Genomic DNA, 72,089 nt, shown 5'->3' with positions numbered 1-72,089 from the left:
TTTTCAGCTCACCCAAGTTCATCCATTATGTCATCTTCATAGAATCCAACAAGAGCGAGAACTTCCAATGCGGTTGTTAAGCAAATTAAATCGGTATAAATAATACCAAATATATCTGACTGTAGATCATAGACAAAATTTGGTGGGACATAAATACAAACAAACATACAAATAAACAAGTAAATAAAATGTCAAGGTGCCGACCTTTAGAATGTGCCATATTCTTTTGGAACTGGGGATTGGCCTACCAATTTGGAAAAAAATTAGCTCACTAGTAAAATGTGAAAGCTCAATGGAAAGTGACTAAGAACCTAATTTCATAATAAATGCATAGTTGTGCTCTTCGGAACAGCAAAAAGAAAGATCATAGAATATAGTAGCCAAAAATATCTTTCTTAGTCTCCAGAACTTCAAATATTATATGCTAGCCCTATCAAGCATAAATTATCAAAATTAAAATTAGATTAGCACTAAAAAGATTTCATATTTCCATGATATGATATCTTTTTTGGCTGTAATATAGGCATAGAGAAACTTCAATATCCACCATCTCACCCACAAACGACATACAAGCCAACAATTTTGAATGGAACATGCAAGCCAACAATAATAAATATTTTAAGCAAAGGATTGATTTGTCCAATCTTGTTCCATCAGTGTAATCAAGCAACAAGAAAAGGAAGAAAAATAAGTCTATTTTCTATATTTATTTATCAACATCATATTAGACTACTCAAGTTAAGAATAATTCTAAATTGATCTGCTCAAAATAAATTTAGCCCTTACCTCATCCAAACATGCATTTTGGAGTCCGAAGATGTGAAAGCAGATGATGCCATAAATTTATACCATTTCAAGACCTAAACCGCACATCATTTGTCATATCAAGCTTAAAATAAATCATGACAATCCTGCAAATGATATATATCATAGCTAAATATAGGAGAATAGATATGCCAGCAACCTTCAAATTTAATCAAATCTCACAGTCCAAACAAAACAAATATGATCCAATTCACTGATCCAACATCATCATGACCATGAAAATCTAACCAAAAGATTCTTATATTTTCATAACAAAAAGTCAAGCACTCCAATAATAGTATCACATGAAATACTAGTGTCTACAACCTGATACACTAATGTCTGAGTCAAGAAGGCGAAGCATGTACTGCCTCTTCAACTACAATGGAAGGGAGAAGAACACTGCACTCTTACTAGGCTCTACTGTGAGAATATCAGCCATCTTTATTACTTCACCACTGGTCAATGCCTCCAATATAAGTAGCTCATCCACTACTCTCGCCGTATTCTTCTCAACCATCTCTTGCTCACATGCCTTTGCTTCAGCTATGGTACCAAAATGCATATCCATGTGTGACATAAATGTCTCAAGGGTCATAGACATGGCTTCTAAAGTCTCTTTCATAGGATCGAATTTTTTCGCCATCCTTGTCTCTTTTCGTTGGATAACTTTCTGCTTTTTATTTTTTTCGAACTGCTACCAGATATTCTCTCTATCGAAGGAGGCTCTGTAACCGAGTGCTCTCCATCATCCTCATCTATGCTAAGGTCCACTGGATTTTTATCACTCAAAATAGCTGCCTCCTCTCTCTCTATATTTTCAGTAGCCTCTACAAATGTTTCAGCATCTTTTTCTATCACCTTATCCTTTCCATAGATCTCTTCAAGTACATCTAAATGAGGAAAAGCTACTTCCCATAAACTTTTGGTGGACTCATGCATCTGTCATTAGAAAATCATATATATTAAGAGATGAACAATAAACAAAAAATTATTTGAGTTATAAAAATAATATTTATAAAATATACCTTGTACCACTCCATGTACTATATTTTATCACAAGAGATCATCTTCTTTTTGACATTCCATGTGCATCCCTTTTGTGATAATATCTCTACAATAGCACTATGCTTTTGCTTTAGATATTTTATCCTGGATTCAATATGTGGAGTAGCCTTCAAACCACAATCGGGTAGTTTTTTTTCAATTATTTTCTCCAACTTGTTCATATATTCATTCTTAAAACCATCCTCCCCTTTCTATATGGGATTAGTAGACAACTTGTGAAGGCATTCCACTAACATCGCATCCTCATCATTTTTCTATGGATGCTTGTTCTTTCCTCTACCATGATTAACTTGGCTGCATTCATCAGATTCCATCCTATAATAATTATAAATTATGACTTTAATGATCATAATAAGTATAGCCATTATCTTAAAAATAACATATATTAAAGTATATAACGATAATATTGTTAGAATTCAAATATAAAGTATACAAACAAGTAGAACCATGTAACAAACAGTTTCATAATAAGTACATAATTCCATAACAAGTCGATAACATACTAGGTCCAATGTTCTGATATTCAACTAAAATACTTGAACAAAAATAAAAAATATAAAACATAAAACACAATCAACTCTTAAAAGATGTAGATCTCCAATTGTTAAACATTTGTTGAGCTAGAGTGTTTCTGAAATTGGTCCAATGGTCAGATGTCTCAAGAGTGGTGATGAACTCAACTTCATTCTCTCCCTATTCTTCCTCTCCTTCCTTTTCCTCTTCATTCTCTTCCTCTTCTTCCTCTTCTATAGGGTCTCTATGCATATACCTCCTTATTAAGTTGTGAAGGAGACTGCAAGCAATAATAATGTGACATTGGATCTGTATAGGGAAAAACGAAGGGCTCTTAAGAATTGCCCATCATCCCTTGAGCAATCCAAAGCATCTCTCAATCACATTCCTAGCTTGAGCATGTTTCTTATTGAAATATTCTTCTACAGACTGTGGTCATCATTTATTTCTCCACTCATTAAGATGATATCGTTGCCCTCTATACGGGACAAGAAATCTCTCTCCATTGGTGTATCCGGAATCAACAAGATAATAGCAACCTTGACATATAAAATGAAAAAGCATTACATATTGTAATTATAAGGCAAGAAAATGAAAATGAGCTTCATTTGTATATTTGTGTTCATCAATATATATACATACATTGAGGCACTGTTAAACCATTTGGCCTACTTATAGCATCTCGAAGCACATGGGCATCATATGCAGAACCCTCCCAATCGGGCAGTACATATATAAATTGTATGTCAGGCGAACAAATGCCTAAGATATTAGTTGTAATATCACTTTTTCTTGTTCGATATCTTGGTTTGTCCTCGATAGAAACAATCACTCTGATGAATGTACCATCTAATGCTCCTAAGCAATTCTAAAACACCAAAAAAAATTTACAAAAATATCTAAGTAATAAGAAAATAGAATAAGGTGTATTATCATATATCTTGAAACATCTCCATGCATCATCCATGCAGTCCTCTGTAATAGGCTCAGGGGTCTTGAACAAAACTCTATGTAATTTCAATATGGCTTTAAGACATAAGTAAAACTGTCGATTCACGATTTCTCAGCTTCTATCAAAATAATTTTCAATTGTCCTATTTTTTAGATGGTGGGCTACTGTGTAAAGAAACATAGCAACAATTTTTTGTAAGGACATGTTTTGAAAATCTCTCAATCCCTCAATATCTCTAAGCATCTCATAGAGTACACCAAATATTCTTCTACCCATTCGGAGTTGACTCACATATTTTGTCATTCTCATTAATAAGCTTACCTAGGTTTTTAATTCTTAACAATTTTCTTTCTTTTTTGCTATCAACTGACGCCTCCTAAGATAGATCAATCCCGTGAAATATCAAGTCATATATACCACAAACATCACCGCAAACATCATACACATAATGCTAATGTAACGCATTCATCTCCTTCTAAATCCATAGGACAATGAGCCATTTTCTGTGTACACAGTTATCTATAGTATTATCTTTTAACAAAAATATAGATAACCAATAAAAAAAAATTGATAAATAAGAGCCCAAAGCTTTATTATAAAATAAAAAAGCATCTGGTTACAAGATATAGATATAAGTAGTGGAAGTAATGTATGTACGTCAGAAGGAACAAAGAAGTAGAAAGGCAAACTAGTACAACATAATATAAAAAGAATAACATAATTATGATAGCACAGCAATGAACAAGAATATTTCAATGAATGATCCCAAACTATAAAAAGCAATAACATCAAATGAATTCATCGATTTAAAAAAAAAAAACACAACTATTATTCCTTCACCACCCCTATTTTATATTTAGCACCTTTACAGATCATGGAAGTCTAGATTGCTATCATAAATTCAAACAAGTGAATTTTTCCAAAAATGTAGTCGGGCATCGAAAATATGATATAACATAATTTCATGAAAGAAGATGGGAAAAAGAACATTTCTTCTCTCCTGATAATACAGATAAAAAAAGAAAGCAAATGGCCTGTTTAATGCCAACATTTAGAGCTACTCATGTTCCTCTCATGTTAAAGATGATACATCATAAAATTACTGACTGAAAAATGGTAAATCCATTATAACATCAAATAACAAACATAAGCAAAGAAAAACATATTCTAGATATTGAAGCTTTAATTTATATAAGCAAATATAATATATGAAGCAAAATCCATACATAATCTGGAGATATATCAGTTCTGCACATCCTACCTCCAGAAAACCTTGTAATAGGAGCTTTTCCACTATGTAATTTACAAAATTACAACTTGGTCAAGTTGTAGTTAAGAACAAAAACACTGTAATTTACAAAGTGGTGAGAGGGCAACGGCCAATAAAGACGTAAATTGGGGTTAGGGTTCTAGTTAAGGAGTGGGACTAGACGTGGGAGGAGAAAAGAATAGAAGAGAAGAAGAGATCAAACCTTGAAGAAATAAGAGCGCACCGGCGACGGCAAGAGGGAGAGCTCCAGAAGCGGAAAAGAGAGGCGGAGAGGGATCGAAGACCAGATTGACTGATGATGAGAGAAGAGGAGAGTTGAGGTAGGCGCTGTCAATCGTCGACAAAAGGTGGAGGATCGAAAGCGACGGCAACGAGAGGGGAGCTAGAGAGATCCACTAAAGGCTAGGGTTTCTCAACCATTTTTTTTCTATCCAGTTATCGAGGGAGTTCATGGCCATCGGGGTTATCGGGGGTCATCAGGGTTATCGAAATAGGAGAAACGAAAGATGAGGGGCATTTTAGAAAATTTAATTTTAAATTTTGGAATGGGCTTTGAATCCATAGAGAAGACCCATGAATGAGTTTTAAGGGGATTGGACCATTCTCATTCCTCTCTGGAATAGGAATCTGAATGAAACTCCTCCCAACCAAACGGTTAGAATGGAAGTCATCCATTTCTTTTCCGATTCTGAATCCCATTCCTCCCAACCAAATACTTCCTTATTTCTTTTTATACCCCTCTGGCTGGTTTCTGTCTCCTGATTTAAGTGAGATGATTTAAAATTTATGATTTAAAAATGACTATCATAGAAAAATTTCATTTAGTTGATCCCGTTACCAGGGCCGGTCCTGATATTTTTTAGGCCTAGGGCCAAATAAAAAAAAAAATTACTAAAAATTAATATATTTTAAATATTAATTATTATTGAAAAATTAATCTACGTACATTTTGTAATGCAAAATTAATCTTTAGCGGGTTCTCTACCTGAAATCAGTTTTCCATTACTCAGCGAAATTGAGTTGGATGATGATGATTTCCAGATTATGCTAATGATATCTGCAACTACAAGCTCTGGTGAAAAAAATGAAAAAACAGGGGGAACTTGCTGAACTAGGATTTCAAAAATTTTTCTGACAATAAATCAGCAAAAAATTAAGTTTAAAATTCATAGCAGATTGAAAGAGGAGGATTGAAGAGATTTACTTGACTTTTTGACGGATTTTGATCTGATTTTTGACGTCCAAAATAAAGAAGAATCACCGATGGACAGCAGAATAGGATGAAAAGATCGGAGACGGAGGAGGAGGTGGGGGAGAGGAGCTACAGGTTGTGAGAGGGAGAAGACGTTTGGTTTATCTAAAAAAGCCGTTGGGGTGCTGGGACTCGGGAGAAGAAGAGGCGTTTGGTTTACCGAGACGGAAAAAAAAAAAAAAAAAAGGGCCCCGGGGCGGTCGCCCGGTTTGACCCGCCCCAGGGCCGGCCGTGCCCGTTACTCATCACTTTCAGAAATTAAAATCCTTTTTTTTTTCTCTCTGATAGCAGAGAGTGAAAGATCCATCAGTACAGACAATAAAAGTTGTACCCTTGGCGGTCATTCTAACAGAATGAGCAACATCGGGAGGGAGATTTTCGGTCCAAAGTGAACTCCGCTGCTTCATGCTAGTGAAGTTGGCCAGAAGATCTGCCACTTCGTTGGCTTCATGCAGAACATGGAGATAGGAGAAGTTAGTCACTGTAGTCTTCCTCTTTTTTTTTTTTTCCTTTCTGGTAAGACACTGTAGTCTTCCTATAAGATTGTTCTGTCACACTGAAACCTAAGAAGTGAAAACAGAAAATGCTGCAGCAAGAGGAACTTGACCATCTTCATTTCTGATTACAAAGCCAGCGCCAGCTCTATTGAGATGAATCGAACCATGGCGTTCAACAGACAACGGTGTTAAGTGAACGATCCGCCATTCATGTGGTATGTAAGAGACTCGGATACTGGAACTTTGCGGCTTTGAACCCTTCGAAAATCTCTGAAATTCAGCCATTAGACTATAAGATTTGTTCAAAATTTCTTTATCATCCATGATCCGGCCTTGGAAAATTTCTTCATTTCTAGCTCTCCACATTAACCACAAGGTACAGGCCAAAGTAGCTTGAGCTATCAGTCTCTGTTCAGAATCCTTCCTTTGCAGCAGGAATTCAACTACTTGATGGTAAGAACGAATATGGGATAAAACGGGGTAAACCACCTGCCATACGGCTGAAGCTCTACTGCATTGGAAAAGTAAGTGATCCATGTCTTCCAGGTGGTTTGGGATAAAATGGTGATACGGATGGAATTCTATTGGCAAGAAGATCCGTTATAGGGAGTTCTCCAATGATCAATCCGCTCCAAGTTCTATTACTGACCTGCACTGAAGGTTCCGACAATAAACAGGGTAAAAAAGGTGGGCGACCCCTCCCTAACGGCTAATACGGCGGCAGGCCATTTAAAACCACTCCTCCCTCAACTTCCTTTCAGGCAAAATCTCCATCGATTTCTCTCGTATCTTCTCTCGATCCTTCCAAGGGCTAGGGTTCTTGTAGTTCCGAGGACTCCGGATCGATCCTCTCGGCCCTCTCCACCCCACCCCCCCACCCCCAACAATTTCCAAGGTCCCGACTCCTAACCTCTTGACCGCAGTCTCATCTTGAGGGTTTCTAGGGTTTATCTATTTGCTCTGCCAAGTGACCATGGATCCAGAGACCGACGAGTACATCCGAGAATCCATCGAGAACTCGCTCGGCCTCCTGATCTCGGACAAGAACCTGCGTCTTAAGCTCCTCGCTTCCGAAGACGCCCGCCACCGCCTCCAAGATCGGATCTTCGTCCTCGAGGAGCGCCTCAAGGACACCGAGAAGCGGGTGGAGCAGTACAAGGTTCGGGTTCTTTGATCTTTTGGGGTTTTGTCTTGTTCTTGGCTTTCTAGGGGTTGGCTGTTTATGGGGAAGTTTTGATTTTGATGTGGGTAGGCGGAGGCGACTATGAACGCCCAGGGGTTGAGGAGGTGCATCGAGGAGAAGGAGATGGTGGCGTCGGGGTACGATGATTTGGTGAAGCACTGCGCCAAGTTGGAGAAGGAGTGCTCGCTGTATGAACGGGGTCTTGAGAGGATCATGGAGTCCTGCGATGAGTTTGCCAAGGAGAATGATGAACTTCGAGCACGGTTGCAGGATGACTCGTCTGTGAGTACCAAATTCTGATTGTTTTCTATTTCTGTGGATCGAACTAGAGGGATATATTCTGAATCTTGATGTGTTGATGCTTCTTTTGAGCAAAAATACTGAGGATTTGAAATTGAGAAATACAATAAACAGAATTGGGGGAATAGGTGGGCAGTAACCTTTGTTTCTTTGATATCAAACACAAATTTTTGTCGCAGCCTACAAGAGAGACATTTTAGGATTTTGCTGTCTTTTTTCCATACCCTAAGATCCTTAGAGGTGGTTCCTTATGGGAAAAAAATATCGTTTTTTGGAGTGAACATGCATCAACACCGAGTTGAATGTTAAGATGTCACTGTAAATACTTTTTAAATGAATATGTTAGGCAAAATTTTAGACGTCTCCTGTTTTATTTAATCAGCCAGTAAGTGTTGTGCAGATTTCTTGGATCACTTATCTATTTTAGTAGTAGTTGTGACAATTTTACGTCACAAGGCAAGAAAATGGAGCCTGAAAATGTATTGTGAAAGTTATACATTCTCCCACATTGTAATACCTTATGAATAACTATGCATCTTCGCTTTAATGTATGAGACATTTGAGAAATTTGGATAACTTGAGTGTAAAGTGAAGCATAGGAAATAAAGAGGACTTGGTTAGGTAAGCCATGATATTTGAAAGGCCCGGACTAATATCTTTTTTACTAGATGTAGATGAACTCCTGAAAAAAAAAATATAAAATCTTGCCATCAGGAAACCCTTTTTTCCCCAAAAGAAATTATGTTCCTAGAAATCTTAGGGTCAACCTAACAAAGGAGCATAAAAAGTTATCACAAAGTTAGATAAAAAATAACAGAATTTTTTTTTGAGGGAGAAGGCTGGGTTTTGCATTCCTTGTTAGTTATGGTTCTTACTCATTATAAGAGTTAGGGGAGTGAGGGGTTATAAAGGCATCCTGATCATGAAAGAGAAGTATACTCTTTGCCTTTTGATTTTGATTCTTATTTAGTTCTTGAAATAGTCCTAGGTGAATATATGTTTTTTGTCTATATAAGCCTCAAGGAGCTATAATTGTTTTAGGAAAACCATCACATCGCTCAAGAAAGTTCTATTTGAATTAGAGAGAGCCTCTATATAATCACTTGTATATTCTCTTATTCCTCTTTATTCTTTCTTTTGTAAAAGAAAGAACCAGTGAATAATATAAAATATGTGTTACATTGCATCTTGTTATTTTTCAGGCAAAGATTGTTATTGAAAGCCTAGTCATATTTATGAATTCTGTAAGCCTATAGATGAAACAGTCAAACCATAGGACATCAGGTGCATAATACTAATTTGGAATATTTATTTTGCAAAGGTTTTGAAGAGAGCAAGAAGCATGTTTTCATGTACCAAGATCTTAACATAATTGAAGAGGATTATATCATTGCTGATCAATACATCCTGTGCAGGAATTGTAACTTTATCTCATTCTGTATGATCAAGCTCGTTAATTTAAACCATAATTTGCATGAATCAAGTTGGAAATATTAGGGATGTAAGACACATGTTTTCTTAGCTTGTGGAATGTGGATATTGGGTGGTCAACAGGATAGAAGCTTGCTTATGATTTTGATTTTGGAAATCATTAAGTGTAAGATTATGCAATTCAAGGCACTTGTATATAAGATTAATACGCTAATATCAATTTTTTTGATGAAAGTCATGAAAAGGATGGATTGTTCTGCCAAAACAGACCCTTACAGCCTTTATATTTTTTTTGATATTCTGGTTCCTTTTTATTGCTGAATGGAGCTAATTTCTTCTTGAGCATCTATTTAGGATTCCCACAAGATTCCTAGGAATATAGCTGAATAGGCAGTGGACCCTTTCTAATTTGCCATTGGCCGAGCTAGATGCTTATATGGCAAGCTGTGGTAACAATTATTTCAACAACTATCAGGTTTGAACAGTTGTAGTGTAGTGAGGTGAGGGCCTGTTATGTGTGCAAACTATCTGATATGTTCCTTGGTTTTGTATATGTTAAATAAGTTTTTCTACATGTTTATAACATTGTCAAAAATAATGAATCCAGAAACTTTTCTTTGTCATCGGCCACCCTTTAAGAAATTCATGTCCAACTTCTTTAAGAAAACTCTAAGTTTTCTTGTAAGAAACTTCATAGTTGAACTTTTGGCATTGAGCTACATTCATTTTCCTGTGTATTTATGCTTGTGATAGTTATATTTTAAGCCAAATTTGTCAATATGCTTAGTTTGAGGTGCTACATGTTGTCATTGACTAGTAAATTAATTATCTTGTGATTTTCGTCTATCTTTTAAAATTAGAAAACCATGTCTGGTTTCTGAAATTACAATTTAGGAATCATTCTGATACTCTTGCAATATGCCCTTGTGTGTATAGGCAAATTTGTTTTCTTGAATTCACACTTATGAGTTATTTTTTGTCTAAGCCACATCTCCCGTATTTCTAATTAGCTCATGCTATTTGTATTTCACATTTATGCTAAGCTATTAGGCTTTTAGATGGCTAATCTATTAGATTACCAAACATATTTTCTTCTTAGTATTTCATTATTTTCAGAGATTTTTTAAGAAATAATGATTAGTTTCTTATTTTTATTTCTAGCAATTTTAAGCGATATAATTTTACTGAAATAAGATGGATAATGATGATCTCGTGCCATGATCTAGCCTGAAATTAGCTAATTGCAACCTGGTGAATAAGTTTTACGGGTTCTTGTGGCTTCTGTTGCTTGTAGGTTTCAATGCAACTTCTGTGGTTGCTCTAAGATGTTATATTATCTATACTGACTTTGTATCAAAAATGGCAAGTTTATCAATCCTCAACTCCAGAACTGGGGTTCCACTTGACCTTTCACTTGTATTAGGTTTGCAGAGGAATGTATTCTTGAGTAAAAAAAAAAGATGATCTTGCATACTCTCTAATGCCTGTGAAGTTTGTTTTAGATTCTGTTCATGTAGTTGAGATGATCTTGCATACTCTTTAATGCTTGTGAAGTTTGTTTCAGATTCTGTTAATGTAGTTCTTTTATTTGTGTCGTCTCCAGGGTTTTCCCTCTGTTCTTGTTCTTCTGACTTGGCTCATACTGTTTTTTCTGTGTTCCTCGACTCTTTCTTCTTCCTGCTTTCCATTTTGTCTGTATCTTAATCCTTGTATGCTGATTTTATTTTTGGAAAATGCTGCATTCTCTAGCTAACGGCATTAGCTGCTGAAGTCGAGTTCTTGAAGAAGGACAAGGAAAACCTGAGGATTAATCTCCACAGAGCTGAAGAAGAGGTATGTACATTTGAACTCGTTTCTATTTCACCTCACCTTATTTCTGTTTCTATGAACTCTTACCCTGTTACATTTTACACAAGGTCAAGGTACTGTTTGAAGAAAACAAAATTTTGGATGAAGAGAACAAGAGGTTGCTTAGGCTATTAAAGAAAGAACGAAATCACCATGGATCTGACAGCAAAAGCTCTGCCGGTACTTCTGCTAAAGTGAGATGAAAACACAACACTATTTTCTTTCAAGCTTTGACAAACCATCTGAATTATGAATTTTGTTTTTAATGAGTCATGCCAAACTACTACTGGTTCACATGGGAAATTGAGGATAAGAGAAATAAAGGAGAAGCACTTATGATCTTGTCATTGGTCATAGCAATGATAGACTGATGTTTCTTATTTTTTAATTCAATTTGTTCTCTTGTATCATGTCTTTATCAACTCCATTTTCTGCATAGGGAAAGCGTAAATCCGACCGAAGTGACAGCAGTCCTAGAGGGCGGGTGATTGATTTCAATGTTGCAGATTCATCAAGAGAGCCATTATCACCTCTGCATCAAAACTCTCCTGACTCTAGAATGCATAAGAAGTAAAAGGGTATTTGTCCTCATTCTACAGATCTTGAACGGTTGCTGCTAGGAACCTGCCTACTAATTTTTTCTTAGCTATTAATCTGAACTTACAAGTTCTTAATGTGCACAGCATTGAATTAAACTTGGAAATCCGTTTCAAGTGATAGTTGTTGTTATGTTTTTCACCACCTACTTGACACTCAATTGCTGATAACAATGCTTTCTGGTTCGTATTCATCAATTAAAACGAATGCAAAGTTTCTTGAGAACACTGTTTTGGTTACTTTAGCCGGGTGAGCTCTCCTGATACTTCTGATCTGGTTTCTTGCCATCCAAATATATCTAAGAGTTGTAGAAGTGGTTCTTTAAGTGCTCGTACCATGTTGGTACTAGTTTAGTTGGAACAAGATGATTGAAGGAATGGAGCAGCGGAAATCAGTAGTCTGCAACATGCTTTAAGAAAATGAAACGTTATTGTGATCATGCTCTGACTATAGAGGACAATGAACTTGAAGCAGGACGCTGTTTACTCTAATGTGTGTATTATTGCAAAGGATTTTTTGCAGATTAGTCCATGATATCTTTCATATGCAATATAAGTTTTCTTTTCATATCTGTATAAAAATTCTTGTAAAGTTGTCCGTTTGTACAAATTTATCTTGCTAGTTTTCGTTGATTGAACTGTGGTTAATGTTAAGTTGGACTGTAGACGAATAACAATGTCCTTTATGAGGCCCTGGGTTCAGCCTCTTGTGGGCCGGGTGAGTTGAATCGGCTTGATATATTTTTGCGCTGAGGGCTGGGCTTAGGCCTGAATATTTTTGGATAGTCCGGGCTTGAGCCCAAACAGAGTGCAGGCTTGGGCTCAACTTGAACTGGATTGGGCTGCCCGAATTATCCATTTTGAGCTAACAACCGGCTTGGCTCGAACACAATTGAAGTTTAATATTTCATACTGTTGCTCTACAAGCGAAAAATTGGGCTCTTCTATAACACAAACAAAGGATGTACGATACATCATTCTTAGTTAAACTCATTCTAGTTTGTCCTTTACTTATTATTCTGTCTAAATAATAGCATACAAAAACCAAATGGATGCAAGTCCAAATTCAGACTCATTCCGGGCCTTGTTCGGGCCTGGGCCTGGGCCAAGCCAATGACATACCCAAACCTGGACTGAAAAATAAATGGACTCTATGTTTAAGTCAAAGCCAATCTAAACCTTTTCAAGGCTAATCTGTAGCCTGATCTGAAGTTGGCTCGGGATGGGCATCGGACTGGTCCGAGCCTATTTCCAACACTACTTCGAGTTTATTTCATCCTTTTATTGGTCAGGATTTGGTTTTGAGAGCTAGACGTAAAAATGTCCAGAGCATATGAATTTATCATTGAGAAGATAAACAAAATTGTTATCACATGGTTAACTTTGAAGATGTATAAATAGGACCGGAATTGGGTTGGATATAGTTTAACCATGTGAGTGTCCAATATCCAGTTCGGATTGAATTTTGATAGAAATTAAGGTACCCGATCTGAATACCTACTTAACAATTATACCGGACTAGACACGAATTTAAATTTTAAGAATTTTTTTAAAATCGGATCTGAGTAGCCGTTATAGAACCATGGACCTTCCACTCATGCCAAGCAATACCGGACGCTAGGGGAGCAGTCACTCGTGCTCGTAAACGGTGGTTTATTAATGTTATTGAATTCTTATTCACATCATTAAATATTTTTATTTGATGCACGTTGTGGCTGATTTAAGTCTGATGCATTTCCTTTTTTTCCACTTTTTTGCTTGCTTCTAATGCTTTTAAAACAAATGAAGATTTTGTTTCAATTGGTTGCTTGGAAACAAGATGTCACCGACGAGAAGGAATCTGCAGTGTTTTACTCCCTCCCCTTCTTCCCACGTACAACAAAAATAGCCAAATCAAACTTCGACTTAATTACATCCATGTTTACAAAGAACCATCTAATCCGTAAAAGACCCCTTACCAAACAACATATGCGGTGTTTTGCATGATCTCAAGACACTAGTTGTCCCATGCCAGATATTGGAGAATCAGGCTGCTCCAAGCGAGGTACCTTGGCTAATCTCGGTATGCCTTCTTTGCTGCGCACCAGAAGCATTCTCTGAAAGCGCAAATACTTACAAACATGGTATTTGAAATCGTTCCGAATTGACCGATTTAGAGCGTATCAAATCGTACCATTAAAAGATCAAAATAATTGTGATGAAAAAAATGACACACGACGGTGTCGAAAAAAAAAAAAAAAGAAAAATAGAAATAGAGAGAGAGCAAAAGAGGGAGAGAGAGGATGCCGCTAGAGGTCAGCGGTGGCCCGTTATGACAACCCGAGGGTCATCTATCGATTCGTCTGATCGGACTGTTAAACAAGAGAGAAAGAAAGAGAGGGGTGAGGAGAGAAAGTGACTCACCAGAAGGAGGATGGAACGGCGGAAGGACTGTCGAAGGTTTTCAAACAGCCGTCGTGGCTAGCAAGCGGTGAAAATCGTACGGATGGCATAGCGGTTGCGGAACAAGGGCTGTCGCTCCTGTTTACATGTCGAGTTTTTTTAAAAATGGAGATGAATATTGAAGCCAGCAAATTATTTGCCAGCTTTACTGTTTAAGAGATTTTTTTAAAAAAATTAAAATCAATGAAATCGATAATCGAATTGTTCGTTTCTATTTTTTAATTTCTTTTAAAAAAATAAAAACAGTGAAATCGGTAAATCATTTGCTAGCTTCACATACATTTCAAATTTTTAAAAAAAATTCTGTGAAACAGGAGGTCACCTTGTTTCACATCCGTGACACCACACGCGTGGATTGCACCGTCAAATAGCCAACCAAAAATCGTCCAATGGCCCCTTCTACTCATCCTCTCTTCTTTCCTTTCTTCCTTTCCCTCCCATTCTATTTCTCTCTTTTTCTCCTTTTGATTCGGCCCTTTTTTTTTATTTTAGTTCGCATCGATCCGATATGATATAAAATCATATCGTATCGTGAACTGACTGATACGGCCACCGGCACTGCAAACCTTACTTACAAGCCTATACATCATTAGCATGGACATGGCATCCGCACGCTAAAACTTTTCAAGATGCACTCTCTTTCTTTCCGGTTGGCCGAAGGACTGGGCTAGCTGGGTGTTGCATGATGGTGTTGCCCATACAAGATTAGATTAGTATTTTAAATCTGGTAATCATGACTAACAAGTCATGTCATAGTGAGTGGATCAACAACTAATAAAGCATTCTTGCCAGAGTAAATAAAAAATAGAATTCTCATTTCGTCAATATAAAATATTTTACTCAGGGCATATGCAACAAGTCAATAGCTTTCTGAGTTATATGGCTCTTTAGAAACCAGTAATGTAGCAGCAGGTAGGTCCAACCAGGAATTTCACTGGTCCAATCCAGGTGAGGCAATCCCCAATCAAACATCGAGTGCCAAAGTAATGGGCGAAACGCCACAGTAGATACGCACTCCCTATCCAATCAGCAGCAGGAACAGCACAGAAAAAACCCCTCTCGGACTTAGTTCCAGTACTCAAGAAAGAAGTTTTGTCCCATTGCTTTAATAAAAGCATATGAAGACTACGATAAACGATTAGTAATGAAGGTTGGACGCACGGTAAGTTTTTTGTGAGGGGTTGGACCAAAATAAAGATGCATCTCCACGCGAGCGCGCCCCGATGTTTCCAATAGCCATCCTGCTGAAGAACAAAAAGCAATGTACTCTTTTGGTCTGGTCAGATCCCAGACTTAGAATTAGTTTCTCTGGTTCAGTTTTAGGCTTTAGAGCTTATCCAGTACTTGGCAAACTCCCAAACCTCGGTTTCAAAATTCAAAGGAGCACTTGAGGCTTACTAGCAGCTACATAACCAAAAATGTTTCTTGAGCCTCTGCATCATTTTGTCACTTCATGATCGGATTATGACAGTTCATATCCTTGCGAAACTACATAGAAGCAGAAGAAATTACGCACTTGCTCAGCGTAAATTCAATTCCTATAAGATCAAAATCAGTACATACATAAAATTAGTTCTATCAGGGGGGGAAAAATCAGCAATCATAATCTTAAGCTATCCTCTTACTTCCATAATACACGTTTCCCCAATTTTTTTAAAAAAAAAACACAAGACAATTGACACCTTTATAAATGATGGGCTGAGTTACAAATTTTATTCAAAAAAAATTCTTGAAAAATACCAAGCATGTACAAGACACATGCGGAGAATCACCGACCTTTGACTTATGATCATGCTGCTGCAGATTGCTTGTCATCGTGGTCTTCAAGATTCAAAAGTTGCAACAGCTTTGGCCAAGACTCCGGGATCCCTCCTGGCAAATCAAACTCTAAGAGCTTCCCCCGGCTGCGGTAGAACTCCTCCACTGGTTGGCTCTGCAGAAGCGAATCGTTTAGTTTCTAGAACACTAGCATACAGGCAAAAGCATTATAATGCTGATATATTTATATGGCAAAAAGCTATAGTGCATTGGTAACATATCTTCCATATTTCAAAAGTAAAATTAAATACCATTCTCTTTTATGACTCAGATTATTGACTTTAAGGCAGGGCACCCAGGGACCTGTATAAAATACCAGGCTTTGGTAATTAATGGCAATATAAATGGCAAAAGAAAGCAATCTCCTCTCTCCATGTCCTCCCACCACATTTCCTTCTCCTCCTTCACCTCCCATCACCATTTGATTTCTCTTACTCTTGCACTCTGTCTTCATTGACACCATGAACCCTTTATAAAACCCAATGCCCCCCCCTCCATACACGCTCACCCAACCACCAATTACCATCACATCACCACCATGTTCCCAACTCCTCCACTGCCAGCCTCGTCTCATGCCATGTCTCCCCATTCACAACCTATCATTGTGCCACCTCCCATTGTGGTGCCCGGCCAACCTTGCAGTGTACCCACCAAATTCCACCATGCCCTATGTTACGCCACATAGGAATGTCCACAGCTCATCCCCCCATGCTCCCTCCTTGTTCTTTCATCATAGTGTGCCTCCCGTCTCAATGTGGTCGCTCCTGCTACAGTGACCTCCTCATCCCATCTACTCCGCCTCTGGTTGCACCATGTCCACCTACCATAACCTTGCATTGTTTCTTGCACTACTTCCTGACCCCATTCTTCATCAGTATCCTTCTGCCGCACAAGCCAAAATTAACAGTCTCCCACCATATTGCCCATCTCATGGCCCAATCACTTGAACTAGGAAAACTAACAATTACCTTTTACTTTTTCTTGACCACGCGCAGCACTGCTAAGTTACCAGCACAGAGACAAACCTATGAAACAGGGATCGGTAACTTTTCACACCTAACCTGCTTATGCCTTAGAGCGATGACATCTCTCTGCTCCTGCTCCCTCAATATTCTTAGTCTAAGCTACATAATGTCAGTCATTCCAACCCTCCTTTCTTGCATCCAGTAGTATTATTTTGCATCTTGTGTATACATATGGTGCTAAATATTGTAGGGTTAGGGGAACAAATTATCAATGTTAAATTTCAGCAATGGAAGTTTGTGTTGTCATAATCAGTATTCCACTGCATCTATAGGTCCATATCATCTTTCAGTTTATATAATGATTTATTAGTTTTCCAACCAACATGTTTTTAAAAAGGAGAACAGGATTATTCCTATTGTCTTATCTATGTGGGTGTGATTAGCTTTCCTTACTCATTACCTGGCTAGCACATTTACCTTAAACAAAGATGTACATTAGAAAGAATATACCAACTCATAGTTTGCTTAAAATTATAATGAGAATTTCAATGCAGTAAAAAGATATTTATTTTCTATGAAAGCATGGGCACATAAAATATTTTCATCAGAATTAAAACCTTCCTCATCCTCAGTGGAACACCAGAGAAAGCCATCAACATGGTGAAGTAATTTTTTTTTTTAATTGTTGTCACAAGCAATAACATGAATTCAAAATTTGTATAGGTATAATTAATTCCAAATGCTGTATCAATAATTAAAATCAACAATTTTCAATTCAGAACTAAACAAACAAGTAGAAAAAATGGTCAAATTATTTAATTTAATGTACCTTGGTTATGTTTGGTATTCATCCTCATCATTTAGTTTCCTCAAGTTAGAGCTTGACACTGCACAATTCTGTATGACACATTCATCACCAATTTGACCAATATGGTCATGATAAGTGAACTTAGAAGTTTACTAGAGAGGTCATGTAAAATTAAAGGTGACAAACAAGCTTTCACGGTTCAATCTCTCTAGCCACCAACCAATATATCTGTCAATTGATCAAGCTAATCCAATCAAATTAACCATAGTTTTGATGAAATAAGCCTAAAGAATAACAAAGCTTGGAATTTTCAAAGTCAAATCAAACCTATTTTGGATATTAGTGCAAACCCCCATCCCCACCCCCACCCACCAACCCAACCAAAAAGGGGAAAAACAAAAGCAAAAAGGAAAATCACCAGCACCAGCATCACAACAAAAAACGGTGTCTTTTGCTTGCTCCAGCAAATGCTTATTGACTGGGTATAAAAGACATCTGTCCTGTATAATAATTGTGGTCTGATAATAATCAGTCCTACTATCAGTTTTTGGCAGCTGAAAGTCTGAAAGTGCCTACCAATAATGATTTTTCACGCATGCAAGCAATGAGAACTTTGAAGATATGGCAACATTTACAGCTAGTTCTGAAAGGGTTTGTGCTTGAAAGCAGGCACTAAATATTAACAACAGAAATATTAGGAAAAAGAGCAATTTCCATGAAACATTTATGGAGTCATCTAATGCAAATTGATATCAATGCAACTAAATTATTTTTGGAATTAAATTTATCATTCTTTAAAAAAAATAAAGAAGGGGTGCATTACCATTTCATAGTATATACGTAATCGTTCTTTTACCACCTCTTCAGTATCATCAGATCGGGTAACTAGCTTTGTCATACACTGTGCAGGAGGTAGAAGTGGGGCCATGAATATACCAGGCCTCCCATTCTCACCCTTGATGTCGATGGAGGCAACATTGAAGTTCCCTCCACACTGGCTGCAGATCCTTCTACCAAGGCATTTCGCAAGCAATACATCTTCTCTAAGCTTAAGGTTCACAACCAGGTCAATATCTGTCACTCCCTCCAGTATTTCCTGAAAAATCAGAAAAAGATGTGCTCATAGGGTTATTAATTTGTGTGGAAGCATCAATAAGAGAAGATATGCAAACCAAGATTAGTTTGGATTACCAATATGACATTGATATTTTATCTGTGGAGCTCCACATAACTGTTAAAGTAAAGGAGATAGAGATGGTACAGACATCTAATTCTGATAGCATTCCCGCAAATTACCTTAATCCAATTCATTGGGAAGTTTCAAGTGGAAAATATTTGATTACTTAGCATCCAAAGGATTTCCCAATTGCAGTAAGTTTGACCTCACCTTACTTGTCCAAATTTATAAAGAAAACTCCAGAGTCGAACACTAAGTCATTATTCGATGCAGGATTTATAATACTACCTTGGTCTAGACATAACAATGGAAAATTATCTAAACCAGGAAAGCTTCTTTAGGGGCATTTTATCTTCTACCAGTGTTTCAGAGATTTCAAAGGTGAGCAATGGATTACGGTTTAATAGTTTGCTGTCATATCCTTTCTTCATCACTTGAAGAAGGGATGGAAACTGGTGCTCATGCTAGTGTTTTGTTATGTTTGTAACATTACTTAATTTCTGAAATTGCTAAGTTTGATGCTGATGTTTGTAATGCCTTGATATACCTATTGTTGAATAAGGAAAGAAACGATTTTGCTTATCTCATAGTTTACACCAGACATCAGGTCTCCTGAATCCTGAACTGTGTGAAAGTGACCATAACTGGGGGTTCAGTTTTTGCTACTTTCTACTGATCTGGTTAATGGACAGATTTCGAGCTACAACAAGATGCATAAGGGACATCAAGGTGCAGGCGGATAGCATTGCTAGTAGCTTTAAATGCCTCCAATTGTTAGGCATTGCTGGAAACTGCTGAAATCAGAATTTCTATAGCAACATATCTCAGATACATATCACCTAACCCATTAGATTGCACATACACATAATATTTATCTTTTATACTTATACCATTCAAAATTTTGTATTGCCCTGTCTTCCCCCTCCAACACCCCCCCCTTGCCCCCCCAAACCAAAAAAAAAAAAAAAAAAACTTTCTCAGATTTTCTTACTATTTGCCTGGTTTTTCTTCTCTTTATCTTTGTACAGAGTTACACCGTCATAATGTTTTGATCAGAGCATCAAACCTTGTGCTCTTAAACATTATTATCAATGACTTTTTTTATTTGGATTTCTGTTTATAATACATGCCTTGGACTTAGCTCATGTCCAGGGGATGTTGTTCTGTAGTTGCATAAGCCTAAGGTGCATAACCAGAATGTAGCTCTTGCTGACTGCCTATTGGCATCCTAAGTTTAAACGTGGTCTCTTGTCCAAACATGGATGGGAGTGGGAGTGGGGAGGCAGGAGGCAAATGCCCCTCTCACCACACCATTCCTGAGATCCATCTCTATTGACTCATTTGTGTGGCTGTCTATTTCCTATATTAGTGGGTTAATGGAGTTCATATCTCATGGAGCCCATCACCTATATGTTGAAAATTCTACTCACAGTTGTCAGTGCATGTTAGTTTTCGAATGAAAACAAAAACTTTAGATCCCCCCCTCCCTCTGTGTGTGTGTGTGTGTAACTCCACTGTTCCAATTTGCCTCTGCTGTCTCCCAGTCTTTGCTTCTGGAAGAAAAGATTCATGTATCATGGGATCATGGATCATAAAAACCAAATCAGAAATGCAACCAGAATTCCAGTTTCCTTTTATTTTCTCCTACATCAAACCAAGTCTCAAGTCCCACCTTTTAGTTTATGGACACTGATTATGTCATTGAATGGCCTCGTCAGATATTAGTGATTGCTAATCAAAGTACAGAATTTTATTCTTCTTCTCTTTATTTCATAATTGTAGTGTTAATTTCTCTGTCAAAAAATAGTCCTTTAAATGTAGTTTTGTTATTATATATTTTCTATTTATGTTTATACATAATTCTATGCTTTTATTTTTTTAAAGTAGTTTCACATGTCACATGTACTGGTATGAACTTTGAAGTATGAATTAAAAAGCCTACTATTTCTGTGCAATCATTTGTTCTTCAAAATTCTAAGTCTGGAAATTTTTATAAAAATAAGCACACTTAAACAAATTGACATAAACTAATATATTTTAACCAAGGTTTTTTAAATCCTGTGGAATAGGATGTCCTAGTTTTTCTATGGAATGGGATACCCCAATCCTGCCCCATGGCGGCAGTCTTAGTCGAGTGTGTCCCGGTAGGTACCCTTTGTGTCGCTCCTCTTCTTTCCTTTCTTTCTTTTTCTTCTTTATTTCCTTCCTTCCTTTCTTTTTCTTCTGCCTTCTTCTTTTATTTTTCTTCTTACTTCTTTTCTTATCCCTTTCTTTCTTTCTTTCATTTTTTCCTTCTTTCTCTTTCCTTTCCTTCTTTCTTTCCTTTGCTTATTTCTTTCTCTCCTTTCCTTCTTTCTTTCCTTTTACCTTTTCCTTTATCTTTCCTTCCTTTCTTTCTTCTCTCTTTTTGTTTCTTTCTCTGCATGGTTTCAAAGTCCCAACCCTATCATAGTCCCTTTTTGTAACAGAAACGGGATGAGATGGCTGAGACTTACCCATTCCATTGGGACTTAAAACCTCGATTTTAACAGTATCATATCAGTTATGGATAATTTTAAAATATTTATTAAAAATTATATAATAATATTTATAAAAGAACATGTAATAAATAAATTATCCTTAGACCCTTTGAATTATCTTTGAAATGGTAAAGAAAAAAAGATAATGACATTAATATTGTCAAGATCATGTTGGACAGCATGTTGAGAGATGGTTGAGGATGGTCGCAGAGCTTCATGGACCACATCTTGATCATTGGAATCTTCCCCACATGGATAAGACAAGACTTGCACATTAATTTTCAAGGAATCGATTAGTTAAGTGGGATTGTGTTTCCCAATGTAATTTCAAGAAACCTTCTCCAACAAAAGCTAGATGTCCTCCATTATTTTTCAGCTTGAGGTATACTACTTGACTAGAACTCACTTCTGGTTCCCAACATGAATGTCATACTAGAACATTACTAGCTGCAACAGTTGTAGCAACAATGATGTATGATGCTTCATGTGTATAATGTTCAATGAGGGGCAACAGGACAGATAGTAAACATTTTGATGCAACTTTGAAAGATATATAGATAGAAGCAACATGTCAGACCAGATTTGATTGTGGATGACTATTGAAGGTAAAGTAATATCAACTAAAAGGTAAACCAGGTGCTTTGATGTCATCTCACTTCAGAATCAAATACACATTAAAAGAAATAAAATATAAAGTTAATATGATTTCTTATGTTTCCTTTGAATATCAATTTGCTCACCGCTTGTCTTATTGTTCGTGGAAAACCATCAAGAATGAATCCTGATTCACCCTTAGCTACTCCAGTTTCAAGACGTTTGGACAACAAATTTATGATGATCTCATCTGACACCAATTTGCCTTGATTCACAATATCAGCAAGCTACAAAATGAAAACTAAAATCAGTGGCATCAATAAAAAGCAACAAGATTTTGAAATGCAAAAACATCTTCACACTTAAGTAAAATGCAGAACAAATGAAGAGAACTCAGTTACTGCAAGCGGTGAGCAAAACAATCTCAAGAACCTCAAGATCCCCTGAATACTAACATATAGAACTGCTTACTAGAAAGTATGCAACAAGATGGGAAAAATTAACAACTTGAATTATATCATTTGATTAACATTTAACAACCCACAAAAATAAAACTATTTCATGTTTGTAAGGTAATTTTTTGGATAAATTTAAATCTACCTAAAAACATCAAGAATGAAATTCAAAGAGAAGAATTATAAAGTTTTAATAATTTTACAAATTCTTGAAACTGACAAATAAGACATCTTTATACTGTTCATTATACTTTTGCAGTGTTTGCTGGACCGCTCCAAACTGCCTGGTTTGGGATGTACCGTACAGTACCATGTTAGAATTGGTATGAAAACATCAATTGGATCAATATAGACCTGTATTGACACGTACCACCCAGTACCACCCTAAAACGAGGTATGTACTATATCATATCAACTTCTACTGCCCGATTTTTGGCAACACCATGATAAAAAGTGAGAAAAAATGTCTCAGTATGGGATGCATATCATACCACACTAATTGTATTGTACCGAACTAGTAATGTACCTATACGGTATCCCATACCGAGATTGCGGATCTAGATCTCTTGCATGACCAATCATGGCTTCAAAACTTTGTAAAAGAGATCTTGCATATATCAAGATATTTTTTTGGTTTTCAGTCTTGGCATGACCTTTTATCATAGAGTCCTTCACCATTATAAGAAATTCTCTAGAAGTCATCATTTCACTAAAAGCAACGTTATGTGGAGTCACTTGATAAATCTTAGGCATCAACCAATGATCTTAACAAGTCCTAAGTTTTGAGGGTCTATTGTCACCTACTTTTATCAATTCTCATAAAAAATGTTGAGGAATATAAGCACTGGCTAAGTCAAGATATTTCTTTATTCAATTATGACACAAATCGTTTTGGTTTCCCCATTAGTCATGGCATGACCTTCATGTCCTGGTGCCACCTCAACTTGTAATTTTATCTCAAAGTTCTATCTATGAATCACATATACTAAAATTTCATGGTAAATGAGATGTTATTCTACCAAAGGAAGTGCAAGAGTCTGGACATCCATGAAACATGCCAGTTACATTAATGATGAGTCACATAAAGTGACTCTTTGAATTCAAGGGTAACCACTTTCCAGTTAATGTTTCATCTTTTCGGTGAACCACTAATTTCTCCTACTTGATCATATGCTAAATAGAGTGTGTTTTCATATTTGGCAAATAAAAAAGTTAAGTCTTCTTAGCTTTCTATTGTTATTCTTTCTGTAAACAAGTTCAACTTATGAGATGATGAGGTTTTTTTCGTTATCTGGTAGTTCTGGGTATAAATGAGATCATGGCTGTTTGAGCATTGTAACTGATGATTTTCTGAAGATTTCATATACTAATCAAGTTTTTAACTAAGATAGATGGGTACTGAAGAGAATTAAACGACAAGGAAGACAAATTAAAAGGCAGCCTCATATACATGTCATTTACATTAATATTTCTGCATTTCCTTCCTATTCTTGAGCAAGGTTGAGCAAAGATTTACAACAAATTAACAGTCCCTCTGAAGGAATCACCATACCGGAAGGGAATTTAATGGTCTAGGGTTTAGCAAACAATCCAATGAACCACTCAAGAATAGGGAAAGCATAATATTTTTCCACTATATTTATAAAATACAGTTTCTTGGTTGATGCTTTAATATTCAACTAGTAACTTCTGTAATGCATAATTTCTTTACTCTTCTGCCGGATTAGAACAATCCTAACACTGAAAATATGCATCTCAGATTGCTCCCCTTATTTTATCAATGTTGTCCTTTTATATAATCTAGTAAATCATTCTAATATAATAGAATCCAAACAACCTTTTCCAATCCAGTATAAACTTTGTCAGAAAGTAATCTGCCTCCACCCTCTCCCAACCCAAGCACAATCAAAACAAAGGCATAATATCAACAGAAACAAAAGCTTCCTACAAGTACCTTGAAATCCCCTTACCAAAAAACAACACGAACGACACAAAAGCAACATAAAGGGGCAATCTTTAGATAAGATTACAATCTGCCAGCGAGTCCCCATCATTTAGATCAGCAAAAAGAAAGGAAACTACCGGTTGGGCGAGGGGGCCGGAGGAGGCGAGCTCCTCGCGGACGAGATCGCCGGTGGCGATGTGGGGGACGCCAAGGAGCTGGGAGAGGCGGCTGGCATATGTGCCCTTCCCGACGCCGGGGCAGCCGAGGAACACCCACTGCACGTTTCGGCTGCCGGGATCCCTCCTTGCCGGCAGCCCCCGGCGGGCCAGCCTCTCCGAGACGCGGGCGTCCGCTTCCGAGGAGGCCAGCGACGAGAGCCACCACCTCGCCGCCGACACCGGCGGACGGGAGGCAGCGCCGGCTCTCAGGAGGCGGTTCAGGGCCGGCATCGCGGAGGAGGAGGGAGGGAAAGCTCCGATTTTTGTTTGGTTTTGGGTGGAAGGCTTTGGAGGGCGGGGTATGGGGAGTGGTTTTGCTAAAGAGAACGTTGGGAAGCAGCGCGGATTCCGGGGAACGGCGGTGGCGAAACAGAGGGTGGAGAGAGAGAAAGGGGAAGAAAGAATATGGTGGGTTACGTGAGGGTAATTGCGTAATGGTATTGTCAATGGCTTTTTGCTAATCAATAAAAAATTATATGCTCGTATGCTTTTTTTTTTTTTGTTGATGAGAATGCTCACATGCATCTTGAATAGCTTATTTTTCATCTAGCATGAGTGCATGACTAAAACTGGAGGGTAATTGCGTAATGGTATTGTCAATGGCTTTTTGCTAATCAATAAAAAATTATATGCTCATATGCTCTTTTTTTTTTTTTTTTTTTTATGAGAATGCTCACATGTATCTTGAATAGCTTATTTTTCATCTAGCATGAGTGCATGACTAAAACTGGAGTATCAAATGATTTGATGATGATGCGTGTTGAAGTGACTGTTGAAACATGAGACTAGTCTATGTTTTTCTAGCTTCTTTCCATTCTCTAAAACAAGTGAATCAATGGATTCATGAAATAATTTGATATATGTTCTTTCTCCTTTATTCAAAAAGAAAAAACTTGAGTTTTATTGCTGCTTTAGTCCTATTGATAGACAGCAAGTATTTGGGCTTCTTCTTCTTCTACTTTTCTTGAAAAAAAACAAAAAAAAACAAAAACAAAAAAATCTTCTTGCGTTGGTCCTGTAGATGGACAGCTAGTTTGTCTAAGCATGGTATGTGACCAAGCTTAAAAACTACGCGTTCATTGTATTTGGTTTCTAGTGTTGCTAGGTTGCATGCAGGGTGGGTGGTTTGCAACCGAGAGAATTGCTTGGTTCGTTAACCCACATGTCCATCAAAGGAGAAGTCGCAATACTTACTCCCCCCCCCCTCCTCCTACCCCACACCCAAAAAAAAAAAAAAAAAGAGGTCGCAATCACAACGTGACGCACACGGAAGCTAGATCTAGTGTTGTTTAGGCCTTGGCAGATGTTACTTGCTTTTGGTTATGATTAGTGTTAGTTAGCAGACTCAAGAAAATGACATGCAACAAATTAATGGCATGCATGCCATGATTGGCCGAGATACGTGGACATATTGAGAACGTTTAGAGTATTTTTATGTTTGCAATGTGGAGGGAGAGAGGAAGGATCGATCTCCATGGGGCAAAAGTCTATTAAGGTCAAAAACTTTCTTTGGCTCATTCTGTTAAATAAACTTAATACTAGAGCTGACTTATCTGTAAAGCTGAAAAATTTTTTGAGGAAAATATAGGATTTGTGATGGGGCTCCAAAAAGAAGGGATCATTTGTTTTTTACTTGCCCTTTTGCTGCTTTTATTTGGAATGTTATCTGTTTTAAGCTTTTGATTTATCTTCCACCTTATAATCTACCTGATCTTTTCTCGATTTGGGCTAAGAATTGCTATCATGGTTCTTTTCGGCTATTATTTACTTGGTGGCTGCGGTTTGCTGATCTATTTGGTATGTATCGATTTAACTTTAGATTGGTCCATCCTTACTTCCTTCAAGGAATTGGCTGGTTTCTCTCGGATTTGGACTGATTTTGGTGGCTTATTCCATGGTTAATTTTGTTTTTCTGGATCAATTTGCTGGTGCAGACAATGATGCTTCATCTGGACTGATCTCATGTGATTTCTTCTTTGTTACAATTTTTCTGAGTCTTCCTTGCTGGTGTTTTATGACTGCTGTTTGGCTGTTTTTTTTATGGGCGTTTTTTCTCGTCCCTGAGCTGACCCGGATAGCTTACTTTGGCTGATTTATGCTCCTTTGAATCTCTGCTGGTGGAGACAATGAAGATGAAGCCAGGTGTTTTCCTACTGGCAGCTTTTCCCGAGTTTCCCCTGCTTCTTCTGTCCCTGATGTCTCGACGTACCTGGTGGTGTTCCTCTTTGCTGCCGTGTGTCGGATGTGGAAGAGACCATGATGAAGAAATCCTCTCCAACGAGGCATATTCCATGATAGCTCCTCTACTTCTGAGTCTCACGGCACCTCCTCTGACTTTTCCGGCACCTCTTCTGAATACCTTTTGAGCATCATCACATTCTCCTGGGAGTGGATACTTTAGTTCTCTCTAGTTACCTTCTGAACTTCCCCTGAAGACTACTTTTAATGGTTTTCCTTTTGTCTCTGCTGGTTCCTTGGTGCTTTTCTTATCCTTCTTTAGACAGCAGATTTGTTAAATGGAAAAGAATCCTTTTTGTTCTACTGAGCTTTATTTCTCTTGTAATCTTTGTAATTTATACTTGTACATTAACTTTGAATAAATTTTGGTGACTCTGTGTCCATGCACAGAGTTCTCCTATTCCATCAAAAAAAAAAAAATTCAATGGGCCAATATGGTCTTGAATCCGGCTCGTTACTTCTTCGAGCTGGGGATGGGACTTTGTCACATGGTCATGTATTGTTCCATGTAACAACCGTAATATATTGTTTTATGTAACACAATGGTAAGCTGCTAGGTGTTTGGAAAAGGAAGAAAAACATTTACTTAGATTATTTAACTGAATATGGTTGAGACTTTTGATCGATCATGAAATGTGTTTAATTTTTTAAATTCATGAACGGAGAAAATCATTGACATCATTTTTGTAACATATGATATTGTAGTGGTAAGATCATTAGGCTCCCTGAAAGCTTTTCCTAATGAGATTTTTTTAATTTTTTATAATGTTGTTATAATTATGTAAATAATTGTTATAATTAGGTGATGCTAGCAAGGAAGAGAGAGGAGGAGGTATGGAGGATATATGGTCCTTTTTGATGCTTATGAAGGGATAATGAAGGATGAGGATGAGAAGTTAGCATCAAGCCCTTGCCAATTTATAGGGAAGGCAAGGAAAGGTTGAAGGAGTTCTCTCCACTCAACTTTCTCAGAACAAAACGCTAATTATAACACACTTGCATGCGTCTTGCATGAATTATAGTGGAAGATCAATGGCTGGGGGACCCATTCCTATGGAAACTCAGAGCTTGGTGGATTTGGCATTATTTATTTATTTATTGAAACGAGTTGGGAGTACTTTTTGACGACGTTCATTGATATAATAATTATGTGTAGTTTTCTTCTAAACATTAGACTCCTTACTGTATTTGGTCACGATTGACCACATCCTAAAAACTCAAAGGGAGAAAAGTCAAGTGAATTAGCTAATGATGTCTGAAAATGAAGTGGATCGTCCTTATTTGGATAGGGAGATTTAAGGCGAACTGCTACAACTAGTGCATGGTGTTTCAGACAAAGCGTCCATCACCATGCAATGGATCTGCCTCCCATCCTCAATTCCGCTAGAAAGAGCCAAAGAAAAAGAAAGAAAAAAAGAAAAATCACCTCCTCATGCGTGCCATAACCCCACGTAAATAAATAAATAAATAAAACATGAGGTAAATGGCTAGGTTTGAATAGAAGATAGCTCACTTCTATAACATCGCATCAAGGAGTATTAATAAATTATTCCACAAGAAAGAAAAAAGGAAAAAAAAAAAAAAAAGGTGAAGGAAGAGCATGTATATATGGTCCCTTTAAAGTGCTGTTTGGTTGCAAAGGACCTTTTCCCAAGTCATCAAAATGCTTCCATCACGCGCAAAGCTAGCAAAATCAGCTGTCATACCATGTAAGATCAATTACAGAGCAATCGATGCAATTATTTCATTTTTTAGATAGTGAAAAGCTATGAAATCAGGCATAGCCAATAAATTTTTTTTTTCTTAATAATAATATTTATTTTGGACAGAAAATTATTAATTTATACTTGAAGCCAGTGAAAATATCTACCAGATAGTCTGATAAACCATAATTAATTGAGTTAGTAGTCTGACTTGACCGTTTTAGAACCTTTCCATCGCCGAGAATAAAAACAGTGGCTGAAATAATTTGACCTAATAAGGATCTCTAGATACACCGGAATATTGCTTGCATTTTTTTTTTTTGGGGTACAAGGATCGCTTGCTCTAGCTGGCATATATATATGACGTCTACTTCTCTTTTTTTTGTGATATAACAAAATTTTGAAGTTACATATATTATAAAAAAAAATGAAGTAGTAGTTACATATATGCATGTCTTTTGCAAATCAAAAATTGTTAAAGAGTAACTTAGAAAGGTGCATGCAATTCCACCGTCCATATAAACCAGCTGGAAGCACATAAGCCGTAGAGAGAGGTGCCAACCAACAGATCCAAATCCTACTAACTTAATCACCAAATTTTTTATTCATCTGTTACAATTATGTTGAACATTTGGATGAGGCTTATGGATTAATTTTTGAGCTTCATGACACGTGACATTCAACAACTTATTCAAAGTATGGTTTCGAAATGATTAATAAACACAGCTTATAACACACATGAACCAAAAGAAAAAAAAAAAGGAAAATAAGAAACATAAAATTAAACAGTTGATTAATTTTCCTTCACGCATCAGTTGATGGCGCTGCCAATCTTCCTGATCTCACCAGCTGAGGCTGATATCACCATTCTTCACCATGGCAGCTGCAAAATCCGAGTAGAAGGAGGCTCTGTCCTTGCTATAACCCACAACAATGCCATTGGTCGATCCACCATTAAACAGAACCTGGTCGGAGTGCAGCAGACCCTTCTTCTGTAGAAGGTTCTTGTGGTAGCTGTTGTCAAAGGAGTTGGGTGTCACCAAATCCAGAGGGGCCAGGTTAGTATTGCCACTAGCCATCATGTATGTTAGTAGCACTCACATAGGCTGAGGAATCTCAAGCAGCAACAACGAGGATATCAGCGCAAGATCACCACTCCAGGACACACCTCCTCGACTGCTGATTTTATGCTGTCGATCACCTCGAAGCCTCCCACTGATTTGAAATTCTGACGCGCATTTTGCTCGCTTGTGATGTCCGGAGCATCCTTAAGCAAGAGCGAGGCATCGCAATCCTGAGTTCGATCACATCATCATTCAATTCACAAAAACCCTTAGACTTCTGCAATTGCGATAATCCCATAGAGATGTATATGATCAAATATCATTTTGTGGTGTGTGATGTCTACCTGGACAAAACAATCATGCATGGAAGTGGAGACGTATGAGGGATGCATTTGTGATCGCAGAATTCACGACTGTAGTACGGATGGTAGAAAGTGCTTGTGGGCAAGTTTTGTCATAAAAATTAGGTGATAGATGTGCCTCACAGGACATGGTGGAGAGCAAGATCACAGCATGATGCATGATGGTGGCTAAACATGCAAGCAGGAAACAGGAAACCTTTGGAGAACTCATGACTAAAGAATTATAGAGAGAAAGGACCTATACAAGGAGAAGAGAGATGTGGTGCACTACTTTGTGATGCTTAAGCGAGGGTGGTGGATGACCAGATTGCAGCACCAAGCCCCTGCACATTTATAGGCAAGGCAGAACGTAGGTGGGACCAGTTCTCCGCACACAGCCTTCGTAGAATAAAGCAATGCTTTGAACTTTGGATGGTTGTCTCGGTCCGATTTGCACAACAGGTCTACGCACGTGTGGGTGGTGGGACTTTTTCCGTTTTTTAACCTTTTTTTGGGTTGATGTGAGAGTTCTTATTTGACAAGGTATATTATTGTCAGATGAGATGGGTGGCCCTAGCGTTTTGTTCATGATGATAAAGCTGTGAGGCAGCTGCATGCATGTAGTTGACCAAGGTTGGATAAGGTATTATCTGTCACGCCCCGAACCCAATATTCGGGTCGGATACGTGATGGCCGCACACTCCTTAGAGCATGTCCTAAAGAATATGCAAGGCCAAAATAAATCATCACAATCTTAACATCCATAACAATTAATTTCCAATATAATTCATAAAACTTTGCATAATTACAATTTAAATTTCTTCAATTCTCTGATCAGATACTATGACACTCTATTTATCCTTCTACTCACCCATAAATCTAAGCCATAGCCAATCATGAACATCCTGTATCTCTGAAAAGAAAAGAAAGATGAAGGGGTGTGAGCTTTACAGCCCAGTAAGAATTCCCATATCACACTGATATAGTACTATAGTCTGAAAATAAGGATAAGCAGTAAAATATAAAATCTCATATTCAATGTCCAGAATAATGCAAACATTCATAAATTTTCTGTCTTGTTAAAATAGATGCATCATCATATGTTAACAGGTGAAACACTTTTGTTCAATAATTGTTTCATGCCTTATCTTTCATTTCTCTTTTCATAATCACATGATTTTTAACCTTTTCTTTCTGGTTCTGGACTATCCAATTCTATACCTCAGTCATCATCCGGATCGAATCCACTTAAAAAATCTTTCAAGACTGTCCCAGGATGAGCTCCTGGCCGGCTGTCCCACGTACCAAAGCCCGTGAGAGGCTGTCCCAGGCATAAGCTCCTGGCGGGCTGTCCCAGGCATGAGCTCCTGGCCGGCTGATCCACCTGTAAGCCAGTGGGGGCTGTCCCAAGCATAAGCTCCTGGCGGGCTGTCCCAAGCATAAGCTCCTGGCCGGCTGTTCCACATGACAAGGCTAGTCCATACCATATATCTCTTTCTTTTCATTTAATCATTATGTGTTATATTCATCAATCAATTCTGTCTTGCATTATGATCAATTCAGATATGTCATATCCATATAATCATGCCATCAATCTCTGATACATATATATTAACATAACATACTCATGCTCAAAATCAAATAACAGTATCTCAGATATAATAATTTCATCAATCTCAAATCCGACGATGCAAAACCAATAATGCAAGACCAACAGTAAAATAGTATATATATAATGGTGATCATGTACAGAGATTCTTACCTTTACCGATGACTGATCCAAACACAAAAATCAATGTTCTTCTTTGATTTATGAATTCTTTAACAAAATATTCCACTCGATATCATTTGCAGACAATCATCTCTTCATAACCCTGATCAAATATAAAGATCATATATGGAGAAAATTACCGATAATCGATCCTAATAACACAGATCGAGGATCTTTCTTAGGATTAATCAAAATTAGAATTTATCTAAGTATCTGGATCCTCCACTGATCCATAAGAATTCTAGAGAGAGAAAATTCATGAAGAGAGAGAAAATTCTAGAGAGAAAAAGTAGAGAGAGAAACTTTTGTATCCTTCAGATGAGGCACTCATGATCGAGATCATCAGAGGTCCTATCAGGGTAACTCAATATGAATCAAGTGTTACAAATTTCGAATAGGATTGGACTGGGATCAGACCTACTGCACGAATTTCGGAGCAACCTCAATTCATCATATTTTTAATTCAAATATATCCTAGGGTCTGTGATGCAATCAGAGAGAGAGAGAGTAGAAAGATTCTAGAGAGATAAAATCCACAAAAAGAGAGAAAGATCTAGAGAGAGAAAATAGAGAGAGAAATTGGAGAGAGAAGGTAGAGAGAGGAGAGAGAGAAAAATTTTCTCTTTTCTTTTTATTTTATTTTATTTTTATTTTCCTCTTTTTTTTTCTTTTCTTTTCTTTTTCCTTTTTCTTTTCTTTTTTCTTTTTCCTTTTTCTTTTTCTTTTCTTCTTCTTCTTCTTTTCTTTTCCCGCGGCCTCCCTTGGCTGAAACAGGGGAGGACCGTGAGGTCCCCCCCTCGGTGGCTCGGGCTCCAGCGGCTTGGCCGGAGATCCGACAACGGCGGCCGACCATGCAAGCTGGCCGGCGGCTAGGTTTGGCCGACGAGCTTTCTCCCTTTTTTTTTTTTTCGAAAAACAGGGGATCCGTCCCCTTTCTTCATGAACTCCGACCATTGGCCGGTCGCCGGCGGCCAAAGCTTCCAGGGAAGGAAGAGAGATATATGGGAGTCCGGTCTCGGGGATGGGACGTCGCAACCGACGGCGCCGGTGGCCAGAAAAGAGAGGGAAGAGGTCCGGCCGAAACAGAGCAAAACAGAATTCACTATTTTCAAGAATTTTCCGACGATCCTGACGGCCGGCGAGGAGTTTAAAAACATGGAAAGAAAGGGAAGAGGGAGAGGAAGAAAGATTGAACCCTTACCTGAACTCCGATGACCTATTCGACCTTCAATTTCCGACGAACACGAGAAGAGGTTGCCGTAGCCTCTACGGAGAAAAGGAGAGAAATCGGGCTCGAAGATCACCGGTGGAGGGTCTTGAGAGAGAGAGAGGCTTATTTATAGGGGTCCCTAGAGTTTGGATGATCCTAGGACTCCACTTCCATCTGGGATTCACTGGAGAAGAAGACTCCCTTCGGGAGTCTCCTTCCGCTCTGTTTTTTTTTTTTTTTTTTTTGGGTTTTGGGCTTGGTCCTGGGCCGGGATGTTACATTCTCCCCCCCTTCAAATAATTTCGTCCTCGAAATTAAGTTATATTGTTTAAAATATATTTTGAAGTATAAATTCTTCATGTTATTCTCAAGCTTACGATAATGTCATATATATTATTTATTTCTCATGATCTTGTTATAAAAAAAAATATGAGATCTATGTCAGAACATTCTAAGTTTGAACTAATATCAGAACTATCAAGCTATTAATAAACTTGAGATATCTAAACTTTCTTGGCATTATCTATAATGAAGCAACCTACTAACAAAAATTATCCGACTATGATCAGATTAAAAATCATTCTTTATTTACAACTAATGTATTCCATAATATCTTCAGAATCAAAAAATTAATATTTCTAATCAATTTAACCCACCATGCTTTTGCTACGCACTCTGATCTTAATTTATCAAATTATATAATTATATCAAAGATAAAAATATCCTTATATGTTAGATCAATCCAGAATAGATCCAACCTTCAAATTTCAGATAAAACTTAGGGCAAAATTTTAAGTTTCTTCATCTTTACTACCTTTGGGCATAGCATATAAAAATTAAATCTTGATCTACTTCCTATATTTGAAATTATTGTATAAGTTTCATCACTCTTCAAGAATCCAACATATCTAGAATCAATTGGAGTTAACCTTAGATTTACCTTACAATCATTTAGATATATATATATATATATATATATATATATATATATATATTTTAAATTTAACAACAATATCAAAATACTTTTGATCCACTTAGAAAAGTAAACTTTTGACTTGAAATTCAATGCAACTTGAAAGATCAAGGAATCATATTCAGAATATGATATTTTGAGTAACCAAAAATTTTATCAAGATGTGTATCTCATATTCTCATAATAAAATTCAAGTATATTTTTCATTTAAAATTGAGTTTCATATATGATCATCTTATAGGTTCAATGTTCAAAAAAATATTTCTCTCTCATATGATGTAATTTCTTCTTAGACCATACCCTAATTAACTTTCTTTTGATAAGTCCAAAATTCATATTGCTCAGACAATTATTATCGAAATAAAAAAAAATATCATGATCTTCAATCATATAAGTTTTACATTCCAGAATCCTCTAGTATACTCAACATAACTTATCAATACCTCCCACTTCATTCCAAGGTCAACTCTTTTCATACTTAGGTCAACTTTGCTAATTGAAATCTAATATGTACTTATCAATTTTATTATAGACATCATATACCACTTATACATAAAGTTTCATCATAGTATTTATTGATTCAAAATCCAAATATTGATTCCTTTCTTTTATGTTAATCATATTCCTTATGATCATAACCTAGGTTTAAATATGTCTAAAGTCATAATTTCAAATAATTATAATCTTAAGCTTAAATACTACTTAAATCATATTTTCTAATGATCATAACCTGAACTATAATATCATTCTACTACATCCTTAATGATTATAACCTTAAACTCTGATATTATCTATCATACTCTATTGATTTTAATCTCAAAATTTTGATATCACTTATATGACAATTCCTAGTGACCTTAAACTTGGGCTCTAGTACTGTTCTGTCATATCCTAATTACTTGTATCATTGTCTCCGAATGAACGTAACCTAAACTCTAAGCTCAGATGCCACTCTGTCACATCCTACTGATCTTACATAAAGTTTTAATATCTCTTCATAATCTCTAGTGATCTCAAACCTAAGCTTTGATATTATTCTATTACATCCTAATCATTTATATCGTAATTTTCAATGATTATAACCTAAGCTCTGATATTACTCTGTAATATTCTAATCACTCATATCATAATCCCTAACGATCATATCCTATGCTCTGATACCATTCTGTCACGCTCCGAACCCAACACCCGGATCGGATACGTGATGGCCGCACACTCCTTAGAGCATGCCCTAAAGAATATGCAAGGCCAAAATAAATCATCACAATCTTAACATCCATAACAATTAATTTCTAATATAATTCATAAAACTTTGCATAATTACAATTTAAATTTCTTCAATTCTCTGATCAGATACTATGACACTCTATTTATCCTTCTGCTCACCCATAAATCTAAGCCATAGCCAATCATGAACATCCTGTATCTCTGAAAAGAAAAGAAAGATGAAGGGGTGTGAGCTTTACAGCTCAGTAAGAATTCCCATATCACACTGATATAGTACTATAGTCTGAAAATAAGGATAAGCAGTAAAATATAAAATCTCATGTTCAATGTCCACAATAATGCAAACATTCATAAATTTTCTGTCTTGTTAAAATAGATGCATCATCATATGTTAACAGGTGAAACACTTTTGTTCAGCAATTATTTCATGCCTTATCTTTCATTTCTCTTTTCATAATCACATGATTTTTAACCTTTTCTTTCTGGTTCTGGACTATCCAATTCTATACCTCAGTCATCATCCGGATCGAATCCACTTAAAAAGTCTTTCAAGACTGTCCCAGGATGAGCTCCTGGCCGGCTGTCCCACGTACCAAAGCCCGTGAGAGGCTGTCCCAGGCATAAGCTCCTGGCGGGCTGTCCCAGGCATGAGCTCCTGGCCGGCTGATCCACCTGTAAGCCAGTGGGGGCTGTCCCAGGCATAAGCTCCTGGCGGGCTGTCCCAGGCGTAAGCTCCTGGCCGGCTGTTCCACATGACAAGGCTAGTCCATACCATATATCTTTTTCTTTTCATTTAATCATTATGTGTTATATTCATCAATCAATTCTGTCTTGCATTATGATCAATTCAGATATGTCATATCCATATAATCATGCCATCAATCTCTGATACATATATATTAACATAACATACTCATGCTCAAAATCAAATAACAGTATCTCAGATATAATAATTTCATCAATCTCAAATCCGACGATACAAAACCAATAATGCAAGACCAACAGTAAAATAGCATATATATAATGGTGATCATGTACAGGGATTCTTACCTTTACCGATGACTGATCCAAACACAAAAATCAATGTTCTTCTTTGATTTATGAATTCTTTAACAAAATATTCCACTCGATATCATTTGCAGACAATCATCTCTTCATAACCCTGATCAAATATAAAGATCATATATGGAGAAAATTACCGATAATCGATCCTAATAACACAGATCGAGGATCTTTCTTAGGATTAATCAAAATTAGGATTTATCTAAGTATCTGGATCCTCCACTGATCCATAAGAATTCTAGAGAGAGAAAATTCATGAAGAGAGAGAAAATTCTAGAGAGAAAAAATAGAGAGAGAAATTTTTGTATCCTTCAGATGAGGCACTCATGATCGAGATCATCAGAGGTCCTATCAGGGTAACTCAATATGAATCAAGTGTTACAAATTTCGAATAGGATTGGACTGGGATCAGACCTACTGCACGAATTTTGGAGCAACCTCAATTCATCATATTTTTAATTCAAATATATCCTAGGGTCTGTGATGCAATCAGAGAGAGAGAGTAGAAAGATTCTAGAGAGATAAAATCCACAAAAAGAGAGAAAGATCTAGAGAGAGAAAATAGAGAGAGAATCTAGAGAGAGAAATTGGAGAGAGAAGGTAGAGAGAGGAGAGAGAGAAAAATTTTCTCTTTTCTTTTTATTTTATTTTATTTTTATTTTCCTCTTTTTTTTTTCTTTTCTTTTCTTTTTCCTTTTTCTTTTCTTTTTTCTTTTTCCTTTTTCTTTTTCTTTTCTTCTTCTTCTTCTTTTCTTTTCCCGCGGCCTCCCTTGGCTGAAACAGGGGAGGACCGTGAGGTCCCCCCCCTCGGTGGCTCGGGCTCCAGCGGCTTGGCCGGAGATCCGACAACGGCGGCCGACCATGCAAGCTGGCCGGCGGCTAGGTTTGGCCGACGAGCTTTCTCCCTTTTTTTTTTTTTCGAAAAACAGGGGATCCGTCCCCTTTCTTCATGAACTCCGACCATTGGCCGGTCGCCGGCGGCCAAAGCTTCCAGGGAAGGAAGAGAGATATATGGGAGTCCGGTCTCGGGGATGGGACGTCGCAACCGGCGGCGCCGGTGGCCAGAAAAGAGAGGGAAGAGGTCCGGCCGAAACAGAGCAAAACAGGATTCACTATTTTCAAGAATTTTCCGACGATCCTGACGGCCGGCGAGGAGTTTAAAAACATGGGAAGAAAGGGAAGAGGGAGAGGAAGAAAGATTGAACCCTTACCTGAACTCCGATGACCTCTTCGACCTTCAATTTCCGACGAACACGAGAAGAGGTTGCCGCAGCCTCTACGGAGAAAAGGAGAGAAATCGGGCTCGAAGATCACCGGTGGAGGGTCTTGAGAGAGGGAGAGGCTTATTTATAGGGGTCCCTACAGTTCGGGTGATCCTAGGACTCCCCTTCCATCTGGGATTCACTGGAGAAGGAGACTCCCTTCGGGAGTCTCCTTCCGCTCTGTTTTTTTTTTTTTTTTTTTTTGGGTTTTGGGCTTGGTCCTGGGCCGGGATGTTATATTATCTGCGTGAATATATACGTGTACGCGTCTAACAAGGCTGTATTATATATCTCAGGAAATAAGGGGGTTAGATGTTGTACGTGTATATGTTTGAACGATTTCCAGCCAGTATATCGTCATAATTGACCACTTCCCAATAAAATTATGCCGAATGAGAGACTAAATAGTCGCGTGGATGGGGTAGCAAATGAAGAAAATATGATGAATCGTCTGCGGTTTGCATAAGTGCATGTTCATCTACGTACTACAATTAGCTTAAGGTTGTGCAGATGCATGGGACGAATCTGCTCTCATGCTTCCACACGAAGAGAAATTAAAACAAATACATAAACAACCATAATAATAAAAAATCTCACAAAATCATGAACCAGATGTCTTAATGTCTAGAATTGGATAATTCTACCGGAAAAATCAAGTTCTTGCATAAAGATTAAGGTATGGTGGATTTTTTTTTTTTTTTTTTCTTTGAAGAATAGGTTTGGATTAGTTGACTCCAGAACTAGAGATAATTAATACTCCCAAAAATACCTCTAATGCCTTGAAATTTGATTAAGGCAGGGGTTGAATACAAGTCCCTTATGCAGCATAAAGAGACTACTAGCTAGTTTTGAAGTTGGTACTTCTCCAATAATAAGAACGGACAAGTGAATGTGATTATCATATCACGCATGTTGAGAAAAGACGTGCAACCGACCATTCCTTAATATATATATTTGCTTTCACATGAAATAATTGTGCAGAAAAAAAATATCCTCTAGCAGAAATTATGCGTAATCTCTATATGAAGAATACTAAAATTCTGGAACAAACAATTGTTTGTATAACACTGAAAAATGATCATGATAGCATGTATTTGGATACACTTTCAAATATCTGAAAGTATGTGGCACCTGCTGCTCTTTTTTTTTTTTTTTTTTTTGTCTATTGAATAGAAGGTTACACAACCACTTGATATTGCGCTTCGAAGCAGACGTCGAGTAGTCTAGATACAAGGAATCAAAATATCCCAAGGCACAAAATCTCGATCTATCCAATCCCTACACGCATGCTTTATACCATAATCTTCAAAGCTTTGTAGCAGAGTACATATATTTTCTATTTTCTATAATGAAGTGTATCTCCAAGGGACACCCCTCATCCCATCTCCTTGTGGAGACCAAGGCGAACGAGTCACTTTCAACATTGTTCTGTTTGAACAATAATTTACAAGAGCCTTCAGTCACCTGCTAGTCTACTAAGGCAGGCAAGGCAACTTCATCCTGTTTCATTTTAATTGAAAGGGCTCTATTAAGGATATTTGGGTAAAAGGCTTAGTTAAATTTCCCATTAATGGAAGTTAATGCACAATTAGATAACATAAGGCTTCCAGTAATGTTTGGCACTACAATGTCATCTCCTAGACATACAAAAAATTCTTTAGAGATTCAGATGAAAAGCGAAACCGTGCCCTCATTTTCCTCCTCTTTTCTCTTTTTGTCAAGTCATTCTGCAATTTACCAGAAAGTGAACCGGAAGATAAGCTCTTGGGAAAGACTAGAATCCTCTGTGATACACGGATCGCACCATGTTTAATGGCAGCTATTAGGATATGGCGCCGCTAAGCATGGTATGGTACGCTCCAGCTCAGAGCACCCTCTTGGCCGCTTGTTTTACTAGCATATTCCTCTAGACCATGAAACTCGCCAAGCAACTACCAGAATTTAGCAAGCCGACAACTTGTTGGCCCAAACCTCTGGTTACAGAACCACTAGCTAAATCCTAAGAACCCGATGGTAACGAGTCCCCCAATCTTTGCGGCTGCTTCTTTGCAGCAGACCATCAAGCAGCAGAGAAACGAGCATATGCTAACCCGAGAAATTCTTTGTACACCACTGATGACGTCGAAAATCTGACGTAGAATGCACCGTCTCATCTGATTGGTCCACATAGTCACTGCTTTTCAACATGTATTTAATGCTTGTGGCTTTAATTTTTCATTTAAAATTTTGAATGATGAAAATATTCTTATTCTTTGAAAAATTATAACATTCTATGGATCCAGAAAATCATACTTTTTATTTACAGGATGTCATAATATAACGCATAATATAACGCAGAATATCGTATATGCATACGATGTCATAATTTTTTTTTAAAGAACCATGACATTTTCATCAATCAAAATTTTCAAACGAAAAAATAAAATTACAGATATTAAATACATATTAGAAAGTGATTGGACAAAAATATCCCTTTCATATTAAGATATCTTGAACCATGTCATGCAGAATATAAGATGCCATAATGTGCACAGAATGTCATAATTTTTTAGATCATATTATGACATCCTGTGTATAGAAAATCATAATATACCACAGGATGTCATAATTTTTTTCAAAAGATAGGAATATTTTCGTCATACAAAATTTTTAAATAAAAAAATTAAAATTACAGACATTAAATGTATATTAAAAAATATTAAAAAATGATGATTATGTGAATCAATTATATAAAATGATACGCTCTATATCGAATTTTCTATGCCGCCCGCGGTGCACAAAGAATTTCTCATGCTAACTTCTGATCCCGATGACTCATGCAATGCAAGAAAAAGGGCCCTCACGTGCCAGAACTTCACTCACGAGTGACAACTAACCTGTTCGGTGAATGCACGTCAAACTCAAAGCAGAGAAACTTGTTATGAAAGAATTAACGTATGGCCCCTCCTAGATGATCATATGGTGATCGATCCAGCTGTCAAAGGATTGTAGCAAAACATCAGCGGGCAATGAGGAAATAAATTAGCAGAAATGCTAGGAAAGCCATTACAAGCAGGAAGAGGCTAGGGATATTGATTACAATCAAAGAAATCTAGTTCAGCACTACTCAGAAACCATCCCCATTCAATTTTCAACGAATAAAACCGTAAGCAGCCAATTGCTAGATTTCCCCCAAATTGTGAACGCATATAAGCCAAGAAGAAATTTAATTTCACGAGGCATTGAGGAGTTGTCATGTTGATCAGCTCCTGAAATTGTTAGGTTATGTTAAGCAAATTTTCTCAAAATGCAAATTAAAAAAAAAAAAAAACTAAAAGAAGACAATTCACAAATTAAATCAGACCAAAACTTCAGTAATTCAGGACTCTTGATGCTGACATTTGCACATTACCCACAGAGTATTTGTGAGGTTTTTCAGATGGTAGTCTCTGAAAAACATTGGTAAAATTATGTTAGAATGCATGCGCACACAAAAAATCATTATATATAAAAAAGGAAATGCAAGAAAGAGAGGCTGCATAATTTTTCTTCTTCTTCTTTTTTGCAGGGGCCCAAGGGACGCCCGGATTTTTTTTTTTTTGGTTGTTTGTGGGGGGAGGCGTTGGCGGGGTTGTTGTTTGTTGTTTTAGAAAGGCAAGGTTTAAGCAGCATTAAGAAATCCCAAAAATAGTACAAGACTATTATCATCTCTCAAGCTTACTGATAACGAAACCACTATGAGCAAGATGTCCAAAAAAATTCTACTTCCATTAATTTCCAGGTAGTCCACTGCTTTTATTAATCTATTACATCCTAGATATTTGGAGGGGGACCATGGCTTCAGTCATTTCCTCCCTTAATACAGCCTGGAAGAGATCTGACATACCATGTTGCAGTAGTAGACGCCTTCGGCAGTCCTCTGCAGCTATGATACCTGCTGTGTAAGCTCCATGGACGGACCCAGAGTGATCAACACTTGCTGCTTCTCCAGCAAAATATATATTATCCACAGGAGCTCGAAATCTCTCATACAAGTCAGCTGGCTTCCCAACCAAGTCACAAGAATAGGACCCAAGGGAATCTGGGTCTGTACCCCACCTAGAAACCAAGTATTGAACCTGTAAAAGATCATAACTGAAAAGATTACTCCAAAGCTCAAATCACCACCGGACTTGAGAACAAATACAAGTAGTTACAGGTGATAGAATCTTACCGGCTCTGTAGCATCTGGTAGCATTTTCTGAAGCAGTAACATCACAAATTTAACAGCTTCTTCATCAGAAAGTTTCTCAATATCATAAGCAACCCTTCCAGCAGCCATGTACACAAGAACAGGATGTCCTGTTGCCTTGTGGAGATTGAGAAAGTAGCCACAGGCATAAGATGTTGGAGCGACCATTCCCAGAACTTCTACATTGGGCCAAAAAACAGTACTAAAGCGAAGAGCAATCTTATTCTCATTGCCAACACCAAGATCAGAGATTGCTGAGACTTTCCATTCTGGTAGCTTGGGTTCAAATTCGATCACATTTGCTTTGAGAACCCCAAGAGGAACAGTGATAATAGCAGCATCAGCCACAAAATTTGAGCCATCCTCCATGGTGACCATTACTTTGTTACAACGCTGGACAATTTTTTTCACCCTGATTACCATAAGTAGAAAAAAGTAAATAAACAGGATATGGATTCTGGAAAACCAAGTTTTAATAAGATGCCAGACTAGCTCTTATGGTTCCCAAGATACATAATGTAAACATGGATCTTTCCAGATCTTTCTCTAATCGTCATTGAGTATTATGAGGCATGACAGGACCACCTAATGATGATGCTATCATGTTTCAATATTCAATTAGCCTTTGAAACAATTGCATCAGCGAGCTCACAAGTATTTTCTTTTAATAAGCATGAGTTATACACATCCACATCATAAGAACAGATTTCAAAAACTAAAGTCACACAGCAGCAATTGCAAAATGAATAAAAATAAAATGAATATCATGTGAAAGAGAATGACAAGATCTATGTTGGTTATTGCATGCTTCCAGATGGTGGCACAGGTATCAGTATGGAACAGCATCCAAGAATTCAGTGTTGGTGCTAGTCCATGCCAGGATGAAAGGGGTTGATGGTTGAATTTTGGTTGACGGCTACTCATAAAAACGCATGCAAGACCATAAAACAGGAATCGATGACAGAATGAGGGTTCATGAGGCCAACATCCAATAGCTCAGGCAAAGGCTTGATGACTAGGGTTGTGGCATCCCAAAAAAAAGAAAACAATTATAGAGTAAAATCAGGAAGAAACGGTCATAATTGGGAAAAAGGCAATTTAATAAGCATTTCACAGTACAGACAGACAAGCATAGGCCATAAACATAACGTACTAAAAATGTAATAGAGCCACAAGAAAAAGGATCTAAAGAAATCTAAAACATATGCTGACGTGATTAAAAATCTGAAAATTTGAACTCCAGAAAATTGTTCATACGGGTTCTTAGCTAGAAGGGGCACTAATGCAACAGACTTCAAGTAAATTTTTCGGCAGCATAGGTCCTGAACTACTGCAGGACATATACAGTTCAAACATTTTGGCAATAACTTTTGCTACAAGACTAGAGATAACAAACATGGTTCATGCGTAAGACCACTGGGAATAGCAACTAAGAAGACTAGCATACATGCCGTCAGCAAAAAGCAACAGGCTCCATAACATATTAGAAAGGTCATGCTAGCCTAGATATGCTAGTGACTAGAATTTCTGCTCACTAAATAGTTAATAGCATTCCTATTAATAAGATGAAAACACACCTGTGGTTCAGTTTGATATCCAGATCATTTGCAAGGGTTTTGATAACAGGATAGTATCCTTGCACCATAAGTCCATGGCCACCAGAAAGAACATGCTCCTGTATACAAAAGAAACCAGCAAACTTACAACATACCGTAAATAATTTTTTGCATCTTACTAACCTTTTCTGAAACAATAATAATAATAGTAATGTATGTAGGGCATCCGCATTATGATCTTCACATGATAATATAAAGTCGCTTCTTTGTTACACTAAATGGAAAAGACAACCAAAACAGATACAGAACTTTTGTTTTTATTTTTGTGAAAAACATATGTGAAGCTAGTAGGCTCAAAAAGGAGATGTAAAACTAAAAATAAAACACATTTTTGTAAGGAAAAGAAGAGTTTATCATCTGCCATGAACCCTTCTTTGCCCCAAAAATGGATGAGTAAACTAAATTTGGTAGCTCTACGCCTCTACCTTTGACAGCTCTCAACATTCAATTTGAAAGGAATGATTTCAGAACCCAGCTTGCTTTTATGGTTTAGTTGATATATTCATTAGTATATATCTTTTGAAACCTAAGAAATTGCCTTTTTTTTTTCTTCTGGTTATAAACTGCCTGATCTTTTTTCAAAAAGGAAACGGCATGCATAAATCCTTCGTGCCAGTTCTAAGTAATCCACCCTGCTTGCTTTTGAAAATGTCCAAATATTGTTATATGATATTCTCAAATTCCTCAATGAAGTAGCTATATTGGTCAGTATTTAAAAATGGCAGGGCCAAAACATGGAATGTCTGGACTCCAGATAGCATGAAACCAAAAGCCTTTAAGGCTTAAGGTTTAAGTATTAATAAGAGAAGGTCTTTCATAAAAAACGATAGGGACCACTAGCAAGTACAGAAGCCCTGCCGGTTACCATTTAAGCTTTCTGGGCAACACTCTGAAATCACCTAGACTTCGAAAAGACTATACAAAGACAGAGGTTCACAATGTTCAATATGGAAACTAATTCCACCATCAAGACACCATAAGCCAGAGACAAAATGAAACATAATCCCATGCATAAAAGTTAACCATATTTTATATACCAGATCTTTTAACATGTCATCAATAAAGTTCACACCCATAATAAGAATATGATTTCCTGGTTATATTTAAGTGAAGAGGATAATTATGGATCTTTAGTTATGCTTCATGAAAGTAGATTATTTTTTAAAGACATTTCTGCATGCTTAATGATAAAGGATTCACTCGAAATTGATATTCAAAAGTGACAATGCTGTGGCCAAAACCAATCACAAAAACCATTACACAGGATTCTCAAGGCCATATCACACTCAACTTTTTCTTCAATCAAGATACTTCAAATTTCCATAACAGGAAAATTATAATTAACTAGCCAAGGTTTCCACTAGAAATACCGTCACTAACTTTACTGAGGAGATCAAATAAACTTGAATTTTTATACACCAAACTATGCTTTATCATTGGTCTAAGAAGCAAAGACAAAGAAGATTAGCCTTGAGCAGAAAGCTAAGACAGACCAAAACAAACCTGGTCCACACACACCATTGACCAGCAATAACCCAAAAGCCCCATGTACAGTGCATATCTAATATGCCCTAATAGCCACCCTTACGAGTGTCTAGACAAGATTTGCCCATACATGAACATGGTGGCAGATTTTGCCTACCACCAACCACAATGGTGTAACCTACTCACGCCTGCCTTGTTAGTTCATACATAACTTAGGACCAAGGAATGAAGTACCAATACTGGGAACAATACCTTACTCGCATGGTACAATACCATATGGACACATCGTAGACCTAATGATGCTGCCACAGCAATAGTAAGGCATGTACTATACCACATAGTGTCACAGCACAGTATATCCAACATGCACCAGGAAATAAATCCTTACTGTTAGTAATTTTCATCTCAAACCCACCTATAGTTACACCAAAAGATCCTCCAAGGCTCACCAGTCTCCCATTAAAAAGAGATCAAATACGTGGCTTAGCTGATGAACACCCACATTTTGTAGAATCACATGTTTAACTAAAATGGGTGATCATTCTACTTTGACTCATCTGGAAGATGAAAAGGTACCCTCCTCAAAAACCTAGCTTCTCTTTCAAAGATACCCAAGCCAGAAGCATCGTGTTCCCCCTTTAAGCGTAAAACTTCAAATAGAAGGCAATAACAAATGTAAACTGTGTTCATTATTGTACATGCCGATCATATGAAAATGACTAAGGATTCAACATGTGAGTTATCCATGTCTGAACTTGAGAGGTTCAGGATCTTATTTCCAGGATCCAATTACGATATCTAATTGGATTAACAAGTCATATGGAATAAAATCCATCTTTTTGGATACTTAACGAAAAATACGTGTAAACAAAAATATGTATATATGTGCCTACAAATGTATTTTTTTATGTGGACCTATCGTTTCAAGGTGCATGGTGTGGTGTGGGAAAGAAAGCTTCCAGGATCATATTAATCATGTTACAGAGAGAGAAAGCAACATTGTAGCAATAATAACTTCACATGGATTCACCTGATCCCAGCTTTTCAAAGATATAGTATCCACGTCTGCAGCAAACCATGCCTCCATTCTGCATATATACCACTGCAACACTTCATGTGCCGGCCCCTCTTGCCTACAAAACAAAGAGAATACAGTTCATGGCAAATCAATAACACATTACAATTATATGTATATGCTTAACCATACCTTAGATCTGGATTTCTGTTCAAAACAATAGAAATAGCTTGGAGCAGAGACATGTCCTCAGCATGTTCATCCCTTACTTTCACTGTCTGTGATGCTCAAAAAGGTAAATTTTCAATTTTTGCTACAGAAAACCAACTAAAAAAGAGGGGCAAAAAAAAGTACAAGAAGAATCAAACCTCTTTGAGAATTCTCTCAAACATTTCTCCAACTCTAATTACCAGCTGTTGAGGGACTTGGCAACCATTCATATCAAACAGTGCATAGCTTACATAAACCATTAAACATGTATCAGTCTTTCACAAGTAAAGATCAATTTTCATAACTAGTTATACAGATACATAACCAAATAAAATCATATTACAGTGAAAAACACCAACACCCATTTTTGATAAATATTCATAAAACAGAAATCAAGTTACTGAGAAAATACACTTCGTAAATACACAAAGCTAGCTTAGCTTGTTATATCCTAAACTAAATTCAGCATTTGGTTACAAAGCTAGCTTTTGGTTATAAGCCAGGTGCAGTCTTGAAACTAGATTAGTTAGCAGAATGAGCCTGAATCAAGCTTGGAGGGCTCAAATTTGTTCAGGCTTGTCTCAGATTTCAACACAGAAGTTTAGTACACACTACAAACCTTGGTATAGCCATGAGTGTGAATGGTTACAATAGAACATCAGAATCATTTATAAGAAAATTTTGAACTGCTTCAAAGCTAGAAATAATACCTCTCTAAATCGTGGTCATACAACACAGAGTTGTCACCACTAGTGCGGTATAATCTTAGGCCCAGACCACGAATAAATGGTGCCAGAGAATTTTCATTGCAAACACCATGCAGCCTGAATGAGATAGAAGTCCATAAGACAAAGCTACGTTGCATTTTGGTCAACAAAGAAAATAGAAATAATACATGAACTGCAACATGAGGACTCACCATGATGCCCCCATGTCAACAGGACAGCCAAAAGAATAGTCAGTATGCACTCGGCCACCAAGCCGATTGCGTGACTCTAACAAAATAACCTGAAGAGAAGAAAACAAATAGTTACATGACCAGCATACCATGCATCAATTCTTAACTATTTGTCAGTCAAATGCAAAACATTGAAAATTCACTTTCTGATTCTCATTTAGCACTGAAAAAAGTAAATAAGCAACAAGTACAAATGAAATAAGAATCCCTAATATATCAGTATATAAGAAAATGTACTACCTTAAATGAAGCATTCGTCAATGCACGTGCAGCTGCGATCCCTGAAATGCCTCCACCAATCACAATGACTGAAGGTGGGGAAGACTGTTGCCTCTCAATGTGTGTGAGAAAAATACCTGAATGAGGTACTAAAAATTATCAATATAGTTAAACAGAGGGAGTGTGCATGTGAAAATCTGTTTGTGTGATCTAACATCACGTGTTTGGGACTCGTTTTAATCAGCTAGAAAGTCAGAAAAGAATGCATTGGGCAAATATCCATGTATTACTTCAATTAAATTACCTGTCTGGAACAGAAAAAACTGAATTTCTAAGAGAGAACATGCTTGGTGTAAGGGGACTCTGGGGTTATTGTATTTCTTTTAATTTCTTGGTAATGCGAATTTTACAAGAATAAATAGTCATATAGTGACAAGCAACATTCCGTACAAAGTCTAGCAGTATTGGGAAAGCATATGAAGCCATCTAACCCAGAGGAAATTAAGATCGTTCCCTTAAGATAGAGGTAGGATAAAGACAAAATTATACACAAATGATGTTGACAATACTCAACCATCTTAAAAAGTTTTCCGAGTTAGACATGACAAACTTAAATAAAGATTCATTGCCAAGAAAAGCAACTTCCTTATGTTTAATTTTTATACAATTCTCTCTTTTGAATCAAGCAAATAAAAGAGTGGGATAATGTGGTCCATACAAAATCAAAGTTTAAACAATTGCCTTGGTTCAATACATTGTATTTTAAATAGCGTATTTGCTTTATGGTTCAAGTCTCACTCTTAATCCTATTGCCAAATTGCCTTCTTTGCCCCTGTTCTTCCTCATTATAGAATACCCTTACCGGACTTTGAAAAGACAAAAAGAAACCTAGATAAACATGAATTGGTCAATACTTGACATGAAATCTTACTACATTTTGCAGAGAACATATTTATAAAAAAAAAAATCCAATATTACATTAATTTTAAAAAAAATCCAATATTACCTTATAAAGATATAAAAACCAAATCTAACAAACCATATCAGTCATATAGCCAGCAAAAACCTTATCTCCAAATCGCTTATAATATTCATGACAATAATGACAGAAAGCATCAAACAAAATAACGCCACCAAGTACCGACAAAAAAACCAATCAAATCCCATCACCCAACGGACCAAATTAACCATCAAATCCAGCATCCATTACATTAACAAAGACAGCAAAACAAAGAAACCTTGGAAAGACCGATGATTACCGCTGATGGCGAAATTGTCGCGGCCCGAGAGGGTCTTGCGGTCCATCCTGGCGATCAAAAACGGCGATCCGAATCCCCCGAACGCCGCTTAAGATTGTATAGGATTTAAGGAAAGATTCAAACGTATAGGAATCGAGTGATGGAGGATAAAGATCAGGAGGCCGTCCATATATCGGCTCGCATCCGACAAGCGACGGAGCTTATCGAACCAGCTCATACCCTCAAGGGATCGGCAAACCGGCAACGATCGAAAGAAAGAAGGAGAGATCGATCCGGAGATCGATCGACGAAGGATTCTCTCTCTTTTCTGGCCTCCGTTCTCGCCGTGGGGTGAAAGGATGGAGGGGAGGCCGGGGGGATTTATATAGAGGAGCGGTTGGAAAGACTGGGACGGGTGTCTCCCGTGGTGGACGAATATGCCCCTCATTTTCCTACTCTGGATCGGCTTCTTACGAATATTCTGTAAATTATTTTAAAAATTCTGTTTCCGATTCTACCCCTGGCCGAATCATCCACTGGAATTTCCGATTCTGACGCTTTTTTAAGGCAACAGAAAATCCAAATATTAGGTCATGAAACTAGTTGGGGCATCTTTCAAACAAATGGGATTCAAAATAAAGGCTTATGGTGAATAAATATTATTGCAGTTAATTCTCTGGAGCATGTGGCGTTGGTGAAAAGTATCTGCAAAAAAAATTTATACTGATCGAAGTTGTGTCTAGTGAGATCCTCTGATACTTAAATCAGTGGAGAGTGATCGAACAAAAAGTAGAATATGAAAATTGGCAGAGTATCAGCCTAAAAATATCTTATCAATATTCTTCATTTATTTTTTTTTTATAAATAAACTGTTGGTAATTATTTGTAACAGTTAGGCATGTGAGTCCTGCTTATTCCGGTATTATATGATCGTGGGGTGGCAGTTATGCCCACTGATAGTCGTGGTATGTGCCGTTACGTATTTTCTGTGCTGGCGATTTTTGATATGCCAACTTTATATCGGTGATCTTTGTAAATCGACTATATATCGATACTTATACTGATTGACCATCGGTTGATAACTTTGATATACCGAACGATAAACGGTTATGCAGTCGATCGAGTCGTCATGTTGTATTTGTTAGAAAAGTCAACCAAATGTTACTGACAGTCGATCGACTTGTCGGTTGACATTCAGCTATTTGTTTCCTGGCATCGATGGAAAGTCGGATGATGAGACCTGTAGAAGCTGTAGTCGAATCAGACCTCCATGACGGCTTGGCTTTGACAACCCATCATCTGTCACCAACCTGTAATCGAAATGACCGACAGTAAGTCAAAAAGTTGATATTAAATTGGGGGTAGTAGATCTGATTGCTCTAACAGTTGCCCCTACTCCTAAGTCTAAGATGCCCCATCATGTGACTTGACACGTTGGACAATGGGAGTTATCACATGATTCGGCTACAGATATTAATAATTTTTTTGAAAACTGAAGAGTCTCCGATCGTTTCGATAGTTGTGCGATCATCATTAGCACGTCTAGGCAGAGGGACAGTTATTCATGTTGCAGTTAGTTTGGCAGCTAAAAATTCGATTGATTTGATTTTGACCAGCCAGTTGCCACCATATGTCCAATCGTTATTGATTCCTAACCGCTTACGTGGATAGCACTGATGTATCTCGATCAGGCAGTAGGTGCGTCGAAACGTTCGATCAATGATCGATTTTGATATAGCCACGTGTCAAAATCTGGGACAACTTTGATTTGAACGGGTTCATCTTAGCCGTTGAGAGGTCCTATATATACGAGATTGTTTCCCTCCCTTAGAATCTTTTGCTATTTTATCCATCATCCTCCTACAACTAAGAGCTGCCCTGCGAGTGTTAAGAGCTTCAGGGGTTTAGGAATCCCCTTCTTTCTCGTGTCCTTGTGATTTCCAGGATATTTCTTAGCTTTCAAGTTAGGCTTTCTTTTTCCCTTCACTTCTTCCACTCTTTGCTCCTTATTTGATTTCCTTTTCTGCCATTACCAATGGCAAGTAATGGTAGGAAGGGTAAAGCTATGGTTAAGAACAGAGAAGATAGAACCCCTAACCCTTCTCGAGGTAGTTGACCGATTGATTCGGTTGGTGATTTTCTTCTGAAATCGACAGTAAAGATTTCCTCTCTAACCGACTCTGCAGCCGTCCGTCTCGGGAGGCAGTATCACATTTCAGAGTAGTTCCAGTTGTTTGCGTCTAGTCCAGATGATCGGATGATTTTTCTCCTTCGGATCAGGTTGTCTTCTATATTGAAAATCTTTGGGCTGGGCTCCATTTTTTGATTCTGGAGTTCATTCGGAATATTTTTGATTATTACTGACTCTGTCCGACCCAATTTGCATCGAATTCTATTCGGCTTCTCATTGCTTTTGCCTTATTGTGCTATATGGTCCTGATCGTGCCTCAGATTTCTATTTTTCGACCCTTCTTTGTCCTTCGCTCCCATCCGCAGGTCGAGGGTTGGTAGTTCTTTTCTTCGAGAAAGGGTCTATCTTTTATCACCGACCTTCTCTCTTTCATTCATGATTGGGAGACTCAGTTTTTCTTTATTTTTTCTTCCTTATCCTGGGGCTTTACTTCTACTTGAGGGAGTCCAAATACAAGTCAGAATGAGAATAGTCGGATCGATGCTACCGATAGAGAAGACTTCCTCTGTCTGAAGGATATGAAAGTTCCTCCACAAAAAAAATTATTGATGGAGCAGGCTCTCTACAATGCCAGACTTGGTCTGGCACCCGTCATTAGTATAGCATAATGTAGCTCTTTAGTTTCTTATTTTTATCTAACTTCAAATTTTAATCAAGTCATTTGTTTTCTGCTTGCAGCTATGCGACCTACTGGGTGACCTTCGGTGGAAGAGGTCCGACTGTTTGCCGCCAAGAGAAGGCCCGCAGCCGGTGCGGGGCCCTTTAGGGTGCCAAATTAAAGTCAGACCGACATCAATCAGTGGTGGTGACCCAGACCGACACTCCATCGATAGTCATTCCTAAACCTAGCACTGAGCCAGTCATAGCGTTGTCGGCTCCGACAGTGCTTCCACTAGTTGAAGCACCTCCATTTGACAAGAAACTGGACGGAGATGATGATGTTATGATCGTCGAACCACCACCAGCCAGAGTAACGCCAACCAAAGCAATGTCGATGGAGTCTCAGGTAATTCCTACATCTGAATCAGGATCGATTGAAGCGGGACCGACACTATATCGGGCACCTTCAACACCTGAATGGATGGCAGCATCAAATGATCGATCGTCCACTGGAGAGCAAGGGAAAGTACTGGCTACCTCGATCGATGATGAGTCATCGACGAGCTTCATGGAGCTCTTCGATGTTCGGATTCTAGCTGGTAGTCGGCTTTGGTGAATCCAAAGTTGGCTAAATGGCTCATTGAGGCTGCACTTCTCTTAGCTGATCGAGAAAATAAAAAGAGTCAGACTGTGTCCGATATATTTTTATCCTTCTATCCGACAATCCTCAGTGTAAGTTTACTTTGCTTCCCCTTTTACTTTTCTTTTACTTATTTTTTCTAATTGCCCTCTCTTCTTTTCAGCTAGTGCACGACATGTCGGCATTGGAGAGTGGTTATCGGAAGATCATGGACTTCCATCGAATGTGGGCTGAAAAGGTTTCAATCACGAATGCCAAGAAGGTTGCCACCGTTGAACGCCTCTAGGCAGCAGCAAAGCGGGAGGAGAAACATCTGAAGCAGATCTCCTGAATAAAGATCGAATTAGAGTTGGCTGATGTGCAAATCTTAAAATTTGTAAATAAAACTGCAAGTGCACGGTGTGCAGAGTAGCACGACCAGCGAGTATGGGTCGATCCCACAGAGACTTGGTTTAAAAATAATTTTCAAATCTATGCTCAAGCGAGCTTTAACAAAAATCGAAAGTCGAAAGTTGTTTGCTAAAGACAATAAGACTAAGGATCTAAGATTTTTGAATCCACTAGATCTAGATTAGGGAATTCTACCTAGAATTTTTTTTATTGATCCTAACGACTACTCCTCTTGTCTTTCCCAAGCATAGATTATGAAGGGACTAAGGCCCAACGATAACCCATCAAGATTCTTTACAGGAGAGTAGTAACTAGGATCCCTTAAGATTTTCTCCTCCTATGCACTGAATCAAGCATGAACTATGAAGGGACTCTGACCCAACTGTAGTTCATCAAAAATTTTTGGCAAAAGAGGAAGAAAAGAAACCCTAAGACAAAGAAAGAACCCTATGTAAAATCTCTACTCATGATCTAGCTTCATCGCAAACCCTAGAAGGGATGCTTAGCTAGACATGATCTAAATCTACTTGCAAAATTTAAATGCAGAAAAATAAACTACCCTAATTTCATAAATTAAACTAACCTAATTGCATAAAATTAAATTGTATAAATTAAACTATCCTAATTGCAAGAAAAATAAATTGCATAAAAATAAGATTTTATATAAAAAAAATTTATTACAAAAACCTCAAAGCTCGAGGCTTGAGAAGAGAGCTAAAAACCCCACTATCTAGGGTTACAAGCTTGATCGGAAGGAAGAATACATAAAACAAGGGCCTTTGGGGGCTTTTTATAGGCATTTGGGGGTTATAAGGTTTTCAAAACTTTAGATGTGGGACTAAGAGGTTTTAGAGGGTTGTTAGGGGAGTTTATGGTGCGTCGATGGGTCCATGGTCCATGCGCCTATTGCTGTGGATCAGGCGGCTAATCAGATCACCAAATTAGTTGATTTTTGATCAATTTTGATCTGATTTGACTCGGGTTTGACCCAATTGAGTCTTCTTTCTTCATTCTTCAATTCCTGGATCAATTTAACTCTGTTTTGCATAAAATTTTCACCGTTAGAATCTTCTTTCCTTGTTCTTTCTATTGATGATCTCTTCTTCTGCAAAATATAATAACAAGTATCAATTTCTTAATAAAATTAGATAATTTAGATATTAATTGATACTTTTTATGTCAATTTGTGACATAAATCACTCCCCCAACTTAATCATTGCTAGTCCCTTAGCAATGTACCAAAATAAGATCATATTTCAAAAAGATCCTTCCTTTACAAATTAATTTAAGATCGAAATTCAAGAAGTTTTCTAGTATTACTAAGTAATGAGCTTCGAATTAGAATCGGTAGTCAGTCTACTTAGAAGCTTTCTTAGAGTACACTTAAAGTTTTATAGCACTTGTGTGAGTGATAACTAACTTAGTATTTCAGTATTAACTTGTACAGGCCAATTGTATCATTTTTCATAACTTAGTTCGATTAATTTTCTATACACCCCAGATTAAACAAAGAACTAAGGTAGCTTTCACACTATTTTTTTTTTTTTTGCTGAGCATCCTGGCCTTCCCACCACCGTTTGACGCGAATCTCAACACTTGACTTAGGTGAAGAGACCCGGTTACTAGGCTTAGGGCAATCCACATTTACTCTATGTTTTGTATTTTATTTCAGGCAGGTAGCTCTTTCCTTAAATTCAAATTTCTTCAATTGGGGTGTAGAGAAAATTATCTAATTTAAATAATACTCAAATCCTTAATTGGCCTTACAATTAACACCTACTTTACCTTGTTAGTGTGTATGTGCAATTGAAAGTGCTAATAGTCTTTAAATGACCTAAGCCACCAAGAGTCTAACCAGCTAATCTTCTCCGTGACTCACTACATTAGCAAATACTTTCTAACTTACTCTTATTTCTTTTATAGATTAATTTATTTCCTATATATATATATATATATATATTATTTTTTTTTACATAATATATTAAATGCAAGAAATAACTCATAGTGGAAGGAAAAGGAAATGATAACACCGGATTTTGTTCAAGCTCTCCCCCCAACTTGACCGACATTGTCCCCAATGGAGTTTATCTAATTTATTTGTCCTAAGCAAACTGAAAACAAAGAAAGCATTAGAAATTAAATAAGCTGGGTTGCCTTCCAGAAGCGCTAAGTTTTATGTCTTCAGCCAGACCAAACCTCGAAGCAACTTAATTAGAATAAGTTGGTTCATAAAGAACCATGGCATCTTCAACAGTCTTGACAGGTAATTCCAAGAATGGTTTTAATCGTCGACCATTAACTTTAAAGATAACACCATTACTTGGGTTTTCAATCTCAACAGCTCCGTGTGAAAAGACTTCCTTTACTAAAAATGGTCCTGTCCATCTAGACCTAAGCTTTCCTGGAAACAGATGTAATCTAGAGTTATATAAGAGCACCTTTTGTCCGATATTGAAAGTTTTTCTTATAATTGATTGATCATGAAATGCTTTGGTTCGTTCCTTGTATATCCTTGCATTTTCATAGGCTTCATTTCTAAGTTCTTCTAATTCATTCAATTGAAGCTTCCTATGGTTTCCAGCGTCATTCAAATTTGTATTTAGTTGTTTGATGGCCCACATGGCTTTGTGTTCTATCTCAATAGGCAAGTGACATGGTTTACCAAACACAATCCTATAAGGAGACATTCCTAGATTGGTCTTGAAAGCAGTTCGGTATGTCCAAAGTGCATCAATTAATTTCAAAGACCAATCCTTTCTATTGGCACTAACAGTTTTTTCCAGGATCTGTTTGATTTGTCGGTTTGACACTTCAACTTGCCCACTAGTTTGAGGATGATATGGTGTGGCTAATTTGTGGGTGACATTATACTTTTTCATCAATGTTGCAAAAGGTCGGTTACAAAAATGGGTTCCTCGATCACTAATGATTGCCCTAGGAATACCGAAACGGGAGAGAATATTTTCTTTAAGAAACTTAATGACCATTTTGCTATCAGGTGTTCTACATGCAATTGCTTCTACCCACTTTGAAACATAATCAACTGCTACTAGAATATATTCATTTTTAAAGAAATTTGGAAATGGTCTCATGAAATCGATCCCCCAAACATCAAAAACTTCAACTACCAAGATTGGGTTGAGTGGCATCATGTGTCGCTTGGTGATTCGACCCATTTTCTGACATTGAGCACAACTTTTACAATATTCATGAGCATCCTTAAACAAATTGGGCCAATAAAAATCACATTGGAGAACCTTAGCAGCAGTTTTCTTAGACGCGAAGTGACCCCCACATGCTTGATCATGACAAAAAGATAAAATATTCATGACTTCGTTATCTGGGATACACCTTCTAATAATTTGATCAGGACATTGTTTAAAAAGATAAGGATCATCCCAAATGAAATACTTCACTTGGGCAAAGAATTTATATTTATCCTGCTTAGTCCAATGAGAAGTTATCTTACCTATGGCTAAATAATTTACAATATCAGCAAACCAAGGTTCAGTAGACACAGACATGAGTTGCTCATCTGGAAAAGATTCATTGATGGGTGGTTCGCTAGATGGTGCGACTGGAATTCGGGACAAATGATCTGCTACAACGTTCTCAGTGCCTTTCTTGTCCCTAATTTTTAGGTCAAATTCTTGAAGGAGCAAAATCCATCTGATTAAGCGTGCCTTGGCATCCTTCTTTGCTAGGAGATGTCTAATGGCTGAGTGATCGGTGTAAACAATGGTGTGGGTCCCAACCAAATAAGATCTAAATTTTTCTAAAGCAAAGACAACGGCAAGGAACTCCTTCTCAGTTGTGGTGTAGTTAAGCTGCGCATCATTTAAGGTTTTACTTGCATAATATATCACTCTAGGCAGCTTATTTATTCGTTGACCTAAGATTGCGCCCACAACATGATCGGATGCATCACACATTAATTCAAATGGTTCAGACCAGACAGGAGGATGAATGATTGGAGCTGATACAAGTGCATTTTTTAGAAATTCAAAGGATTTCAAGCACTCATGAGTAAATTCAAATTTGGTATCCTTTGCCAAAAGATTAGTCAGTGGACGTGCTACTTTGCTAAAGTTGGCAATAAACCTTCTATAGAATCCAGCATGACCTAAAAATGAACGTATTTCTTTCACAGATTTAGGTGGTGGAAGACTTGCAATTAGATCTATTTTGGCCTTGTCCACTTCAATCCCCTTTTTAGAAATGACATGGCCAAGAACTATTCCCTGTTTGACCATAAACTGACATTTTTTCCAGTTGAGAACTAGGTGCTTCTCCTTACATCGTTCTAGAACTAATTGCAGGTGATTCAGACACTCGGAGAAGGTTAGGCCAAAAACAGAAAAGTCATCCATAAAAATTTTTAGAAATCGTTCTATCATATCTGAAAACATGCTGATCATGCATCTCTGGAAGGTTGCCGGTGTATTACATAGTCCAAAGGGCATTCGTCTATAAGCAAAAGTACCAAATGGACAGGTGAATGTAGTCTTTTCTTGATCTTCAGCGGCTATGGGGATCTAGTTGTAACCGGAGTATCCATCAAGAAAATAGTAAAACTCTTGTCCGGCTAGTCTTTCCAACATTTGATCAATAAATGGCAAAGAAAAGTGATCTTTCCTTGTCGCAGCATTCAACTTTCTATAGTCTATACAGACCCTCCATCCCGTTTGGGTCCTAGTTGGGATAAGTTCGTTTGCATCATTTTGGACCACTGTTACCCCAGATTTCTTGGGTACTACTTGAACTGGGCTTACCCAAGAGCTATCAGAAATAGGATAAATTATTCCACTATCTAGGAGTTTCAGAATCTCCTTTTTAACTACATCCTTCATAACTGGATTAAGCCTTCTTTGGGCTTCTCTTGTTGGTTTAGCCTCTTCCTCTAAGTATATTCTATGTTGAACTATAGAAGGGCTTATTCCTTTGATATCTGCAATGGTCCAACCTATTGCCTCTTGATTTGCTTTTAAAACTGACAATAACTCCTCCTCTTGCTTGGGATCTAGGTCTGATGTAATAATTACAGGCAAAGTTTCTTTGGGTCCTAGATATGCATACTTGAGATATTCTGAGAGGGGCTTCAGTTCTAAAATGGGTGCTTCCTCTATCGATGGTTTAGGTGATGAGTTCACCATCTCAATGATTGGTTCAGTAGGAAGTGTCGATTCCTGATTAATCTGATTTTCTTTAAGTATTTCATTGACATCCTCAGACTCATGGATTAACCAGGGGTTAGACTCTAAGTCGACTTCATCATCACTAATGTCAATGGATTCATAAATACCATCTTGGACTACATTGACATCAGCATGAGAAGAGGATTCCTGTTCTAAGTTAAAAACATTAAGCTCAATGGTCATATTCCCAAAGGATAACTTCATTAGACCATTTCGACAATTGATTTCAGCATTGGCCGTAGCTAAGAATGGTCTTCCTAAAATGACAGGTATATGTCTTTTAGGATTCGCAACTGGTTCAGTCTCTAAAACAATAAAATCTACAGGAAAAATAAAATTTTCAATCTTTATCAGAACATCCTCGACCATTCCCTTAGGGATCCTGAGAGATCTATCGGCTAACTGTAATGTGATCCCAATAGGTTGAAGTTTTTCTAATCCTAGTTGTTCATACACCGAATATGGAAGGATATTCACACTGGCTCCTAGATCTAGCAAGGCCTTTTTTATATTGGTTTCTCCAATAACACAAGAAATTGTTGGAGCTCCAGGGTCCTTATATTTAATTGGCACATGGCTAGATAGGTATGAACTGACACTTGCAGCCAAAAATACTTTCTTTGGTACATTAGTGGTCCTTTTCCTAGTGCAGAGATCTTTTAAAAATTTGGCATAAGTTGGAACCTGATGGATTATATCTAAAAGAGGAATATTAACTTGGACTTGTTTAAATACCTCTAAAATTTTGTCTAAATGTTCAGATTTATTGGATTTCAGTCTGTTTGGAAAAGGAGCTCTAGGACTTTTAAGTACTGGACTAGGTGAATTTTCAGTTTCTGGTGCTTGAGGTTGAAAGGTAGTAGTTTTAGAAGGTGACTCGGCAGATGAGTCATCTATATCATCAAGTGCAACTACCTTATTGTCTATTTGTTTTCCTGATCTTAAGGTATGAATGGCATTTACACCATTAACTTGGTTTCCTTGTTGGGGTCGTGGACCATTTTGGTTCCTAGGATTTGGCTCATGTTGGCTAGGTAACCTACCATGTTCTCGTTCACTAATGGTCGAAGCCAGCTGACTTACTTGCATTTCCAGACGGGCTATAGCTTGGGTGTTATTATTTATGAGTTGACCCGTGGTTTGCATAAAGCTGGTATGTGTTTTCATCATGGCTTCTAGGCTTTTCTCTAAAGAGGTAATTTTTTTGTCATTATCATGGAAGCCTGACGGGTTGTTCATCACTGGGTTGGACCTTAGATTTTGCTGATTGAAATTTGGATTACCTACATTAGGATTCTGGGACCATGAGAAATTCGGGTGATTCCTCTAACCTGGGTTATATGTGGGTGCATAAGGATTGTTCAATGGTCCTTGATAGGTGGCATTCACCTGTGCACACTCATTCGAGTAGAAACATTCTTCTAAGACATGGTCTGGTGCATTGCACCCTTTACACATGGATGCAGATATTTGATTTACATTGGCTGGTCTCTGTAATTCTAAGGCTTCCAATCTACGTGTTAAGGTTGCAATCTTGGCCTCTGATGCTAGGGTTGGTTGAATTTGATGCATTCCTCCTCTTGAAGGTGTAGCTTTATCAGGTTCCCTAGTTGTTTTCCACTGTAAATTTTTCTCGACTAGGTCTTCTAAGAATTGCCAAGCTTCAGTAGTTTCTTTGTCCATAAATTGGCCTTGGCACATGGACTCTAGCATGGTTCTTGAGTTTGAATCTAACCCCTCATAGATGATCTGGCATAGTCTTCAAGTTTCTATTCCATGGTGTGGGCATTGGGTCAAAAGATTCTTGAAACGATCAAAGTACTTCCAAAATGATTCACCAGCTAGTTGGTAAAATTGATTTATTTCATTCCTAATCCTAGCTGTTTTATGATGGGAAAAATATTTTTTTAAAAATGTTCTCACAAAGCCCTCCCAGGTAGTGACAGAATAGTTTGGCAGACTATAAAGCCACTTCTTAGTATTGTCCTTAAGGGCAAAGTTGATTAATCTAAGTTTGACCTCATCCTCTGTTAATTGCAGTTTCATGGTTGCACATACCTCCTCAAATTCTCTAATAAATATATAAGCATCCTCTAATCCTGTGAATTTTGGAAGCATATTTATGATTTGAGGTTTGATTTCAAAATTGTTAGCTGTGGGTTGTGGCAACCTGATACAAGATGGTTGGATGGAGCCAACTGGATAACACAAATCCTTAAGGGTCATGGGTTGGATTGGTTCAGCCATTGGAACAACAGGAATTGACTCAATTCTAACTAGACGATCCGACACTCTTCTCCACACACGAGGTGTACGGTTCTCGATGTTTATACAATTTTTTTTTTTTTCAAACAAGTGAAACAATAAATTAAACTCAATCTATCCTAAGGTTAACCTAAATCTTGACAGCTCCTAACTTGTTCCAAGATGACCCTTCAAGCCTTTCAAGTGGAGATTGATCAACTAGTTAGCCAGGTAAGTATAAGAGGTGGGAGGTTCACTCATCGTTGCCTTTCTAGACACCAAACGAGTTGGCCAGGCCAGCAACTGAACCAATTTAACAAACCACCCTCAGGGACTTGCCTAGACACCAACTAATCAAACAACTCAAACTTGGTAGAACTCTTAGGATTCCTTGTCCTATTGAGCTCGAATTCCTTAAGGTTGACGTCTAATTGATTTTAAGATTAAAGGTTTAGGTAATGCAATATGATGGAGATGGTTTTTGGGCTAAGGAAGGGTAATGAAATTCCCACCTTATCTTGTTAATGGGTTGATGCCCTTAGATTAATTATGAAAATGCAAATGCAAATAAACAAGATGACCAAGAATGTAAAAGATTTTAATTTAGAAATTTTTTTTTTTAATTTTGATATTTTACTTCACGATTATGAAATGTCTTTTGTTTTATTTTATTTTATTATTATTTTTTTGTGATTAAGTAAATTCAAATGATTAGGTCTAAAGGAAAAGTAATTAACTAAAAATAATAAAAGAGAAATTAGAAGCGTACCTGAGTTTTCCAGCAATCACTAACTAAATATAGAAACCTAAAGGAAAAAGAAAGAGAGTTATAAAGCACGAAGAACAAATATTTGAAAATAATTTAAAACGTCAAATCCTCGACAACGGTGCCAAAAACTTGATGTGCAAATATTAAAATTTGTAAATAAAACCGCAAGCGCACGGTGTGTAGAGTAGCACGACCAGCGAGTACGGGTCGATCCCACAGAGACTTTGTTTAAAAATGATTTTCAAATCTATGCTCAAGCGAGCTTTAACAAAAATCAAAAGTCGAAAGTTGTTTGCTAAAGACAATAAGACTAAGGATCTAGGGTTTTTGAATCCACTAGATCTAGATTAGAGAATTCTACCTAGAATTTTTCTTATTGATCCTAACGACTACTCCTCTTGTCTTTCCCAAGCATAGATTATGAAGGGACTAAGACCCAACGATAATCCATCAAGATTCTTTACAGGAGAGTAGTAACTAGGATCCCTTAGGATTTTCTCCTCCTATGCACTGAATCAAGCATGAACTATGAAGGGACTCTGACCCAACTGTAGTTCATCAAAAATTCTTGGCAAAAGAGGAAGAAAAGAAATCCTAAGAAAAAGAAAGAACCCTATGTAAAATCCCTACTCATGATCTAGCTTCATCGCAAACCCTAGAAGGGATGCTTAGCTAGACATGATCTAAATCTACTTGCAAAATTTAAATACAGAAAAATAAACTACCCTAATTTCATAAATTAAACTAACCTAATTGCATAAAATTAAATTGCATAAATTAAACTATCCTAATTGCAAGAAAAATAAATTGCATAATGTAAAGAGATGAAATTGCATAAAAATAAGATTTTATATAAAAAAAATTTATTACAAAAACCTCAAAGCTCGAGGCTTGAGAAGAGAGCTAAAAATCCCACTATCTAGGGTTACAAGCTTGATCGGAAGGAAGAATACATAAAACAAGGGCCTTTGGGGGCTTTTTATAGGCATTTGGGGGTTATAAGGTTTTCAAAACTTTAGATGTGGGACTAAGAGGTTTTAGAGGGTTGTTAGGGGGGTTTATGGTGCGCCGATGGGTACATGGTCCATGCGCCTGTTGCTGTGGACCAGGCGGCTAACCAGATCACCAAATTAGTTGATTTTTTATCAATTTTGATCTGATTTGACTCGGGTTGGACCCAATTGAGTCTTCTTTCTTCATTCTTCAATTTCTGGGTCAATTTAACTCTGTTTTGCATAAAATTTTTGCCGTTGGAATCTTTTTTTCTTGTTCTTTCTATTGATGATCTCTTCTTCTGCAAAATATAATAACAAGTATCAATTTCTTAATAAAGTTAGATAATTTAGATATTAATTGATACTTTTTATGTCAATTTGTGACATAAATCATTGGCCAAGCAGTATATCACATCCCAAGAAGCCCGGATTAAGAAGAAGAAGCATACACTCAACAAAGTCCAGAAGGAACGTGACAACTTCTTCAAAGAGTTGGAGGAGCGGGAGAAGAATAGGTCCACCGAAGCAAGGTTGGCACTGACCGATGCAGAGTCGGCCTTCGCCAAGGAGGAGGCAAAGTCGGCTCAGGAGGCACTCAGTCGAGCACGGGAGTAGACCATCGATGATTACAAAGCATCTGAGGATTTCAAGAATGAAATCCTTGAGGGTGGCAACATGGCCTATTAGATTGGATATGAAGATGGTACAGACGCTGTCAAAAAATTTTATTCGAATCTCGACTTGAGTCACATTACCATCCCAGCTGGCACGATAGAAAAGGAGCCAATCGATGAAGCAACGGCTTCAACTGAAGAAGTTGCATCGTTAAAGGGCTGAAGCTACAACGACGACCGACGCAGCAACTGAAGAAAATGTCTAGTAGTCGGAGTAGATGTTGTAGGTTTTTTTCTTTTTATTATTGGATGATAGTCCGACTTTCCTTTTGTAATCGAACTTTGAGTCCAATCTTGTACTCTTTTGCTGATAAATGAAAATTTTTTCTAAGTGTTGAAAAATTTCTAAGTATTGAACTTCTTACATGTTGCCTATATGGATGTGTCGTTTGTCGTAGATGATCATTGTTAATGCAGTTGAATATCAATTTCACAACCGACCATCAATCAGTGTGCCAAATGACAATCAATAGTCGTAGTCGTAGAAGTCATAGAATTCATCTGTTAGTCGAGTATCAGTCGACTGAATTTTAGGTATAAATTTTTTTAAGTATTCGATATACGGTAACAAGCAAAATATCTTTTGACTGATCAAAGTCGAATCGATATATTTTTTGATTTAGTCAGAGATAAATCGGCTTATTCTTCCACTCAACTATGATTGAGTCGGTGTGTTGTTCCACTCAGCCATAGCTGAGTCGACATATGTAGTTATCCGATTGGAGTCGGTAAGTAGATCCAACCAATCGATCAGAGTCGGTATGTAGAATCGTCTGACTGAGATTGGATTGGCATGTTTTAGTTGATTGATTGTCGGTTTGATATCATAGTCGAATATTCAAAAAAAGTCAAAATTCGATCATTTCATTTCAAATATGCCGTATAAATGAACAACTTCATTGATAATACACTTTTATATTGTCGGCATACCATGTCCAAGAGACTATCATTTTATTAAGAGTCTCCAGTCGGTATGCATCTGGACGAAGGATTTCGGTCATCCGGTAGGGTCCTTCTCAGTTTAAAGATAATTTCTTCTGGTCTAAAGATTTTGAAACTTCTACCTTCCTCAATATCAGGTCTTCAGGAAGAAAAATCTTTGGCTTGACTCTCATGTCAGTATGCAACCATCCGAATTTGAGTTTGCTGCCAAACCTTCGAGAGCAAGTCTAAGTTGGCTCTACGATATTCGAAGTTATTTGGCCTTGAATACTGTTCGACTCTCATTGATGGCAATCTAATCTCTACTGAGATCACTGCTTCCGTTCTATAGGCTAAGTTGAATGGCAATTCTTTTGTTGGAATGTAAAAAGTTATCCGACATGCCGATAAGATCGGATATAATTCTTCCATTCAGAAGTCTTTGACTTCATTCAGTTGGATTTTGAGATCATGTAGAATTATTCGATTTGTCACCTCCGCTTCATCGTTAGACTGTGGATAGCCGACAGAAGTAAGTTTGTGCATAATATGTAGTTTTGCATAAAACTCTCTGAAGTTTTGATTATCGAATTATCGATTATTGTCGATAATGATGGTATGTGGTAATTCGAATATGCATATGATTGACTTCTAAATGAAATCTTCCATCTTGCCCTCAATGATCTGTGCCAGGGATTCTTCTTCCATCTATTTGGTGAAGTAGTCTACTACAACCACTAAAAATTTTCTCTAATCAAACGTCGGATGGAAGGGACCGAGTACATCAATTCTCCATTGCACAAATGACCACGGTGTAATGATCAATGTCAAATGATTGGCCGATTGATGTTATATGTTGGCATATGTCTGACATGATTTGCACCTTCGAACAAGCTCAGCTACATCTTTCTTCATGGTGGGCCAGTGACATCCCTGTCGTAGAACTTTGTAAGCCAATGACTTGCCCCCCAAGTAATTTCTGCAAATCTCTTCATGGACTTCTCAGAGAGCATAATCAGCGTCGATAGGATTCAAACACTATAGAAGTGGAAGTGAAAATAATCTTTTGTACAGCTATCCATTCATCAAGACATACTGCAAAGCCATCCATCTTAGTCGTTTGACTTCTAAAGAATCCTCGGATAAAGTTTCATCAATTAGGTACTGGATGATCGGATCCATCTAACTTGGTTCATCATTTATTTATAATATTTTATCAACTTTATCGATATTCGGTTGTTCCAGATATTCGATGAATGTTTGGTCAAGTACATAGGAAGAAGTGGTTGCTAGTCGAAAAAGTACATCAACTCGTATATTTTCCATCCTCAGAGTGTGGGAGATCTCAAAATACTTGAAGATTTGTATAAAATTTTTTACATTCTAAAGGTAGTCAAATCTCGAGCTTCAAATTCATCCTTGACTTGTCCCATAATCAGTTGTGAGTTGGTGAAGACTTTCAGGGTGTCTATACCGAGCTCCTTAGTAATTTTCAAGCCAGCTAGCAAGGCTTCATATTCGGCTTGATTATTTGATTTTTAAAGTCAAACCGAAGAGCATATTTGGTTACAGTCCCTTTAGAGTTAGTAAGAATGAGGCCGTCTCCACTCCTCTGGGCATTGGATGCTCCATCAACATGAAGCACCCATACTGATTCAAGTTCGACCTCGGCACTTTTAACTTCTCTCAACCTGTCATCAGATTTGTGCTCAGGTCTATCGTCAGGCATAGTATATTTGACGACAAAGTCGGCGAAGACTTGAGCCTTTATTGATGGGCATGGACGATATTGTATGTCGAACTCACTTAGTTTGATCGTCCATTTCGTCATCCGATCGTAAATATCTGATCGATGTAAAATCATCTTTAAAGACTTATCCATCAACACGACTATCGAATACGCTTGAAAGTATGATCGAAGTCATTGTACCGATATAATCAGAGTGTAGATCATTTTCTTCATCCTTAAATATTTTGTTTCGGTATTATAGAGTATCTTACTGGTGTAATAGATTGGTCATTGAATTTGATTTTTATCCTCTTAGACAAATACCGAACCAACTGCCTCTATTGAAGTTGCCAAATAGAGATATAGCGTCTCTCCCTCCTTTAGCTTCGTAAGTAGTGGAGGAGATGTTAGATATTTCTTCAGATCTTTGAAGGACTGTCGGTATTCATCGGATCATAAGAAATCCTTCATCTGCTATAGGATTTTGAAGAAAGGTAGGCACTGTTTTGCCAACTTCGAGATAAATCGGCTAAGTGCGGTAATCATTCTGTTGAGTTATTGTATCTCTTTTTTGGAGTTTAGATACTTTATGTCGATGATGGCCTTTATCTTCTTCGGATTAGTCTCAATTTTTTATTGCGACATAAAAAATTTAAAAAAAATTTCGACAGTCACTTCAAATATATACTTGGTTGGATTTAGTTTCATCTGATATTATCGGAGTGTGTCGAAGGCTTCCTCTAAGTCCCAGACATGATCATGAGTCAGGGCACTCTTTACTAGCATATTGTCAACGTAAACCTCTATATTACGTCCGATTTATGTCTTGAGCACCTTATTGACCAATCGTTGGTAAGTCACTTCGATGTTCTTTAAGCCGAATGACATCACTTTGTAGCAATAGATGCCCTTATCATTTGTGAAGACAGTGTGCTCTTTGTCTTCGGACGCTATTCGAATCTGATTGTAGCCTATGAAGGCATCCAAAAAGCTCAAGAATCGGTGTCCCGACGTCGTATTGACTAATTGATCAATCTTTGACAAAGAGAAGCTATCTTTTGGACATGCCTCATTAGGGTTGGTGTAGTTGATGCAGATTTATCCTTTTTTGTTGGCTTTTCTCACCATTATGACATTGACGAGCCAATCGGGATAGTTGACTTCTCTGATGAAGCTAGCTGCGAGCAATTGTCGATTTTTTCATCGATGATCTTCTATCTTTCAGGGATAAAAGATCTTTTTTTCTGTCTCACTGATTTAATATTAGGATTGATGTTCAATCAGTGAGTTATCACTTTCGAAGAAATCCCTGACATATCGATCGTAGACCAAGCAACGTCGACATTTGCTCTCAGCAAGTCTACCAGTTGTTTTTGCTCTAGATCAGGTAATTGCGATCCGATTTGAATCATCTTTGTAGGGTCGTTTTCTCTCAAAAAGGATCAAAACCAGTTATTCGGTCGGTTCATCTCTTTCTTCATTTTTTTTCTTTGATCTAATTTGTCAATTGACAGAGGGTCTTCTGGTTTGTTGGTTTCAACAAAAACCATCAAGTAGCATCGGACCAGTTGCTGATCCCCATACATTTCTCCGACTTAACTCCTTGTTGGGAATCGGATAAGTAAATAGTAAGTTGACACTACCACTCTCAACACGTTATGTTTCGATTGTTTGAGTATGGCATTGTAAGCCGAAGGGACTCAGATAACTATGAACATCAAAAGGATGGTGCTTTGTCATGAGTCGGTTCCTGCAGTCAGAGGAAGAGTAATTTCTCCTTCCACACTGACTGTATCTCCAGTGAAACTAACTAAGGGCATTGAGACTCTTCTAAGTCAGTCGATCGATAGTCGTATTCGAGAAAAAGTTGAGTAAAATAAAATATTTATTGAATTTTTATTATCTATCAAGATTTTTTTACATTATAATTTGCTATTATCATCGAGACAATGATAGCATTATCATGGGGTGTCTGTATTCTCCGAACATCTTCATTCGAAAAAGAGATTACATTATCGAGATGTTGCTTTTTAGTTGACTCTTCTTCAAAAATTACCCCCCATCTCTCGATCGTCTGAAAATTATGTTGATGACTCCCACCGTCGGTCGGTTGTCATACATTTTTCTCAGATTAAGGCTGAGGTTATTGGTTGGCAGGAGGTTGAATCGGTTGGTCCCATCAGAACTTTATGAGATAGCCTCATCAAATTAGGACTTCTATTTCATCCCTGAGTTGAATGCACTGTTCGGTATCATGATCATAATCACGATAGAATCGATAGTACTTCTTCTTGTTGCGGCTCCTTGATAGTGCCTTCATCGATGGGGGGTGACGGAGGTATTCCTCTCTCTCGATCTCCATCAAAATCTATGTACGAGAAGTAGAGAGAGGAGTATAGGAGTCATGCCTGTTGCTATAATTATTTGACCTGGGACTCCATCGATGGGGTGAAGCTCTTTTGTTAGTTGCTGGCCGACTTGATTCAGCTGGAGTTCCATTTTTCTTTTGCTTGTTTTTTTGATTTTTTTTCTGTTTGGCATCGGTTAGTAGCACTTTCATCGGTGTGAATGTATTTGTACACACGCTTCAGAAGTTCTGCATAAGTTCGAGAGAAAGTCTTATCCAAAGAGTAAGTAAATCTAGATCCCTTCAGATCTTTCTTCTTGGTCGAGATGGCCATATCTTCATTGAGGTCCTGGACCTCAAGTGTGGTGGTATTGAAATGCACCATGAAGTCTCTCAGTATCTCTCCTTCATTTTACTTGATGGAGAAGAACTATGGATATTCATGGAATCCTTCGACTGGTGCTGAAGTGGACCACGAATGATTATTTGAGCTGCTCAAAGGAGTTTATGCTTTTTGACTGGAGTCCAGAATATTAGGCTCGAGCAGTCGAATGATGGTCAGAAAGTCAATGCATAAGAGAGCGTCGGTTGCCCCTGAATCATCATGAGAGCTTTGTAGCTCTCCAGATAGTCAATCGGATCGATGGAGCTATCATATGGCTCTATCTGTAGCATCTTGAATCGAGATGAAATCGGATTATCTAAGATGCACTGAGAGAGAGGCTGAGCAGTGTGGATGCAAAGATCATTGGAAGATCCTCGGCCATCCACCTGAAGTCGAGCTAGTTGACGGTCGATCTCCTTGAAGTTGCACTCGTAATCATCGAGCCACCATTGTTGTGAGAATTTAGGGGTAAAATCCTTTGAAGAACTTGAAGATCGAGAAGTGGAAGGTGTGCACAGCCTCTTCCCTTTCTTAATGCTATGACGGCGAGAAGGAGAAGGAGACCGTCACGAATGGTGGGTGGTAAGGTGAGAGTGTCAGAAAAGTGGTGGCTCGACATGATGAGAATGTCAAAATGATTATGCTATGGTGACAGAGAGGAAGATCGTCGAGGGGTGTGGCGACTATGCCTGGATGGCACTGTGCACACCGTCGGCTCTTTCGCCATCAATTGCTACTGTTGCTATTGGAGGCTGTGCACTATCTCCATCAACATTTTCATCTGCTACTTTAAAGTAGCGAGTTGGACATTAGTAGTAATTACAGGACGTGAAGAACTGGGCTCTGTCATTGGAGGTGGAGGAAGGAGATCTTTTCGGTAGAAAGATTGCCTAACAGAGCTGATGAAATTATTTTGATCTCTTGTTTTTACCATAATCAAATTCTTTCGCCCCTATCTGGCGTGCCAATCTATTATGATCAATCCCTTGGAGCGTCTGACGTCGGTGAAGAGTACCTATAAAAGATGTCTACACTGATCGAATTGTGTCTGACGAAGATCCTCCGATGCTTAAGTCAGTGAAGAGTGATCGAACAGAAAGTAAAATATGAAAATTGACAGTGTTAGCCTAGAAGTGCCTTATCAATGTTGTTCGTTTATTTTTATTTTATAGACAAACTGTTGATAACATCTGTAATGGTTAGACACATGGATCCCACTTATTTCGATATTAAGTAATCGTGGGGTGGACAGTTATGCCTACTGATAGTCATGGTATGTACCGTTACGTGCTTTTTCTGTTGGCTATTTCTGATATGCCAAATTTATGTCGGTGATCTTTGAGAACCGATTGTATGTCGATACTTATACCGACTAACTATCAATTGATAACTTTGATATACTGAATGGTCAACGGTTGTGCAGTCGATCGAGTTGTCATATCATATTTGTTAGAAAAGTCAATCGAATATTACCGACAGTCGGTCGGCTTGTCGGTTGATGGTCAGCTATTTGTTTTCTGATGCTGATGGAAAGTTGGATGACGAGATCCGTAGAAGCTGTAGTCAAATCGGACCTCTTTTAATGGCTGGCTTTGACAACCCATCGTCTATCACCAATCCATAATCAGGATGACCGACAGTAAGTCGGAAAGCTGATATTAAATCGGAGGGAGCAGATCCGATTGCTTCAACAAAATAATTGATTAATTTATTTTTTGACAGACTTACCAAGTTGTTATGTTTCTCTTATCTTTAGATGGATAAGTTATTTTCCATAAATAACATATAATATATATATATATATTATATATTAAAATGAAGGCTCTAAATTGATAAAGTTTTTATCTGTCACGTTTATACATGATATATTCACCATATGTATATGAAAATACTTTCTACTTTGAAAATGCATTTACATCATGTTTATCTACTTTAGAAATATACTTATATTTATACCAGATTTAGGGTATGCTTTAGAATGGCAAATAGTATGTAATAAATATTAATAGTAATTGAAGATGCATTTGTGCCATATTTATATATGGTATACGGTTTGGAATGTTTATGCATGGTATATATGTTCAGAAAATAATCTAATAAATATAAAAGTTAATTTTTTTGTATATAGATATGTAGCATTAGAGCTGCAATTTATTCTTTTCTTATTTATATATTTGACATAATTTGGGTGATAAAGCAAGATAACCTCCCCTCTTCACATGATAGAAGAATTCAAATCTAATTTATCTTTTTACAATTATTCAATTATTAAAGAATTCAAAAATATCATTGTAATATTCTAAAGCTAAGGAGGTTATTTTTTAATATTTTTAAGAATTAGCAGAATAGGTAGATTTGTTTTATAAAAAATAAAAAATAAAAAATAAAGTTTCAATGGTTGAAAATTCATGAACTATAATATTTATCTATTTGAGATTTTATGCTTTAGTTATCAATTACATCTTAATTACAACCATACTGCATTTTCTACTATTATTTATAACCTTATCAACATTTCATGTATCATTTGATGGTAATAAATAAATAAAAAAAAAACTATTAGATCCCTTAAATTTCATTTTTGAGTTTCTCTCTTGGATGCTTATTTTTTTTTGAGAGAAAATATTTCCTACTCGTTTTCATATCAATAAAAATATAAATCAAAAATAATTTAATTTTTTTATTTTATTATATTTTTTATTTTATTATTTTTATTATTTTTATTATTTCTATCTTTGAAAATATTCTTGAATAAATATATAAATTGGTATTTAATATCTGTTTATATTTAGTGTATTTCTAAAATTTTCGGACGATGGCTGTATTTTTTCACCAAAGTCCTCATTTCTCACTCCACCGAGTGGTCCAATTTACGAAGTTTCCTTGCCAATGGCGAGGAAGGGTAATTTGGGAATTCTGGTCATGCCCTTTCCTTCGGCTTTCCTCACCGGAGTTCGCGTGGGAGTCGGCGTACGCAAACTTAGCTTGAAGGGTATTCTTGTCCTTTTGCGCTGCAATCAGGGAACCAGCGTTGGAGCAGGGGAGGGAGCAAAGGGAAGACAGTGGAGTGAATGCATGATTTTGACTCATCTTTGCACCAAAGCAATTGTGACTGGCAATGGAGAGATATTTAATCACAAAAATAAAGTTCACATGCACAGTATACTGGGGTGTCCTTTTCATAGTGCAACAAGTTTGGTCATGGCCTAATTGTTGGTCCCGTGCTGGTTGGATTTTAGTTTAGGTTAGATTAGGTTTAGTTTCAAATTATAATTAACATTGGACACTTGTTGTGCCTATGGATCTTCCCACTAGGAATACCTAATGTTGCAGAACGATATTGTGACTCTACTATAAATAAAATAGCATCAGTAGGAAATATATTATGCAAAGATTTCAGAAGGTGACAAGGATTTGCATTATATATATCGGATTTGCTCACCATCTGTATGTGAATGGCTATGATTTTTCTTTAGTTAAGCAACAAAATGATTGCTTTAGAAGGAAAAGAAAAAGAAAAGAAGATGAGGATAATGAGGAAGAATAGGAGGAGGAGAATTATTATTTAGATTCGAGTGGAAGATGCTATCCTATGTATATATATATATATATATATATATATATATATATATATATGCTATCCTAACTCCTTGAAGCTACCTGCTTGAGATTTCGGAATTATAAGAGTTGGAGAACCCTGTCAACATGGGACAAAATGGAAGGAATGCATTGAAGTTAATAAGAAACTTTAATTTATAGTCTATGAAGGAAGGCTTAGCAGGCTGGCAGTGGAAGGTGATGACACGTCGGTACCAATTTGTCGAAAGAACATGGCATGACATCCAAATGGATTAATGCATATACTAGTGAGCAAGACCAAAAGAATAGATCTTCATGAGCACCTGAGTAGCTCAAGCATCTCTCCCACTAGCCATTTCTTTTCAGAATTTTAAGATGGATGCAAAAGGAAGATCACGAGCTCTAGCAGATGTCTAATTACCTTGATGCAAGTGTTTTAAAAATCACAATGACCCTACAATTCATTCTTACAATTTTTGATTAAGATAAATCTACCAGATTATGTTTTCGCAATGTTTTGACAAGTATGAGTTTCATTAGTTTCTTAAGTTGTGAATTCATCATTGAGAACGAAATTTCCTAAATACACAACAAAAGATACCCTTGGTAGAAAATATGACTAGAAACAAAATTAATCAAGTAATTAGTTGATGCTTAAAATTTAAAGAATGAAATATATTATCCACCTCCCATTATATCTGACGGAAAAGCGTAGGATGCTTGCACATGAAACTATCAAAATCCTACCTCTTGGATGCCTACTTTTGAAGATGACCACGTTCTTGAGACTCCTCCTCAACTAGTAGAGATAGGGAACATATACTAACCAAATACATAACAAAAAAAGGTTCCTCTTGAATTTATCACCTGCACACCAAGTTGCTTAACCCTTTTTTTTTTAACAAATAGCAACTTTAACGTTGACCATATGAAATAAAGTTGGAAAAGATACTATGCGTTGATTTGAGCAAAG

The 72,089-nt window shown here is 37.3% G+C and overlaps 3 protein-coding genes and 1 non-coding gene across 7 annotated transcripts; 2 read left to right on the top strand and 2 right to left on the bottom strand.

Moving 5' to 3' along the window:
• Window positions 1-6,454: 6,454 nt before the first annotated feature.
• LOC105035501 (uncharacterized) lies at window positions 6,455-11,835 on the top strand. The gene is made up of 5 exons (XM_073247077.1): window positions 6,455-7,515; window positions 7,609-7,821; window positions 11,020-11,103; window positions 11,187-11,312; window positions 11,558-11,835. Exons 1-5 carry the CDS (start codon window positions 7,330-7,332, stop codon window positions 11,690-11,692), a joined length of 744 nt encoding a protein of 247 aa, XP_073103178.1. The 5' UTR covers window positions 6,455-7,329; the 3' UTR covers window positions 11,693-11,835.
• A 3,119-nt stretch (window positions 11,836-14,954) lies between these two features.
• On the bottom strand, window positions 14,955-25,135 carry LOC105035499 (adenylate kinase 1, chloroplastic). 4 transcript variants are annotated; one of them, XM_010911071.4, is made up of 5 exons: window positions 24,575-25,126; window positions 22,184-22,324; window positions 18,571-18,843; window positions 15,933-16,089; window positions 14,955-15,694 (listed from the first exon to the last, which is right to left on the bottom strand). In XM_010911071.4, exons 1-4 carry the CDS (start codon window positions 24,884-24,886, stop codon window positions 15,946-15,948), a joined length of 870 nt encoding a protein of 289 aa, XP_010909373.1. In that variant the 5' UTR covers window positions 24,887-25,126; the 3' UTR covers window positions 14,955-15,694; window positions 15,933-15,945. The 4 variants fall into 4 exon arrangements, with proteins under 4 accessions (XP_010909373.1, XP_010909374.1, XP_010909372.1 ...); XM_010911072.4 differs by having other exon boundaries at window positions 14,955-15,644; XM_010911073.4 differs by lacking the exon at window positions 14,955-15,694 and adding an exon at window positions 17,769-17,836 and having other exon boundaries at window positions 15,952-16,089; window positions 24,575-25,135.
• Window positions 25,136-41,234: 16,099 nt separating this feature from the next.
• LOC105035498 (polyamine oxidase 5) lies at window positions 41,235-48,787 on the bottom strand. The gene is made up of 10 exons (XM_010911069.3): window positions 48,479-48,787; window positions 47,241-47,356; window positions 46,962-47,050; window positions 46,753-46,866; window positions 46,201-46,288; window positions 46,025-46,110; window positions 45,848-45,950; window positions 43,294-43,391; window positions 41,699-42,128; window positions 41,235-41,603 (listed from the first exon to the last, which is right to left on the bottom strand). The coding sequence occupies exons 1-10, from the start codon at window positions 48,522-48,524 to the stop codon at window positions 41,292-41,294; spliced, it is 1,482 nt and encodes a 493-aa protein (XP_010909371.1). The 5' UTR covers window positions 48,525-48,787; the 3' UTR covers window positions 41,235-41,291.
• A 10,457-nt stretch (window positions 48,788-59,244) lies between these two features.
• On the top strand, window positions 59,245-59,351 carry LOC140852989 (small nucleolar RNA R71). The gene has a single exon (XR_012136066.1). It is a non-coding gene; the product is annotated as a small nucleolar RNA R71 (small nucleolar RNA).
• Window positions 59,352-72,089: the final 12,738 nt, after the last annotated feature.

Source organism: Elaeis guineensis, chromosome 12 (assembly GCF_000442705.2).
Source record: "Elaeis guineensis isolate ETL-2024a chromosome 12, EG11, whole genome shotgun sequence".
In the NCBI taxonomy this organism is placed as follows: Eukaryota; Viridiplantae; Streptophyta; class Magnoliopsida; order Arecales; family Arecaceae; genus Elaeis; species Elaeis guineensis.
Note: the sequence above shows the minus strand (reverse complement) of the source record. Positions and strands in the feature narration are given on the sequence as shown.

Excerpts from the sequence above, each read along its gene's own strand:
- LOC105035501 (XM_073247077.1), top strand. The coding sequence starts at position 7,330 with ATGGATCCAGAGACCGACGAGTACATCCGAGAATCCATCGAGAACTCG. Across the intron at positions 7,516-7,608 it reads AGCGGGTGGAGCAGTACAAG|GCGGAGGCGACTATGAACGC; the intron begins GTTCGGGTTCTT and ends TGATGTGGGTAG. Across the intron at positions 7,822-11,019 it reads GGTTGCAGGATGACTCGTCT|CTAACGGCATTAGCTGCTGA; the intron begins GTGAGTACCAAA and ends TGCATTCTCTAG.
- LOC105035499 (XM_010911071.4), bottom strand. The coding sequence starts at position 24,886 with ATGCCGGCCCTGAACCGCCTCCTGAGAGCCGGCGCTGCCTCCCGTCCG. Across the intron at positions 18,844-22,183 it reads CACGAACAATAAGACAAGCG|GAAATACTGGAGGGAGTGAC; the intron begins GTGAGCAAATTG and ends CTGATTTTTCAG. Across the intron at positions 16,090-18,570 it reads TACGTATATACTATGAAATG|AGCCAACCAGTGGAGGAGTT; the intron begins GTAATGCACCCC and ends TCGCTTCTGCAG.
- LOC105035498 (XM_010911069.3), bottom strand. The coding sequence starts at position 48,524 with ATGGACCGCAAGACCCTCTCGGGCCGCGACAATTTCGCCATCAGCG. Across the intron at positions 43,392-45,847 it reads CTTTGAAAAGCTGGGATCAG|GAGCATGTTCTTTCTGGTGG; the intron begins GTGAATCCATGT and ends TTTTGTATACAG. Across the intron at positions 41,604-41,698 it reads TACCAGATGCTACAGAGCCG|GTTCAATACTTGGTTTCTAG; the intron begins GTAAGATTCTAT and ends GATCTTTTACAG.